The 72,089-nt window shown below is 35.6% G+C and overlaps 2 protein-coding genes across 4 annotated transcripts; both read left to right on the top strand.

Moving 5' to 3' along the window:
* The first annotated feature begins 26,665 nt into the window (after window positions 1-26,665).
* LOC132309004 (mitogen-activated protein kinase 20) lies at window positions 26,666-35,101 on the top strand. Of its 2 annotated transcripts, none has more exons than XM_059807350.1 (10): window positions 26,666-27,225; window positions 29,134-29,542; window positions 29,877-30,004; window positions 30,177-30,236; window positions 31,421-31,570; window positions 31,678-31,833; window positions 32,044-32,255; window positions 32,365-32,466; window positions 33,871-34,040; window positions 34,155-35,101. In XM_059807350.1, exons 1-10 carry the CDS (start codon window positions 27,202-27,204, stop codon window positions 34,601-34,603), a joined length of 1,860 nt encoding a protein of 619 aa, XP_059663333.1. In that variant the 5' UTR covers window positions 26,666-27,201; the 3' UTR covers window positions 34,604-35,101. The 2 variants fall into 2 exon arrangements, with proteins under 2 accessions (XP_059663333.1, XP_059663331.1); XM_059807348.1 differs by having other exon boundaries at window positions 26,668-27,225; window positions 34,146-35,101.
* An 11,103-nt stretch (window positions 35,102-46,204) lies between these two features.
* Window positions 46,205-50,990, top strand: LOC132309003 (phosphatidylglycerophosphate phosphatase 1, chloroplastic/mitochondrial). Of its 2 annotated transcripts, none has more exons than XM_059807347.1 (5): window positions 46,205-46,946; window positions 47,043-47,120; window positions 47,380-47,453; window positions 47,535-47,642; window positions 50,509-50,686. In XM_059807347.1, the coding sequence occupies exons 1-5, from the start codon at window positions 46,259-46,261 to the stop codon at window positions 50,578-50,580; spliced, it is 1,020 nt and encodes a 339-aa protein (XP_059663330.1). In that variant the 5' UTR covers window positions 46,205-46,258; the 3' UTR covers window positions 50,581-50,686. The 2 variants fall into 2 exon arrangements, with proteins under 2 accessions (XP_059663330.1, XP_059663329.1); XM_059807346.1 differs by lacking the exon at window positions 50,509-50,686 and adding an exon at window positions 50,693-50,990 and having other exon boundaries at window positions 46,207-46,946.
* The last annotated feature ends 21,099 nt before the right edge of the window (window positions 50,991-72,089 follow it).

Below are 72,089 nucleotides of genomic sequence, written 5' to 3'. Positions count from 1 at the left end.
TTCTGTGCACCTAGACAGTCTCTAGGAGATTAATTGGCCTTAAACTGAACCATGCATGTTTGATATATAATTTGCTTGATTGTTTTATCTGTGTAAAATTTATTTACAAAACAATTATAACACGTATGTTTTCTTGACTCTGTTTTGGCGTACCGTCTTACTGGTTTAATTTTTATTTGGAATCTTACGGAAATCAACCGAGGTCTGATTGGATACTAGATGTAATTTAAGACTTCAAATTTAAAATTTGAGGAAGAACAGAGGGGTTTGGAATAAGACTGATGTCGCAATTTAGTTTCAGTATTGTTCTTCAACTATGCTAGTTTAAATGGCTTGATTAAACTCTGTAATTGCTTCCAAAACTATGGGGAATGCTTCTAGACTAAATTACGAGTCCTAAGTTTGGTTTTAAAAACTAACAGAGGGTTAGGAATAAGCCGGAGAAGGAGCACAAGAGCTGAAACACGCACCGGGGACGAAGGCTCACACAGGAGGTGAGAGCCGGCTCCATGGAAGTGGGAGCCGGCTCCCACAACAAAGTGGAGCCGGCTCTAGGAAGTCCTAGAGCCGGCTCTAGGTTGGAAAAGAGCCTGCTCCAAATTTTGGAGCAGGCTCCCTTGTTATTTTTAATTTCTTTTACGATTTTTTTTTATTTTCTACATATTATGTTCACTGTTGGAGCATGGAGACTGTTTGAATGAATTTGGAACTTTACAGAGGGATCAAGGAATGAATTTTGAGTGTTATTAAGATCTTAAATTAAGTAAAGTTTAATTCTAAGTTGTCGGGACAAACAGTGTAAAAATTAAGGCACTTAACACATGGAAGTTGAATTAATTGTTGAATTAAAATTCAGCAATTTGATGGAACATAATGTGTTTATAAAAACTTGTTTTAGAATGCATTCAAGTGCATGATAAGGTCATCTAATTATTAATTTTGATCTATGCATACTTAGGAGGCTAGTTGCTGAATTATTAAATTGTTTACTGCAACTATATGGTTAATGCTTAGATTTAAACTGCTGAAATATTTAAACAATCTTCTAAATTGTTTTAGCAATTTATTGGTTGATAATAGGATTATTTAACCTATTCACATGCATGATGGAGTCCCTGACATATTAAATTTGGTCTATGCATGCTCTGGATGTTAGTTGTTGATTTGTTAAATCGTCTCCTGCAACTATATGGTTAAATGCTTGGATTTAAATTGCTGAAGCTTTAAATATTTTTCTGCAATTATTTGGATGGTAGTTTTTGGTCTGTAAATTATTGAACTGTTATATATGTTGTAATTTACATGGATATGGAGGATGGTATGTACTGGTATGGGACGGTGACATACTAGGGATGGTTTAGCTCAAAACGCATAAACCTAACCTAATGGATTAATGGAATGGATTGAAAGATATCGAATCCTAATTGTGACTAAGTCAGATCAGCTGTAAACAAGTTGGATGACTTCATGGATTAACGGATGGTAGTTAAGTCATATCAACTGAATAAGTTGAATGACTAACTAGTTGGTTTATTGTATGACAGTTTAATAAATAGTTGAACTGCATACCCTGGATTTGGACGGACTTTATATATATGTTTATGGTACCACGAGTTGAGCTTGAGTCTCAGACTCGTTGGTTAGGGTGCGTATATCCTAATTGTGACTAAGTCAGATCAGCTGTAAACAAGTTAGATGACTTCCTGGATTAACGGATGGTAGTTAAGTCATATCAACTGAATAAGTTGAATGACTAACTAGTTGGTTTATTGTATGACAGTTTAATAAATAGTTGAACTGCATACCCTGGATTTGGACGGACTTTATATATATGTTTATGGTACCACGAGTTGAGCTTGAGTCTCAGACTCGTTGGTTAGGGTGCGTATATGCAGTGGATGCGTAGCTGGTTATAATAGGTTGAGGTGTACCCTGTTAGGTCTAGGTACTCATGGCCACCTTTGGGTGCGTATTCGCATGTTGCCTTCTATTCAGGTTGAGACCCCTATTATAGACTAGTGAATGTCCCTTAGTGTGGATATATTTATATGTATGGACTAGATAGATATTGTGAGGTGTCTACGGTGTATCTGCGTATCGGGTCACTGTATGAATTGCAGTTAGATTAGAACTTGCTCGTGGGTCTGACCCACTCCTTTATTATTCTTTTCAGGTACAGGACGGTTCCAGCCTTAGAGCTTGATCGTGCTTGTCGAGGACAGTCTCACTTTCATCTGAATACGTAGGACTTCTCTCGATGTTTCTAGCATTATCTATTTTCAGTTTTCAATTTCAGTTGAACTTTTGGTTAGGGGTCCATCAGTGGATTCCCAAGTTGTAACCTTGAAGTTTTGGAGGATTGGATTTTTAATTTTCAGTTATACATGGAGGATTTTATAATTAATGTTACTTTCAGTTTTATTCCATCACTTTTGTTTCATTTTGTCATCTGTGTTCGCTTTAAAATACTTTAATTGTTTGATATTCCCTCGGGTTTGGGCCTGGGCCTGATCAACCCGTGTCTCGGATCCGAGGGGTATAATACATATTAAATTAGGATTGATAACACCAGTTTAATTATTAATAAATACTAACAATTAAACTAACCCTATATACAGATATACTCAAATATACATGTATATACTTCCATGGGTAATACTGTACCCATCCCCCTCTTATCCGAATAATCCATGAGACCCAAACGGTTGGTCCATCACTACTATCCAAACCCAACTTCCATTAATCAATAAAACTTAAATTTACAAATAATTCAATTAACATTAATCCAAATAAAAACATATATGAATACATATTCAATTTAAAACAATTTAAACATTAAACAAACAAAACACACATAACTACAATTAAATCAATTAACAAAGTAAAATAATTACACACTTAAATAACTAGTCACATAAAAAAAAATGTAATAAAAATAATTGAAATTCTAATTTTATCCAATTTTATCCTTTTTTTTTAAATTAGGGGTATTACATTCTTCCCCCCTAACAAACTAACATCCAGAGCCTGCATAGATCACATCTAACACATCAATGACCCTATAATATATTTAAAACCATTTTATAAATATATTAAATCCCACTGGAAATCCTAAAAATAAGCTTAAGTATTTAAAACTTCTTCTATCCACTAACCGTATACAATGTACATAAGTGTTATACAGTTTGATCTGTTAATTTAGAATTAACCTTAAATCAATTTAGGGTCTTAATAACACCCAAAAATTAACTATTTAATCCCTCCGTGAAGTCTCATTAAATTTCTAAAATTTAATCAAGCCATTTAGTTCCTTTCTCTGTTAGTAGCATACACCGTTGTATATTTTTACACTGCTTCATCCTTTGTCTTAGAGACTTAAACCATACAACAATAAGTTTAATAACACTTAGAATTAACTACTTAGATCCTCTGTTAAGTCCCTACAGTTCATTAGAATCACTCAGAAGCTCAAACAGTGCTCAAAACACCAAACAGAGCCCTAAAAAACACTTTCTGGACGTAAAACAAATTGGAGCCGGCTCTTGGAATGGAAGAGCCGGCTCTTCCCCTATTGGAGCCGGCTCCAATTCCCTAGGAGCCGGCTCTTGCTAAAGGGGAGCCGGCTCTTGACTTTCTAGAGCCGGCTCTCTCCCTCTTGAGAGCCTCCAGTTCATCTCTGCTCCGTTTTTACCTATCTGCTCGTTCTCTGGTCAGTCCTTACCCTTCTGTTTATTTCTTAAACTGATCTTAAGGGTTTATTATCCATCTATTAACATCTCCAAGGTTTGATTACAGTAATTTAAATCAATTACAAAGCTTAAGGTTGCTATTGAACTTACCAAGCTTTTAGTATCAAAACTGAAACTATATGCAGAAATAGAAACGGAACAGATTGCACACGTATTTAAAACAGAATAATAACATCCCTATGAGTTTTGTATAGCCCCAGTAGAGTTCCTATATTGTGTCTACAAGAGTTGCAATCAAATACAGAAACTAAGGCTACGATAGAAACCATATGCTTAAAGTACAGAAAACTGAAACAACACTTACATACACTGTAACAGATATTGATTTCAACACATACAGACCAACAATATAACACATAATAAACATATCAATTCCAGTTTCTGCTTGATTAAACCCTAGAGATTATCTAGGTGCACAGAACATAAGCCAAAGGGAAGGAGGAAGATAAGAACTTGCCTTTACAGTTTTGGATTCAAAATCATGTCGCCGTCTCCTAAGCTTTCCGACGATGTTCGAGTACTGTCAACTCCACCCTCTACTGCTCAGCCTTCCCTTCCCCTAAGTTCAAACCCTAAACCGCAACTGTAATACCCCTAATTTTCAAAAGGATAGTCTCGGTAATTTGTTTAATTGTTTTCTGTTCATTAATTGTTTTTGGTTCATTAATTGTTTTGAATTATGTTTTAATTGACTTTTTAATGATTTGATTTACTTGACTTATTTGTGTTATTTGAATTAATTAGTTAGTTTATTTGTTTTCTTTGGTTTAATTAATTATTTGAATTATTTACATTAATTGTGATAATTGTGATTATTTAAGTTAATTGTTTTAATTATTTATTTGGCTTTAATTCTCTGTAAATTGTATGTTATTTTCTGTTTTACGGTTAACTTGGAATTTTTATTGTTTTTTTAATTGAATTAGTAGTTAACTTGGATTTTTTTTATTGTTGAATTAGTAATTACATGTTTTAATTTGTGACTAGGTATAAAAGTGTGGTTAGGGTTTTAGTTCTGTTTAGGCTTAATTTAATGAGCCGACAGGGTTTATAAACTAGGTTGTGTTTATGGGCCGCGTTTCAGACTTTAGATATAATTGGACTTAGGGTTTTGGTTGCCTATAAATATATAAGATAAGTCTGCTTAGGGACAAAATAATACAACCAAAACACGTCTGTGGAATTGGAAACGAGGAACAAAGGAAGTTGCAGTGGGAATCGCCGGAGATTGTAGAATACAACGTAGAGATTTTAACAAAAATCTCAAAAGGCAAGTTTTAACCTTACTCTCTCCCTTATACTCGTGTTCTTTGCATACTTAATGGTTCCAGGATGAATTACATGTTTAAAAATAAAAATAAAAACGCTATCTATTTCATGTTCAGAGTCTCACTGAAACGGAATTTGTAAACTGTTTAAACTTTGAACTTTCTTGTTAATTCTTGGTTTAATCCATATTAGTAGCATAATAAAGACTGAATTAAGGGTTGGAATCTTCTAGGATTAAGTTAAACTCTCTGAAAACCTCTTCTGTGAAGTGTCGGAGGCGTAAACGGCGACCGGAGAGGAGAACACGAAGAAGAGGAGGGAGAGAGCCGGCTCCTATTGGATTGGAGCCGGCTCCCCTTGGACTGGAGGAGGCTCCAATGGTCTATGAGCCGGCTCCAGGGCCATTGGAGGCGGCTCCAATATTCTGGAGCCGGCTCCAGGTTGTTTATGCGTGAGTTTTTGATTCTGTGGGTTGTTTTTCCAATTTTTCAGTGATTAGGCTTCCTAGGGATTGTTTTAATATGTTTTAGTGGAGAATGAATACTGTAATGGATGGTTTAGGAGTGGTCTAGGGTAAACGTAAATATGCAAAGACCAGATTAACATAGAATTGGACACAAAGCATTAATCATTAGGATTACATGGAGTTAATTACGAATGTCTTGTAGACTGTGTGGATTTGGAGTTTCTAATTTCTTAATTATATTAGAAATTTTCTGTGAGAGCTTGTCCACTCGAATTATATGTTTATGGAAATAGAAATTATGCTAAGAATTTATATTTCACTGAAAATTAGTTGATGATTAAATTTAACGGTTAGTGCGGCAAGTTGTTGGACAGGAGACTATAAGTATAATAGATTACTTATATTTATTTTGCATGCTATAGATTGGAGTGGGAAAATATCTATTTAGGCTCTGTTAATTCTATGGAAACTGTATGATCAAATTATGGATTTTGGATTGGCTTACTTAAGCATGTTTGTTAATCTGTTCTAACATGTTTAGTTTGGAACTGTTGGTATTGACATTTATATGGTCATTATTTTGTCAACTGTGAATGTAAATAAGCAGGTTGATTATCTATGTCAATATGCATAGTAAGGAGTAGTTGACATTGATATTTATATTTTCAATGTGAATCAATTATTGGTATTTTTAAGAATGGTTGCTAATGCATTCTCTTATGTTTAGTATGGAATTGTTGATATTGCTGTTATAATTATCGATGCTTTATCAACTATTGGACGGATTGGATTGTATGTACCGGTATGGGACGGTGACATACTGGGTTTTGATTAGCTCAAATTGCTAAGTCCTACCTATTTTGGAGTAAGGGCACGGGTTATAAAATACAATCCTCCTTATATATATAAGTCGGTACGGTTGAATACGCCGAGTGACTTACTGGATTTCTTGTGGATGGATAGAAACGGAGTTTAGATATATTTTTATGTTACCGTGTCATGAGCTTGAGTCTCAGTGTCGACGGTTAGGGTGCGTATATGCAGTTGGATGTGTAGCTGATTGTGAAGGTTGAGGTATACCCTGTTTAGGTTTAGGTACTCATACCCACTCAGGTGCGTATTGTGTGATGCCTTCTGTCCAGGTTGAGACCCCCTTCATGGCCTAGCGAGAGTCCAGTAGTGTGGATATATTTATGTACGGATTATTAGTTATTGTTGAACTATTTAGTATGTACATGCGTATCGAGTCTCTGCTTGGATTGTAGTAGGTTAGAACTTGTTCGTGGGCCTGACCCACTCCTATTTTTCAGGTGTACGTCAGTTCCAGGCTTGAGCTTGTTCGTGCTGAGCAGAGACGATCTTCCATTCTACCGACGATGTAGGATTTCTTTCCAGATCTTGGATTTGGGTTTTATCTTTTATTTTACTTTCATTTAGTGTGAGACTTTTATCAGGGGTCCACTAGAGATGGATTCCCGAGTTGTTCAAATTATGGATATTTGGTTTATCAAATTTAAGTATTTTATTATTTAAGGATTATCTTTTAGTTTCTTTTCAGCATTAAACTTTCATTTCTTAATTCATTCTGTATTCTGTGTTCGTTATAAAATATTAATTGTTTGATACTCCCTCGGGTTTGGGCCTGGGCCTGATCAACCCGTGTCTCGGATCCGAGGGGTATCACAGTTGGTATCAGAGCACTCCAGGTTCAAGTGTCTCTAGGATGTTTTCATATTAAGTCTTCCGCATAGCGTTCTCTTGAATAGAGCTTAAGTTAGGATTCATTGTATTCCTTATGGTTCGTATAGAAATGGTACTGATGTCTGTCTTTTCGTGTTAACAGATGGTTAACGCTAGAAATGGACAGAACATGCAAGGAACTAGGAAGGAAAGGAGAGCGGCACGTAGGCAACAATATCTCCTACAGCGTCAGCAAATGGAAGAAGAGTAGCAAATGCCAAGGTTTCAGGAGGAGCAGGAGGAAGTTCAACAGACTCAGGGTCGGGACAGAGATCCAGAGATTCCTCCTCACCTCAATGACCTCGTTGCTCGGGCTATAGAGGCTGGGGTAACAGCTGCACTCCGGAACCAACCACAAGTTCAGCAGGCACCCGTACCAGCACCAGTGGTTCAGACGGATTCTTGGGGAAAGGCTAGGAGCGCTTTCACAAAGGGGAGTCCAACTGTGTTCTCAGGCTCAACCGATGCGAGAGCAGCTCACCAGTGGAAACAGGACATTGAGCGTCATCTTCGTTTGGTTCAGTGCACGAAGGTTCAGAAGCAGATGCTTGCTACTTTCAAGTTAGTTGGGGATGCACTACAGTGGTGGGAGTCAGTTACCACCTCAGAGGAGAGGATGACATTGTCTTATGCTGAGTTCAGTGCTCGCTTTGATGAGAAATATTTTCCCTATGCAGTCAGGGCAGCTATGAAGACCGAGTTTCTAAGTCTGCAGCAGGGAAACATGACAGTGGCGGAGTATGAGCAGCAGTTCACACGCTTGTCTCTCTTTGCACCGGAGGAGGTGGATACAGAGGAGAAGAAGCGCAACAGTTTTGTCAAGGGACTGATGTGGTCTATCAAGAGAGCTATTACAGGTAGTCCAGCCTATACTACCTATGCTCAGGTGGTAGACGCCGCTCTACAACAGTATCAGTTGACTGTGGACATCAGACAGGCTCGTGGTGAGAAGCGAGGAGATAAAGACTCTACTAATCAGTCAGCTGAAAAGGGGAATGGCAATGGTCACCAGCAGAATGACAAAGGCAAGTTCCAAGGGCAACAGCCTTGGAAGAAGCACAAGGGTGGTTCAGATGCTCATCGGAATGGGGCACCTATTCAGAGGCAACAGAATGGGGGACCACAGGCAGGACAGGGTCAGCCACAGGCTAACCGACAGAGGAGGCCATTTGGTACTTTCCAGGGTAGTTGTTACACTTGTGGAGAGTATGGTCATACCACTAGGCAGTGTTCTAAAGCAGGACAGGGACAGGGACAGGGACAGTATGTGCAGCAGGGACAGAGGGCGCCAGCGCCTCTACCAGCTCCACAGGTTCCACGGATTCAGGGACAGACACATCTGGCTTTACCGGCACCGCCGCAAACTCAGGGACAGGCGCCACAGCAGTTGCATTATGGCAGGGTGTATAACCCCAAGCCACAGGATGTTCAGGCACCTCAGACTATTGAGGGTAAGTTTCCTATTCATGGTTTACATGGACGTGTTTTATTTGATACGGGTGCTACACACTCATTTGTAGCTAGGACTTTTGTTGCTTTGTCTGGGATGAGGACGAGGGTATGCACTAGACCTCAGGGTATTTCTACACCATTGGGTGATACAGCTATTATACATGAGAGTGATGGGCCTGTAACACTAGATATTGGCAGACTCAGATTTCTAGCCAATCTATTGGTCCTGGACATGCACACTTATGACGTGATACTTGGGATGGATTGGTTGTCTCACTACCATGCCCAAGTTGATTGTTTTGATAGATCTATTATTTTTACCATACCTGGTCAGGATATGTACGTGGTAGCTATGCCACGTTCTAAAGGAGGCGGTAACACCTATTTGTTCCATGTGGAGGAGGAAAAGGATGAGGGGATTACTGTGTCATTGGATAACATACCAATTGTACAGGATTTCCCGGATGTATTTCAGGAGATTCCAGGTTTGTCACCTAGTCGTGAGATCAATTTTGTGATAGACTTAGCTCCAGGCACTGCACCTATTGCTAGGGCACCCTATAGGATGGCACCGGTGGAGATGAAAGAGCTGAGGGATCAGATTCAGCAGTTACTCAGCCAGGGTTTTATTCGTAGGAGTACATAACCTTGGGGAGCACCGGTTCTGTTTGTGAAGAAGAAGGATGGTTCGCTTCGTTTGTGTATAGATTACAGGGAGTTGAACAAGGTTACGATTCGTAACAAATATCCTTTGCCCAGGATTGATGACTTGTTTGATCAGTTAAGGGGAGCCACATACTTCTCCAAGATTGATCTGCGTTCTGGGTATCATCAGCTGAGGGTTAGGGAGCAGGATGTTCCTAAGACAGCGTTTCTCACGAGATATGGTTCTTATGAGTTTCGTGTTATGCCATTTGGGACGACTAATGCACCTGCAGTATTCATGGACTTAATGAATAGAGTCTTCCGGGCTTATTTGGATCAATTTGTTATTGTCTTTATTGATGACATCTTGATCTATTCTCGGTCGGAGGACGATCATGCTAGACATCTTCGCATAGTCTTGCAGACGCTTCGTGAACACCAGTTATATGCCAAGTTCGAGAAGTGTGAATTTTGGCAGCGGGAGTTGAAATTTCTGGGTCACGTGGTGTCAGAAAAGGGGATAGCAGTGGATCCGGCCAAGGTTTCGGCGGTGGTTGAGTGGGGACAGCCTACATTACCTACAGAGATTCGGAGTTTTCTCGGTCTGGCAGGATATTACAGGAGATTCATCCAGGGGTTCTCCAAGATAGCAGGACCACTCACTCATCTGACCAAGAAGGGTGTACAGTTCGTGTGGGATGAACACTGTCAGCGAGCTTTTGATGAGCTGAAAAGGAAGCTGACTTCTGCACCGGTTCTGGCTACTCCGCAGAGCGGGATAGAGTATCTTGTTTACACGGATGCATCGTTGCAGGGTCTTGGGTGTGTATTGATGCAGGAAGAGCGACCGATTTCTTATGGATCTCGGAAACTTAAGCCTCATGAGCTTAATTATCCGACACATGATTTGGAATTGGCAGCAGTGGTCTTTGCCTTGCGTATTTGGAGGCATTATCTGTTGGGTGAGTCTTTCAGATTATTCAGTGATCACAAGAGTCTGCAGTACTTGTTCACTCAGCGGGAGCTGAATATGAGACAGCGCAGATGGTTGGAGTTTGTAAAGGACTATCATTTTTCTATACAGTACCATCCAGGGAAAGCGAATGTGGTGGCGGATGCACTCAGTCGCCGACCTGTTGGTAGTCTTTCTGCTCTATTCACTACTGAGTGGAATGCTTTGAAGAATGTAGATGAGTTGTCAGATGCTTTTATAGCTTGCATGGTGGTTACACCTTCCATCATTCGCAAGGTTTTACAAGCACAACTCACTGATCAGCAATGTGTCGACAAGGTCACAGAGATAGCTTCCGGAGAGGTTCCATTCTACCATGTTGGGGCTGATGGAGGTTTAAGGTATAAGGGACGGCTAGTGGTACCTTCTGCTGATAATTTGAGGAAGGATGTGATGACTGAGACTCATCACTCTGAGTTCTCTGTTCATCCAGGAGGCGATAAGATGTATCAAGATATGAAGCGGCAATTTTGGTGGGCAGGTATGAAGAAGGACATTGCTCTTTTTGTTTCTCAGTGTAGTACTTGTCAGATGGTTAAGATTGATCATCAGAGGCCGCCAGGAGCTTTACAGTCACTACCAGTTCCGGAGTGGAAATGGGAGAGCATATCTATGGATTTTGTGGAAGGGTTGCCAAATTCTTTCAAGGAGCATAATTCCATATGGGTCATTGTGGATAGGTTGACCAAGTCAGCTCATTTCTTGCCTATTTGCACTGACTACACTTCGGAGCAGTTGGCGAGGCTTTACATTTCAGAGATTGTGAAGCTACATGGCATTCCATTGTCTATTATATCGGACAGCGATTCGAGCTTTGTATCTGGATTTTGGAAGAGTTTTCAGCAGGCTTTAGGTACGGAGTTACACCTTAGTACTGCTTATCATCCTCAGACTGACGGACAGACTGAGAGGGTGAATCAGATTATGGAAGATATGCTTCGGTCGTGTGTTCTGGATTTCAAGGGCCACTGGGAGGAATATTTGCCACTTGTGGAGTTTGCTTATAACAATGGTTTCCAGAAGACTATTGGGATGGCACCTTTTGAGGCGTTATACGGTCGACCGTGTCGATCACCTGTTTGTTGGATGGAGGTTGGAGAGAATCGATTCTTAGGTCCTGAGTTCATCAAGGATAGCTCTGAAAAGATTGCTCTTATTCGAGATCGCATGCGTACTGCCCAAAGTAGGCAGAAGAGCTATGCTGATCGTCGCACTCGTGCTTTGGAGTTTCAGGTTGGGGATCAGGTTCTTCTTAAAGTATCTCCTATGAAGGGTGTTATGCGTTTTGGGAAGAAAGGGAAGTTGTCTCCGCAGTTTGTCGGTCCATTCATGATTACGGATCGCGTTGGAGCTGTCGCTTATCAGTTGGCACTTCCGGATACTTTGGATCGCGTTCACAACGTGTTTCATGTTTCCATGTTGCGGAAATTTCTGCGAGATGAGGATCGATATCAGCATATCGATGTTGGGGAGATTGAGTTGCAACCGGATGCAACTTATTTAGAGCCACCGTGTCGTATTGTCGACCGCCGAGATCAGATTCTTCGTAATAAGGTTATTCCTTTGGTTCGTGTTCAGTGGAGTCATCACAATGAGGCTGAGTCTACTTGGGAACGGGAAGATGTCATTCGCTCGCAGTTTCCTGGAATTTTGGAAGAAGGTAAGAGCGAATTCCGAGGACGGAATTCCTTTTGTTAGGGGGGGAGAATGTAATACCCCTAATTTTCAAAAGGATAGTCTCGGTAATTTGTTTAATTGTTTTCTGTTCATTAATTGTTTTTGGTTCATTAATTGTTTTGAATTATGTTTTAATTGACTTTTTAATGATTTGATTTACTTGACTTATTTGTGTTATTTGAATTAATTAGTTAGTTTATTTGTTTTCTTTGGTTTAATTAATTATTTGAATTATTTACATTAATTGTGATAATTGTGATTATTTAAGTTAATTGTTTTAATTATTTATTTGGCTTTAATTCTCTGTAAATTGTATGTTATTTTCTGTTTTACGGTTAACTTGGAATTTTTATTGTTTCTTTAATTGAATTAGTAGTTAACTTGGATTTTTTTTATTGTTGAATTAGTAATTACATGTTTTAATTTGTGACTAGGTATAAAAGTGTGGTTAGGGTTTTAGTTCTGTTTAGGTTTAATTTAATGAGCCGACAGGGTTTATAAACTAGGTTGTGTTTATAGGCCGCGTTTCAGACTTTAGATATAATTGGACTTAGGGTTTTGGTTGCCTATAAATATATAAGATAAGTCTGCTTAGGGACAAAATAATACAACCAAAACACGTCTGTGGAATTAGAAACGAGGAACAGAGGAAGTTGCAGTGGGAATCGCCGGAGATTGTAGAATACAACGTAGAGATTTTAACAAAAATCTCAAAAGGCAAGTTTTAACCTTACTCTCTCCCTTATACTCGTGTTCTTTGCATACTTAATGGTTCCAGGATGAATTACATGTTTAAAAATAAAAATAAAAACGCTATCTATTTCATGTTCAGAGTCTCACTGAAACGGAATTTGTAAACTGTTTAAACTTTGAACTTTCTTGTTAATTCTTGGTTTAATCCATATTAGTAGCATAATAAAGACTGAATTAAGGGTTGGAATCTTCTAGGATTAAGTTAAACTCTCTGAAAACCTCTTCTGTGAAGTGTCGGAGGCGTAAACGGCGACCGGAGAGGAGAACACGAAGAAGAGGAGGGAGAGAGCCGGCTCCTATTGGATTGGAGCCGGCTCCCCTTGGACTGGAGGCGGCTCCAATGGTCTAGGAGCCGGCTCCAGGGCCATTGGAGGCGGCTCCAATATTCTGGAGCCGGCTCCAGGTTGTTTATGCGTGAGTTTTTGATTCTGTGGGTTGTTTTTCCAATTTTTCAGTGATTAGGCTTCCTAGGGATTGTTTTAATATGTTTTAGTGGAGAATGAATACTGTAATGGATGATTTAGGAGTGGTCTAGGGTAAACGTAAATATGCAAAGACCAGATTAACATAGAATTGGACACAAAGCATTAATCATTAGGATTACATGGAGTTAATTACGAATGTCTTGTAGACTGTGTGGATTTGGAGTTTCTAATTTCTTAATTATATTAGAAATTTTCTGTGAGAGCTTGTCCACTCGAATTATATGTTTATGGAAATAGAAATTATGCTAAGAATTTATATTTCACTGAAAATTAGTTGATGATTAAATTTAACGGTTAGTGCGGCAAGTTGTTGGACAGGAAACTATAAGTATAATAGATTACTTATATTTATTTTGCATGCTATAGATTGGAGTGGGAAAATATCTATTTAGGCTCTGTTAATTCTATAGAAACTGTATGATCAAATTATGGATTCTGGATTGGCTTACTTAAGCATGTTTGTTAATCTGTTCTAACATGTTTAGTTTGGAACTGTTGGTATTGACATTTATATGGTCATTATTTTGTCAACTGTGAATGTAAATAAGCAGGTTGATTATCTATGTCAATATGCATAGTAAGGAGTAGTTGACATTGATATTTATATTTTCAATGTGAATCAATTATTTGTATTTTTAAGAATGGTTGCTAATGCATTCTCTTATGTTTAGTATGGAATTGTTGATATTGCTGTTATAATTATCGATGCTTTATCAACTATTGGACGGATTGGATTGTATGTATCGGTATGGGACGGTGACATACTGGGTTTGGATTAGCTCAAATTGCTAAGTCCTACCTATTTTGGAGTAAGGGCACGGGTTATAAAATACAATCCTCCTTATATATATAAGTCGGTACGGTTGAATACGCCGAGTGACTTACTGGATTTCTTGTGGATGGATAGAAACGGAGTTTAGATATATTTTTATGTTACCGTGTCATGAGCTTGAGTCTCAGTGTCGACGGTTAGGGTGCGTATATGCAGTTGGATGTGTAGCTGACTATGAAGGTTGAGGTATACCCTGTTTAGGTTTAGGTACTCATACCCACTCAGGTGCGTATTGTGTGATGCCTTCTATCCAGGTTGAGACCCCCTTCATGGCCTAGCGAGAGTCCAGTAGTGTGGATATATTTATGTACGGATTATTAGTTATTGTTGAACTATTTAGTATGTACATGCGTATCGAGTCTCTGCTTGGATTGTAGTAGGTTAGAACTTGTTCGTGGGCCTGACCCACTCCTATTTTTCAGGTGTACGTCAGTTCCAGGCTTGAGCTTGTTCGTGCTGAGCAGAGACGATCTTCCATTCTACCGACGATGTAGGATTTTTTTCCAGATCTTGGATTTGGGTTTTATCTTTTATTTTACTTTCATTTAGTGTGAGACTTTTATTAGGGGTCCACTAGAGATGGATTCCCGAGTTGTTCAAATTATGGATATTTGGTTTATCAAATTTAAGTATTTAATTATTTAAGGATTATCTTTTAGTTTCTTTTCAGCATTAAACTTTCATTTCTTAATTCATTCTGTATTCTGTGTTCGTTATAAAATATTAATTGTTTGATACTCCCTCGGGTTTGGGCCTGGGCCTGATCAACCCGTGTCTCGGATCCGAGGGGTATCACAGCAACCAAAACCCTCACCTAGGTTACTCTGTTTTCCTCAAACCCTCTCTCTGTTTGCACTCTACAACTCTCTGTATTTTCACTGTACGTGAATAGGGTTTGAAAATAGGGTTTGTGTTTATTTTTCCAAAAACCCTAAGAAAATATAATGATGTATTTATAGAGGTTTAAGGAAAACCTAAATAGAATTCTGAAATTCTGAAAGGAGCCGGAAAAACTCGTGAGAATAAAACAAAACCCTAAAATTATAATACATATTAAATTAGGATTGATAACACCAGTTTAATTATTAATAAATACTAACAATTAAACTAACCCTATATACAGATATACTCAAATATACATGTATATACTTCCATGGGTAATACTGTACCCATCCCCCTCTTATCCGAATAATCCATGAGACCCAAACGGTTGGTCCATCACTACTATCCAAACCCAACTTCCATTAATCAATAAAACTTAAATTTACAAATAATTCAATTAACATTAATCCAAATAAAAACATATATGAATACATATTCAATTTAAAACAATTTAAACATTAAACAAACAAAACACACATAACTACAATTAAATCAATTAACAAAGTAAAACAATTACACACTTAAATAACTAGTCACATAAAAAAAAATGTAATAAAAATAATTGAAATTCTAATTTTATCCAATTTTATCCTTTTTTTTTAAACTAGGGGTATTACAGCATGCTCTGATGTTAGTTGTTGAATTATTAAATCGTTCCTGCAACTACACAGTTAAATACTTGGATTTAAATTGCTGAAATATTAAATACTTTTCTGCAATAATTTGGATTATGGTTTGGATTGTAAATTACTAGCTTATTATTTATGTGTTGTAATTTACAGGGATATGGAGGATTGTATGCACCGGTATGGGATGGTGACATACTAGGGACGGTTTAACTCAAAACGCCTAAACTTAACCTAACGGATTAAAGGAATGGATTTATAAATATTGAATCCTAATTATGTTTAAGTCAAATCAACTGCAACTAAGTTGAGTGGCTTCCTGAATTAATGGATGAGGGTTGAGTCATATCAACTGAATAAGTTGAGTGACTAACTAATTTGTTATTGTATTTCAGTTCGATAAATAATTGAACCACATACCCTGGTTTTGAATGGACTTTATATATATGTTTATGGTACCACGAGTTGAGCTTGAGTCTCAAACTCGTTGGTTAGGGTGCGTATATGCAGTGGATGCGTAGCTGGTTATAATAGGTTGAGGTGTACTCTGTTAGGTCTAGGTGCTCATGCCCACCTTTAGGTGCGTATTCGCATGTTGCTTTCTATTCAGGTTGAGACCCTTATTATAGACCAGTGAATATCCCTCAGTATGGATATATTTATATATATGGACTAGATAGATATTGTGAGGTGTCTACGGTGTATCTGCGTATCGGGTCACTGTATGGATTGCAGTTAGATTAGAACTTGCTCTGGGGCTTGACCCACTCCTTTATTATTCTTTTCAGGTATTGGACGGTTCCAGTCTCAAGCTTGATCGTGCTAAGTAGAGACTCTTATTCATTCCACCAACAACGTAGGATTTCACTTCACGCTTTAGTCTTGGATTATTTTTCTTTCAGTTATTCAGTTTCAGTTGAAGTTTTATTTCGGAGTCCACTAGTTGGATTCCTAAGTTGTAACCTTGGAGGTTTTGGAAGGATTGGATTATTAATATTTTCAGCTTGGAAGATTTTATATTTCTTTTGGTTCTTTATTTAAATTCTTAAATTTCTGTTCTGTGTTCACTTTAAAATACTTTAATTGTTTGATATCCCTCGGGTTTGGGCCTGGGCCTGATTAATCCGTGTCTCGGATCCGAGGGGTATCACAATATATGAATTGGTTTATGCGAATTATTATAAAAATCAAAACATTTTGATTTGTTACAGTTGTGTGTGTATGTGTGTGTGTGTGTGTGTGTGTGTGTGTGTGTGATATAAATTAGAGAAAGGAAGAAGAAAAGAGAGTGTGGGAAGGAGCTACAGTGGCAAATAGAAGGCACTAGAGAGAAGTAAAAGCTTGAAGAATATAAAAATGGTGGAATAAAGTGATGGTCCAGCAAAGTGAGGGAAGACTGGGTAGATGAGAGTAATTAATGAGGGCAGTTTTGCCCTTTTAAATTGTTGATCTTTTAAAATAAAATGTATTAAAAAATTAGAGTTTAAATGTCATTAACGAAAAAGTAAAATTGGACTTAAGTAATAGTAATTTTCGAAAGATATTTCAATATAATATTTGTCCAAACTTGTGAGTCAAAGTTGGGTTATAAAAATCACAGAAAACTGTAGTTTAGTGATATTTCCTTTATTTTAAATGTGAATGGCGAGGGTTCAAGTCTCCACAGAATTAGATTGGTGTGTGAATTTCTTGTTGTAATACTCCTATATTTTAAAGGCTTGTTTAATTTAATTCAATTGCATTATTTGTCTTGGTTACGTTATTTGATTTAAATCCCTATGATTTTTGTTCATTTGTTTGATTAGTTAGATTGTTTGTTAAATTTAAAGGATGTAATTGTTTGTGCAAGTGGGTTTTATTACTTAATTGTGTTTAGTTGTCTTATTTAATTAATTATTTTATTTTAATTAGTAAATGATTGGGCTTAGAGTTAGTAGAATCCACAGGTATGAGTTTGGGTTAATTAGACAAGGCTTAGGTCTATGATGAAGACTTTAGTCCCAAGTGGTGTGTTGTATATATACGTATATTATTATTATTAATTTTACTTATCAAATTAGGAGTAAAATATGTATTAATATATATATGTATGCAAAAGCTGTAGTTAGGGTTTTACGTGAAACCCATAGAGAGGCAAATAATTACTTGAGAGAGAGAGGGACAGCCATAAAGAGAGACCAAGGGAGAAGAATGTGATTGGAAACAAAAACGTAAGCAATATTTGTTGTCGGAGTTAAAAAAGAAGACCGGAGAGCTTATATAATTAATTTTTAATGCATTTAGTTAAATCGTATTTTAAGTCGGTTAACTAATCAAACACTAAAATGATATATTTAATTAGGGGTGTCAAATCGAGTCCCCAAATATGATTAAACTAAACCTAGTTATCTTGTAATTAGCTGTCTTTAAGCCAAACCGGGTCACTGCATCTTACCCAAAAGTCAAATTCGTTACTTTACCATAGATACTATGTCACGTTTGTTACGCCATGTCCGAGTCAGCTCCCACGACCTCAAATTATGAACTGCTATAGGACAACTAGCAAGACAAAACCGTTATATAAAATAAAAGGGTCAAGTGCAAAAAAAATTCCTGAATTATTGGCTTTTTGCAACTAACCCCCCTGAACTAAAGATTGCCCCCCTAAACTATTGATTTGTTGTAATTAAGGACAAACCCATCACAAAAGAGACTATTTAACCCTTTGTTATTAAATTTATCATTTCTTATTAAATTATTTTTATTACATTTTCTCTTATTTAAATATTAATTATACCATTTACCTTAATTTTATAATTAGTATCAATTGATTATAAAAATGAAAAATAAATAAATAAATTTGTAGCGATCATTTTCTAAAATGATTAACTTATTATAATAAAGCTTATTATACTTACTTTAAAAAAATTAATAAATTACGTAAATAAAAAAAATCTTTTTTTAATGCAATATATTCATGAAAATTAAGAAATTACTTAAATTGTTTCAAAATTGTATATTTAAGATTTTTATTTAAAAAATTAATTAAAAAAATTAAAGGCAAACTTACGCAAATTTAATGGAGAATATTTCATCAAATTAGTATGATTTTTTTTCATAATTTATTTTAGCAAGAAAAATATATCAAGTGTAATTCAATAAGAAGGGGTATTATGGTCATTTAAAGAAAATAGGTAAGACAATGGGGCATTTTGCTACTAAATGCGATAGTTTAGGGGATTTTATGTACAAAACATAGTTCAGGGGGTTATTTGCAAATTTAGACATAATTAAGTGGTGCGACCAAGCGTGTGCACAAAATAATGCACAACATTTTAGGTTTAGAAATAATGTCAAGTGGGCACCATATTTTAAAATTTATAAAACCACTAAATACTTATACTACGGAGTATGAAATGAGCAGGAATCGTCCCAAGAGATCTAAATAATTATAAATTTTCCAGAATTGAATTCAACTTTAGTGCTTATGGGATTGCTAAAAAGGTTTGGTTTTGTGATTAGACTAATTTTAAGCTAAATGATTGCAATAAAATAATGGAGTTTAAAAGATTGGAAAGAGACTTAGGGTGTAGGATTCACCACTAAGCACATTCTCTAACTCACTAACTTTCAACTAATTGGGGAAATAAAATGTATAATCTAAATGTGGCTAACAATTACAATGAAAAGTATGAAACATCAATTTAAAGCTTGATTCATTTACCTAATGACAACTAACTAAGTGTAAATTAATTCACCAATTTAAAGCATGGTCCATCAATTCAATTAACAATTTCAACTCATATTAATCTAGAGGATAATGTAAATTGTGGCAACAAGCATGGAAATCAAACACAAATATGGATTGTCTGCTTACCTAAGAACGAAAGTGCAATTAAACTAATTAAGCCTGAAATTAACTAAATTCAACAAGAACTTAACATAATTAAGCTAACTCTGTAGTGCAATCCATAGTAGAAACAAATTCCATCAAATTAAAACACAATTACATCAAATTAATACAATGCATAGTCATCACATGATTCAACTTACAAAGAAATCAAATGTAAAAATTAATTATCAATCAAAAACATATAAGACAATATGAAATTGATATAGACAATCAAATGAAAGAATTAATATATATCTCATGGCTATAACAAAAATTACATAAATTAATCCCCAAAAGTCAAGAGTTAAGAATTAGTTTACATGCTTAGGGTTTATCCAACCCTAAGTTGAAAAATCAGCCACTCATGGTTGATGGAGTTGAAGACAGAACAATCTCCATCCTTGGATTCATCATCTCTGAGCTTTTCTTCCTAACCCTAGCATGTTCTTCGTTTTTCTCTTTCGCGTTTTCTAGAGAGAATATAATAACACGATATAGAAAAAAAAAACTAATAATAAAAATATAATATTCTCCAAAACTAATGAAAAACTAACCCTAAAAATAGTGGGCTTGTTCTCTTAAATAATAAACTCTATTAAAACCCATAAGTTACAAAAAAATAAGCCCAAAAGATAAAATCTCAAAATGCTGCCAAGGGCTGGGGGATCGATCCCCCAGCCTTGGGGATCGATCCCCTAAGGGTATTTTTAGTTTTGTGAATAGTGGGGGATCAATCCCCCAGAGTTGGAATTTCTTTTTACACCTTATTTAGCTCCATTTTGGCTCCGGGATAATTGGTTTACTTCTTTCCCTTTGGGAACATCATCAAAAGCCCGAGAAAGGTAGAATTGACCGCCTTTTGAAGAATAAGCACACTATACGAGCAATGAGCTGCGATCTCTTTTCGCTATTTTCTAAATGTCTTTGCTTGACTCCAAAAAGGCTTTAGTGGATCAAAATTAGTCCGTTTGAACTTTATTGACCTGAAATTAACAAAAACATAAATTAGAACTAAAACATGAAAATAAGATATATGTAAGGACTAAAATACCCTAATTTAGGTGCTGAAATGTGCAACATTTAAGCACTTATCATTACGGGGGATTTTTTGCACTTTATCCTAAAAATAAATAAAACACTAATATATAGGGTAAAGTGCAAAAAACCCCCTGAACTTTCAGGCATTTGCACAAAACACCCCTAATTTAACAAATACGCCCCTGAACTATTAAAAAGTTGTAGTTGAGGACAACAGTGAAATTTTCGATACCGGAAAAAAAAGATTACTAAATTATCCTTTAGTGAAACTACGTAGTTTTGATACTTTATAAACTTGTGCTGTTGATGTGTAAAACAAAATTTCAATAACCAATAAGAATTTGACAACTCATCATTTTATCACAAGACAACACCCCACACTTTGCAAGGAACACCTGTTCTCCACCTCATTTTTAGTACTCCTTTCATTCTCATGGCCGCCACCAACCCTCTCCCACGAATTCTTCTTCCCCAATCACCTCCGCCGTTCACAACCCCCCAACCCCCTTCGACCCAACTCCCTCTCCATTTTCCTTCTTCTCACCCCGCTAACTTAAGAACCAAACCATGAGAGCCACAAAAATGGGTTTTGCTGTAACTTTTCTCTCTCTAACCTTAATCTCTCTCCTTGCTGTCACGGCGCCAACGATGGCTTAGGCTTCTGATTTTGCACTTCCAATCGCACCTTTAACAAATTGATTGACTACGTGTCTCACCGAACACCACCTCTTTCTCTGCTGTTAAAACCCTCTTCGGCGTCAAAAGACACCAAACCCTCCTCGATGCGAACAAACTCCCTCTCTCCACCTTACCCAATCAGTCCATTACAGCAAAGAAAACGATCAAATCCTCTACCTTGTCTTTACACCAACTGGTAGCTGATTTACATGGTGGTCGCTGACGACGGCCTGGACCACATCACGAGGGATGCATTCTCGGTGTTGCTGATGTATCAGTAGATCTAGAGCGGGAATGAGATTGCTGATCAGAACTTGATCGAAGTTAACAAAGAAATCTGGATTTCTGGATTTCTATGATGAAACGAGAAGGAGATGTAGGCAATTGTTCCAAACAAAGATGGCAATTTGGTAGGGATAGGATTTGAACTTTCGACGACTGATTTGGGGTTCAATTTGGGAAAAAAAAGTATTATCAATTTGGAAATTTTGTTTTATATTCTCCACATTCGCATTCAATTGTTCCAAGCAGAGATGGCGATTTGGTAGGGATAGGATTTCAACATTGGACGATTGATTGGGTTTAATTTGGTGATCTCTTCAATTTGTAAAAAAAGAAAGAAAAAGAAAGTATCATCGAATTCGGAAATTTTGTTTTATTTATACATCATATAACAATCCTGCTTTCCACAAACAAAAATGGAAAGGACTAGGGCGAGGACTCAAATCCAGACTCCATAAATTTGAATCTTGATAGATGATCTCACGCCAGTTCTTACATTCAGTTAGCTTAACTAAGTCAGTCCTGTAAGGCCGGCTATTTTTTTGACTTGGAATTAGGTAGCAAGGGTAGCTTCGTCATTTTAAAATTACAGCCTATGTATGTGATGATCATGCGCCTATTTAGCCGGAGGAACCAAACGGAACCTTGGCAGTGGGTAATTTTTGCAACAATTTTAATAGTTTAGGGGGTTAACTGTCAAAATAAAAGTTTAGGGGGGTTTTTAGGGAGAGAGAGTAAAGTTCAGGGGTTTTTTTTGCACTTTTCCCTAATATATACAAATTTACAAATGTATATATATATTTATATAGACATACATATAAAGGTAGAGGCTCACAAGAAACTGTGTTGAGCTACTACAGCATAACATGTGCTGCACATGCTAGGTTAATTAATTGTTGAAAGAGGGGTGACTTGGGTATAGTACTCACATGGAAGCTAACTCTTGAAATTGATTTAGTGTTTTTTTATTTATTTATTTAAATTAAAGAAATAAATTCATGGTTGGTTTTGTTGGATTTTAACTTGGGTCAAAACACAAAAAGTAGGTTAAAAAAACAATAGTAATAACTTGGGTAAAAACCTTAGGTTCTAAACTTTTTAACTACTATTTTTTTATTTTAATTGTTGATTTGAAAAAACTCAACTCACCAATGGAATCAAATAATTTATTTAATTCTTTAATCATTTTAAATAGGATAAATTATACTGACATTCTTTGAGGTTTGAACAAATTACATATCAATAGAATGTTTGACTTTTATTATTTTTATCTATTATAAAAGTATGAAATATCTTAACAGATCGTTGTATCGAGTAGTTGGATCATACTCTCTTACTATAAAAATGGCTGCATGCGCGCACCAACTATGAGAAATCCGCCAATCCACATGTGATGTGTGAACAATGACAGTTGTGTGCCATAGTCAGTAGCTAGATATGGATAAGAGGGCAGGGAATACATATGATGAGTTATAACAATGGTTAAAGAGCCTAACATAGTTAGGTTAAGAGATAATTGAGCATGCCATGACGTTGTTAGGATCTCATATAGGCCTTTATAGCCCTGGCCTGGTAGAAGGTGTCGTAGAGCGCATGCGTGAAATTTTATGGAAGTAAAAGTAATAAAGGCCAAATGCTCTGTCTTGTATAATTTATCAAAACATCAAGAAAAGTTAGTGTGATTTACGTTTTTAAATATTACTTTATAAAAGATTTTTCAATTAACATTTACAAGCAAAGATCATTATATTACAATATAAATTGGGAGTTCACACTCCACTTTTCTATGTTTGCACTCCACTTTTTTTTGTTTGATGTGAATGATAAAAAAATCCATATACTAATTAATGTATCATCCCTTATTTTATTATATCATAACACTATAAACTTTCGATAATTTAAAGTGACAATAAACCAATTGTCTTCCATCTTACCGGGCATATTTAACGCACCAACTAATTTTAGATAAAACTACCCCTTTCATAGTCATCTTCTTGACTCTTTTTCTTTATATACAAGTTATTCTTTTATAAAGTATCATTTTTGCAAAAAATTATTCTTTCAATAAAATGCTCTTTTTTTTTTAAAGAACTCTGTTGCAGTGAATGTTTTTTTTTTTTTTTTCTTTCTTTTTCAGTTGTCTTCAATTAATATTATATATTGTTAATCTTTCAAAAAAAAAAAAATTTATACCTTAATAAAAAAGGAGAAAATTTTTGGAATTTGAATTCTATGAATGTAGGTTTTGACAAAATACTTTTTTCTTTTTTTTTTCCATAAAATCTCTGTTATTGAAATTTTGTTGTCAAAAGCATTTTCTCATCAATAAGAAAAACTTAAAGATTTAAATACATTCCAAATTAATTCTTAAAAATCACATGAAGGAAAAAATTAAAATTAAACTCAAAACACACGATACGAAAAGAAAAATAAAAGAAAAAATTACCATCACCTGGCTCCAGGGGCATCTCATTATAATTTGGGGTGTTAGGTGAAAAATAAAAATTAATTTTTTCAATAGTATAAATAAAATTAGTTACAACTCAAAAACAAAATATACAAATATATATACACACAAATTTATAATAACAAAAGTTAATAAAATTAATTAAAAATAATTAAAGAAAAATAATCATTGAACTTGATTTAAAAAACCCAAATCCAATACTTTTACAATTTTTTTAATAGAATAAAAATGCTTGTAATGAGAGTGGGAGGAGAAGACTTGTTGAAAAGAAGAAGATAAAACATAAAAATAAAAATAAAAATAAAAATAAAAATAATATATATGGAAGGTTTTCACCATTTTCTCAAACAACAACGGGTAAATAGATATTTAATATTTTACTGTTGGTGTAACCTACGCAAAAATGTTTTTAGGGCTGATGTAGGAAATGTGAATGAGAGAGAAAGAAAGAGGGAAAAAAATATATTTAATGATACAAAATTTTGGGCTTAATATTAAATTTCTATATTGGTTAAGATTTTATTGTAAAACGTGAATGAGAGTAGAAAAAGTGAGGGGAAAAAAATCATTTAAGGATGTAAATCTTTGGATGCCAGTATTAAATTTACGTATCAATTATGCTACGTTTGGTGTGGAGGAATGGAATACCGTTTCCAACTATTCATTTGTTTGGTATACAACTTAAAATGGGAATGACCATTTCATTGGAATGAAAATCCATTCCACAACTAAACCTATGGAATGGTCATTCCATTCCCAAGTAATTTATTTTAAAAAATCGACTTCCCAAAACCCCCTTATATTCCAAGTCCAAAAATCACCATTATCTTCCACCACAATCATCTCCGCTTTTCACCACCACCCCACCTTTCACCATCGCCCACCATTTTCCACCACCACCACCGCTACCGCTACCGCCACCATTTGCCTCAACCACCACCGCCGTCTTTCACCACCGCTGCCTTTTACCACCGTTACCGCTACCACCTTCCACCACCACCATTGCCATTACCTTTCACCACCTTCCACCACTACCGCTGCCATTGCCTTTCACCACTACCACCATCTTCCACCACCACCACTGTTACCGCCTTTCACCACCACCGCCACCGCCACAGCCCACCACCACCACCGCTGCCTTCCACCACCGCTATAGCCACTTTTTACCACCATCGCCGCCGCCTTCTTCCATAACCACTAACAACGCCGCCATCGCCTTCCACCACTGCCATCGCCTTTTACCACCTTTCATCACCACCACCACCACCACCACCTTCCACCACCGCCACCGCCACCACCTTTCACCATCGCCACCGCCACTGCCACTATTACCACCACCGCCGCCGCCTTCCACCACCACCACCGCCACTTCCACTGCCTTCCCCCACCACCATAGTCACACCACTCTCTCCTTCCACCACAACCACCATACTACTGCCACCGCCTTCCACCAACACCACTGCCACCTTCCACCACCACTGCTGCCACCAATTTCCACCATTGCCACCACCACTGCTTTCCAACTCCACCACTTACACTACTACTGCTTTCCACCATCCACCACCACCACTGCCACCATTTATTTTTAAAAAATTATTAGAGAATATCATTTTGTTAATTTAATTTAATTTATTTGTTACTAAGAGGGATATTTTGGAAAATTCAATTAGAAATTTATTCCATTCTAAATTTTAAACTGGTCCAACCAAACACTATAATGGTTATTATCATTCAATTCCTACATATTTCATATTTACAACCAAACAATAGAATGAGATAGACCATTCCATTCCATTCCCACTTGCATTCCATTCCATTCTTGTATACCAAACGTAGCATTAGAGTTCAACGGAAGGAGGGAGGAGAGAGAGAAGAGAAAAAAAGAAGAAGTTATTTTAAAATATAAATATTTGAGGCCTAATATAAAATCGGAATGAATGAGGAGAGAGAGAAAATAGAAAAAAGAAGTTATTTTATGATATGAATATTTGATGCCTAATATAAAATCGAAATAAGTGGGGAGAAACAAAAGAAGAAGAAGAAGTTATTTTAGGATAGACCTAATATAAATTTTTATATTTATTAGAGTTTAACAATATTAGTAAATAATTATAACTTAATATAAGAAAATTTTTAAATTTTGAAATCTTTCTATTGGCTAGCGCTTTAGTCGATCGCCTAAGTCGGCCCAGACTTGAGTTGGCCCTGCCTGATTGATAAAGTTTTTATAATTCTTACATACTTCCTATGCTAATCTTCTATTGCCAATATTAAACTCTAACAAGAAACAATTGTGAGATTGTAAGTGACCTAAAACTTTAAATTTATAAAATAATAAATTTTTAATTAAAAAAGTAATTGTAATATTTTTTTAAAAATAATTAATTATTTATAAAATAAGAGATAAAAGTATCATTTTATTTAAAATGACACGCATTGCGGCCACCTATAAATTTATAATGATAAGTATCGGTAGGTAGTACGTTTTTATTAGCCTAATTTAATAATTATATTTAAATTCGACGAAAATAGCCACGTGGCATGATACGTGTAAAAAATTGTCGGTGATTCGTATAGTTGTACCTAAGTTAGGAAACAAGCAGGTAATTAATCAGTAAAGTGTCTCTAAAACACTCTCAAATCCCCTGATAATTACGATGCCCTGCCACTACCGTATGAAATTCAATTCCTCGGTACACTAATACGATCCGGATAAGAAAGACTAGTAAGTTATATACAGTAGTAAATAGTAATGCCCTAGATTCAAGCCATACACCTCTGATTTTCCCCATTATACCATTGTATATGCATATATCTCACTCTCTCTCCTGTCGGTGTTCAGATCTTCGGCTTCTACTGCCCTCTAATGCCAGTTAGGGTTTCTTCAGATCTATCCATGAAATTGTGAGTATTGTGGGTTTGAATTAGGGTTTTGGGCTTGGCATTTAGCAAGCAGCTATGCAAGAGCTTGGTGAATACGGAGTTTTGATCTATCCATGATTGTGGATGTGGATTTGGATTTGTACGCCGTCGTTTCCAAGTTCAGAGAGTGGTGTGTGGAGGAGTGCATGAGGGATCTTGGTAGGTTTCTATGCCTTGTGAAGAATTCAAAGAGATCAAGGTGGGATTGTGCGTTTGTGATCCGAAGTCGAGGACGGTGGGGCAAATGTGGCTAATACTCTCCTGAATTCACTCTCCTTTGATCACATCTGATATAGAATTAACAGAACGCACTTTTTGACTATTGTCTTCTGAATTTTTTGGATAAACAATAACAATGCAGCAAGATCACAGAAAGAAGGTCAGCTTTATTTTTCATCAACAACATTAACTGTGAACCTTTTAAACTCAAAAACATATACGGTTACATGTGTGGGAGAATTTTGAGACATTTTAAAGCTGATATATATGTATTTTATTAGCATGACAAGAATTGATCTTTGTGCATGTTGATGTTGAATAATTGTTTAATTGTTAATTGGAGACTTCTGTCTGGAATTTTTATTTGTCTTATGTTGATATGTAACGTATTCTAGGTGATGCTCTTGATATTATTTTTGAACTGTTTACTTAAATTTCTTTTCCGTTTCCATGTTATTGAATACCATTACAATTGGAATTCGGTTTCCAGTTGACGTGAGTTTATTTTCTTTTTCCCTTTTTTATTTTATTTTATTTTTGTTTTCTTTATTTTTTTTCCAAGTAGTTCATTCTTATTCTGGAATGATTATCCAAAAGAGAAATGCTTATGTTCCTTCTATTAAAGCATCTCTAGACTCTAATCCCATCTTTATAAATTATTTCAATCTCTCTTTCTACCAGAATCTGAGAATCTGATTCTGTTCTGTCAAGTGTTTATTCATCTCTCTTTCATTCATTGTAAATCCATATTTATTCATCTAATATCTTTTCCTTGCTTTTAAATAGGATTTTTGTATATTTCTTTTTCTATGTTTCTTTGTTTTCATATACTCTCCACTCTTAGAATTATTATTTATGGCTTGTTCGAAATGATTTGGTCCATATTCTTTCTTTCGGTAAGTGATTTGGTCCATATTCAAGTGTCTAAACTCTGGGTTCTAGGCTAACAAATTTGTTCTTAAACAAGGGGGTTTGACGTATATGATGCTATCTTAAGTAGTAGTGATCTTTTCTCTCAGTTCGTAACATGGTCATTTTCAATTGATTGTTGCATGGGAAGAAACACGTCTTAGACAAAGATCAAGTCTTAACTAAGCAAGGTTGTTTTTTGACCTGATAGGGAAAAAGGAGACAGGAAAAACATAATACAGCTCTATGCCTTGAACGTGACATTCTTTTATGTGCACTGAATTGATGCATGTGAAGTCATTTGAGATGAAGTAACCATGCGAATGTATTGACCTGCTAGGGAAAAGAAGGAAAAAGAGAGAAAAAAATCTCCAGCTCTATGCTATGAATGTGACATACCTTGATATAATTATAATCATATACCTGAACTGAATTTTCAAGGTGGAGAATGGAAAAGTACACTTGCAAACAATAGATACATTTTAGTTGTATAATTTTTATTTTTTTCCCTTAATGTAAATCTTTTTCACTTTGTTAGAAGTGGACCTGATCACATTCTTTGTTACAGTTATGATCATTGTGATTTGTATTTTACCGTAAAAGGTTTTCTTTTTTCTATTTTTATTTCTTATTTTGTTGTTATGCAATGATAAAAGCTCGTATTGGCAAGCATGAGGTTGGGTTTTTAAATTGTAGGGTTAATACTTTGTCAAATACCAAAATATTATTTAGTCTCCCACTACCACCACCTTGCATAGGCAGGATACAGTAGGTCAAACGAGTAAATTAATGTTAGGAATGACAACTAGTAACATGGATTAGGTTTAGTGGAATTTTTTGATTAACAATCTATACTATTGATCGTTTTTTGAAATATTATGTGTTTCTTACATAATGAAAGATTCTATAAGGAGAGGGAACTTGTGAAACGAACATGATTGAAATATATATATATATATATATATATTACAGGAAAGACAGCTTGAAAGTACGTAACAAGTAAAAGGATTTGTGTAATGGATGTGTTTGAACTTAACTGTCCATATATATTGTCTCTCTCTCTCTCTCTCTTCCCCCCTCTGGTATGTACCATGTCCAGTGGGTTGGTCATTTAAATTTGGTATCTTGTAATCTGATTCAACTTGATTTATTTGTACAGAATTCTGCAGAGATGGACTTCTTCTCTGAATACGGTGATGCCAATAGATACAAAATTCAGGAGGTTATTGGGAAAGGCAGCTATGGTGTTGTTTGCTCTGCCATCGACACCCATACTGGTGAAAAAGTGGCAATAAAGAAAATACATGATATTTTTGAACACATCTCAGACGCAGCTCGTATTCTTCGTGAGGTAAAGCTGCTCCGGCTTCTACGACATCCAGACATCGTTGAAATTAAACACATTATGCTACCACCTTCGAGAAGAGACTTTAAGGATATTTATGTTGTTTTTGAGCTCATGGAGTCAGATCTTCACCAAGTCATTAAAGCTAACGATGACTTGACGCGGGAACACTATCAGTTTTTCCTTTACCAGTTATTACGTGCTTTGAAGTATATTCACACCGGTAACTGTAACCTCCATTTGCTTTGCGACATTAAAACAATGCATAGTTGACTGATGCATACATTGTATTTGGCGTATTAGTTTATTGATGAAAAATTATAATGATAAATTCTTCTTTAACCATCTTTATGTGATAAATTTTTTTGATTGCTAACACATAATTTTACAGTTGAACTTAATAATTCTCCTCCCTGAACATATAAGTTTCTTTTTATATGTTTATATTTATTTATCATTTTAATGTTTTTGCATTTCTTTGTGTGCCCCAAAGGGGTAGTGAGTTGGGCTTCATTGTGGAATGTTAAGTTTATCTGATAATAGCTATTTGGCTGCAGCAAACGTCTATCATCGAGATTTAAAACCAAAGAATATACTTGCAAATGCTAACTGCAAACTCAAAATTTGCGATTTTGGGTTGGCAAGAGTTGCATTCAGTGATACACCTACGACAATAATTTGGACGGTATGCTGTTCAAATAATTTAGATGAGTGAATTTGCTACTTTCATTCTTTCAATAAAATCTATAAATTCTGTATTTTCTTGATAGGATAGGACTTTGATTTTTTATTTTCTTAATAGTATTGTATGCTTTTAGTTGGGAAGATTTTGTTGAGTTGCATTGAATTGTTTACAGGATTATGTTGCTACAAGGTGGTATAGAGCTCCAGAGCTTTGCGGGTCATTCTTCTCAAAGGTACCTCAGATATTTTGCATGTTTTGTCAATTCATAGACCTAAATATTTTGTGACCTTTAATTTTTTAAATTTTTGTGCGTTTTCATAGATCTTAGTTTTTCGTATTTAAAAGAGGGCAGAAGAGAGCACCAATCATCTCTTTCTCGTGATACGTGGTGCATCTTACTGTTCCTCTTCGGAGTTAACTGGGCTATGCCAGAGTTGGTAGTGGAGAGTTGTTTGTTTTTTGGCGTCAAAGTTGCTTTTATAAGAGAGTGTTGGGTGGAACCCATGTACTTCCTGTGCACATGGGTCCATCCCTTTTGGTTAATACGGTTTTGGGCTTTCTTACACACACACACACACACACATGCTTTTATAGACGTATTAATCAAATGAAAAAACAGAATCTAAAATACACACACACACACACACACACACACACACACATATACATATACATATATGATGATCCTATGTGTTGTGGTGCATGGAAAATTGTATTCTATCAAAAAAAATATTTATATGCATATATATACACACACATGATCAAAATTGAACGAGTGTACTATAATATATATATATATATATATATATTTATTTATTTATTATTAATGGTTCAATTCAGTCCTTTTGGATCCCAAACTTGAATAGAACAGTAATTAATGGTTCTTTAATTTTTGAAATTGGGAACGAACCATTCCATTGTATAAACAAACCAAACCGTACAGTTCAGTTCAGTCTTATCCGGTTTACCGGTTCTAATGTTTTTTTGTGCAGCCCTGGGGCTCCTTGATCACGTCTGTTTTCAAATTTTACGAAGTCCAGGTGATGAATTATACTCAGAATAAGAGGTTAGATAAAATGTGGTGTCTACAGGAGTGCAACATAAGAAAATAAAAGCATAAAATTGGAGGTCCATGATGCACTTGTGATGTTTGCAATTAATGTTGATGCCTCGTTAACTTCATATTAGTAGAGATTTTATTACACGGTTCAGGATAAGAGAATTGTTTTGCATATGTCACACAATATTTGATTTGCAAACTGTGTTTAGAGTATCTTGTTTTAAGATAAATATGGTAAGCGTATTAGTTCTTTGTTATTAAGATGAAGATGGCAAGCCTTGTAGTAGTCTATACTTTTGTGTAGGGTGATGTTCCACTAATGCTAGCTTATTTTCTTTTGTGATGGTATCATGCAGTATACCCCTGCGATCGATATATGGAGTATAGGCTGCATCTTCGCAGAGGTTCTAACAGGGAAGCCATTGTTTCCTGGAAAAAATGTAGTTCACCAGCTGGATTTGATGACTGATCTTCTTGGGACACCTTCAATGGATACCATTTCTCGGGTAGACAACTGTCTTCATTGCAACAGTATTGGATCATATTGCTCTACTTCAAAACCTTGCTCTGGAAACTTGATCTTAACATCAAGTTTCTTCTCTATTGAATTCAGGTTCGAAATGAAAAGGCTAGGAGATACCTAACTAGCATGAGGAAGAAGCAGCCTGTACCTTTTTCTCAGAAGTTTCCAAATGCAGATCCTTTAGCACTTCGATTGTTAGAAAGGCTTCTTGCTTTTGATCCGAAAGACCGGCCAACTGCTGAAGAGGTTTGTTAAGGCATAATAGATCCTTTACTTTGATCTTTACCATAGGCATGTGAACCTATAGACATGCTTGGCTGTTGCGTTTCTTCGATACTTTGCTGTAATTTCTTTTCTCCTTCAAGGATTGGAGCAATGTGAGGCTTTTATGATGTATTAACATTTTTGCTTTGTATGTGACAAAGTTGGAATTACTTTTGATTTTTGTTCTACCAGGCATTGGCCGATCCATACTTCAAGGGACTGGCCAAAGTCGAGAGGGAACCGTCTTGCCAGCCAATTACAAAAATGGAGTTTGAATTTGAGAGGCGAAGGGTAACAAAGGAGGACATACGGGAATTAATTTTCCGTGAGATACTAGAATACCATCCTCAGCTACTCAAAGATTACATGAATGGCGTGGAAAGGACCAATTTTCTCTATCCGAGGTTGTCTCTCTTTTTCTAGGTGCTTTTCATCTTTTTGAAATATCTTACTAGGTGTTGAATATATCTATACGCCTCGGTCCTAATATTTTTCCGCACCTGTCGTATGCAGTGCTGTTGATCAGTTCAGAAAGCAGTTTGCTCATCTTGAAGAAAATGGTGGTAAAAATGGGCCGGTTATTCCGCTTGAGAGAAAGCATGTGTCTCTCCCTCGGTAAGTTGACATCTCTTGCATTTTCCAGGTTTTTTTTTTTCTCGTTATACTCGTATCTTTACTTTTAAACATAAAATAAAAAGGTAAAAATAAATAAATATGAACAATTTAAATATGAGAGAAAGCATGTGTCTCTCCCTAGGTAAGTTGACATCTCTTGCATTTTCTTGTTTTTTCTTTTTTGTTGTACTCGTATCTTTACTTTAAACATAAAATAAAAAGATAAGAAGATAAGAATAAATAAATATGAACAATTTAACATGCCTTTATGTATGTGTGCATCAATAACCATGTATCAAGTTGACATTAAGAATTTGTCACATCAATGTGATTCTCCAAATTAACTTTTAATTTACATTTTATAATTAAAGGTAATGTTGATATGACATGATAACATCAATCAACATGATATTTGCAATGCATGGCATAGATAGAAGGAGCATGTAATCTAGTGGAATATATAGAAGGAGCATTTAATCTTATGGAATACTTTTTATCTTACATTATATAATTATGTTTAACTGACTAGAGTTGTTCTTATAAATTATCAACATAGATAGAAGGATATGTAATCTAGTGGAATATATAGAAGGAGCTTTTCATCTAATGGAATACCTTTTATCTTACAGTATATAATTATGGTCAACTAACTAGCGTTGTTCTTATAAATTATCAACCAATTTTGCGGCATTTAAATTTTTAACTTCATCCGATATCTCAACTAAATACAGTATTGCAACTGAAGTACAATTGTTTTGAAGTACTAGTTTATGAGTAGAATTTGATGTGTACGGTTTCTGAATCCAATGAGTCGTCTTATTAAAATTAATTTAGAGAGAGGATATTTATTTATTTATTTGATAACGAAATCCAAATGACGAAGAGAAATGTTGAAATTTCTGGTGCACCTAGAAGATGGAGAGAATGACAATGATTCTTCTTAGGTTTTGTGTTCCTAATGCCTTTTGGGAGCAACTACTGAAAGTCTGAAATAAGTGGCAATTTTGGATAAAGAAAAAGTGTGTGGGCCAGGACTTAAATATAGTTTGAGAAGGGAAATAAGGTACTGGACAATTTAACATATTGTCCATAAGAGGGAAATAATGTACTGGCCAATTTAACATATTGTCCGCAAGAGGGAAATAAGGTACTGGCCAATTTAACATATTGTCCATAATTTCACATCCAATCTTGGCCCAAAAATATGAGCTGGCAATCTGTGTGCATGTGTGGATAATTTTTTTTGGCTCCCTTGCATCAGGGGAACACAGTGATGGTGAAATATACATAATGAATATATTTTCAGAATCCCGTCTTCTTGTTCCGCACACTTCCATGCTCTTGTTTATCTTGGGTGCCTTCATAATGATGATGGCAAATTTTCCACTCCATTGATGTTTGCAGGTCTACCATTGTGCCGTCAAATACAGTTCCTCCTAAAGAGCCACCAAATGTTCCTACCTTTAAAGATCGGCAATGTGTAGTGGAGTCCTGCAGTCGGAACTCCAGAGATACAGATGGAATTCCTGGGAATCTATCAAGAACCTCGCTGGCACCACAAAGGATGCCACCAGGTACTCTACTGTTTTTTCTTCAGAAAATTGTTACTTTTACTGGTGTTATCTTTTTTTTCCCATTCAGGTTAAACTGTTTTTATTTATCTTGTTCTTGCTGCTCAGCAAAACCAGGTAAAGTTGTAGGGCCTGTTATACCAAATGAGAATGGGAATGTCATAAAAGAAACTTTTGATCCTAGAACAGTAGCCAGAAGCTCTGTCCTCCCTCCCCAGGCTATCCATGCTGTGTATTGTTACGGCAGGAGTGGCAAGGGAAAGCAGGAAAGATCTGCAACAGCGACGGAGAGGGACTTGGCTTTGCAAGCTAAACAAGTTCCTCGATGTGGGACGTCCACTATGTTAGCTTCAGATATAGCCATCAATATAGACACAAACCCATTCTATATGACGCGATCAGGAGCAACCAAGCTGGACCATGCTGATGAAAGAACTGCTATCGACATGAACTTGTTGCAGGCAAATGCTCATTATGGTGGGATTGGTGCCACTGCTGCCACGACATCTGCCGCTGCTCACAGGAAATTAGGGACCGTGCAATTTGGTTTGTCAAGACTGTATTAGATATTGAGGCGTAGGAATGGAGCAATTCATGTAGAGAGGAGGAAGGCTCTTTTGGGGGGGAGAAATGGGTGGGCTGTGTACAGAGTGAGAATTTGGATGCTTTCCTCATAGGAGCCAGCTTTCTCGGGTTGTTTAATGGACTGGTTAATGTTTGACCAGGAGAAACTACGTGTTAGTGAGGTACATCTTCAATTTCGTGAACTGTCTTGTGCCTTCCTCTTATTACCTGAACAAAGTCGGCATTCAATATTTGATTGTCCCAAATTAACACCTGAACAAAATTTGTACAGGCATTCGTGGGATAAATTTCTCTCTGAAAGTGATTTTCTTTTTTTTTTTCCCTTTATTATATAGTTGGTCCGTTACTTTTGTACAATACATATATATACACATATATATGTATAATATGTGTGTACGTACATTCAAAGGGGCATATCAAGTTGATGAATTTGCCAGGACGCAGTTGTTTTGGTGATTATATGACCGATATTTGACCAATCGTCCAAATGATAATGTGATGGATTTTGTATGTTACTTTCACTAATGGAAATTACTCTATAAATTATTGAAGTAGAAGACTGTGATGGAGTATTTGCTTTATTATTATTATTATTATTATTTTATCCCGCAAATAACTACATCTAATTTGTTCCAGCAAAAACTTGAACCCTCCTCAACCAGCTCTATAGCCCTTTGTGATGATTATTTGGTAGAAAAAAATTGCCTCTTACCTCCGCAAAATGGATGGAAGCATCAGCACATGTGCTTGAGCCAAAGTTGATAAATCATTTTAATTTAGAAAATCAGATTAAATCCAAACCAACCATTGTATTATTATCAGTTTGTACTGGGTGGTCCAAAGTAGATGAATCATCTTAAAGAAAGAAAGAAAGCTTTGCACACATGCCAGTATACCCACAACCAATAGAATGGTGGTATCCTAAGACAGACATGGCAACATTAATTTGTTCATTAAAGATGAATAACATTTTCTACAAAATAACTGGAAACATCATCCATCGTGTTTCTTCTAAACTACTCATACTCTCCTCTTCATGGAAGCTATAACAACACTACTGTACTAGTAGTAAATTTACTGTATATACAATGACGATGATTTAATTAAGTCTTTTTTTTTTTCTTTTTTTTTTTAAGAGCAAACTCAAGTAAATAGTTTTTGTATAGAAGGGAAGCCTTCGGCTTTAGAATCAAGTAGAGGAATGTAGGCAGTGGGTGAGAATGAAATGAATAAAGTATTATTAACCTCCAAGCTTGGTGAATTTTTGGGCTGACCCACCCAGCTAGTCTTAATTTTGGGCTCACCCACCCATTTGCAACCAATATTTTGTGGTTAAATACACTCTCCTTCTCTGAAGTTTGGCTTAATTACACTCTAAGTGAAACTTTTCAAAAATTGGCATTGACCTCCCTCTAATGATATGTGGTTAGATTTTGGAATGATTTTACCATTATACCCTCAAATAATTTGATAATAAACCATTAAAAAAAACCTAATTTGAACAAAGAAATAGGGTAAATTACACTCAGACCCCTTGAGGTTAGGTCATATTTCAGGTAGATGAAGATTTTGGTTTTAATTTTCACTTACATTGGAATTAGTGGTTTAGTATTTCACTTACACCCCAAATGTCAATTTTTGGTGGGGTCAGAGTACTTGTAGGTGTTAAATGACTATATTAGTCTTTGACCTTTTGTTGACTATTTTTAAGACTAGACTACCCTAACATACAAAATAATTTACACATAAGCCATCTTCTCTCTCCTCCAATCTCTCTGCACAGAGCCATCAAAAACGAACTACAAATACTACTTCCGTGTAGTCCTCGCAATGGACCTCAACTACAAGGATATGGTCACCGAGCTATCCACCGTCCCCATTGTTGGGATTTATATGCCCTGGCATAGCAAATTCCTGTTTAGATTAAAGTAACATATATTCCTGACGTTTCTGAAATATTTATGTTTTATACAATTGGTGAATTCAATGTATTATATTTCGATTCATTATAGAATTGATAGTGTCCATTTGATTACAAGAAATATTTATATATATGTATGTGATGGCAATCAATGCATGATATATAAATAGTAATCATAAATGGTTCATAGTCGGTAATTATGGATGGACTCATAATTAATTAAGATTTGAACTGGATCCGCGTTAGGTTGAGATATATTGCGAGAGCCGTCGTATGCAATTGCTCCCTATCACCGTCATGGCATTTGACTCTTAAGCATGAGAAAATTATAGACTCTTTTATTAATTAATAATTACTTTGATTTGTTCGGCGGATTTTTCGGGATCCTTAGACCGACACTTTGGGTAGTTATGTAATTAATAGTTAGAGGGTTATATTTTCAATATTTGCATCATTGTTACTTGTATTTATTTTGTATTGATTATGGTTGATCACAAAGTAAATTCGAAGGCCTTCGTGTGTTTTTAGACAAAATGATTTATTATATATTTATTTATTTAAATTATTATTTTTGTCAAACAAATGTTTTATTGTGATCGAGCCAGAAATAATCAAAGGTACCAAAATAAATATATTAATTAAGTAGTCGGATTGATGGCTTTATTTATCCGATAACTAATTATGCATAGAGGGGTCAAAGTGTAATATTGACTTAGAGGTTATTTATTATTTAATCGGAGTTCAATTAATTTCTTTTAGTGGAGTAGAAATTAATTTATGAATTAATTGAATTGGGTCCATGGACTGGGCCAATTATTAATTCATTGTAGCCAATAAAATAATAGGCCCAATGGATTCCCATTCATAGCCCAACTTGATATTGGAATCATATTAGATTTGAGACATGTGAATTAGAGATTGAGAATGATTTGTTGTTTCCTTTTCTTTATCTTTATGTTGCCTATAAATATACATGGTCTATGTATATTTTTAGGTGTGATTTTTAGAAGAAGGAAAAAGGAATTTATTTTCTCTCTCTAGAAAATTAGGGTTTATATTCTCATCTAATGGAGGCTCTTACAAGCCTAATTTTCCAAGGTTATTCATGGAGGCTTATGAGTGATTCCTAAAGACAAAACAATTACCAAGAAGATGGAGATCCAAGGAGAAGGCATCTTGCTAAGGGATCTACAATAAGTGAGAACATTCACTTTAGAGGAAAGATTTAAAGGTTTACTCAGACCTTTGATGTAAGTATTCAATCCATTAATTGAATGATATATCATATTTTTATTTTTGTATAAAACTTGTCTCTATGTGATGAATCAAGATCTATGAATCAAAATCCCTCGAAAAGTTTTTAAAACTTGCACGTTTCCCAACAGTGGTATCAAAGCATGGTTTGATTCATTACTAGAGATCATGTTTTTATCAAAATTCATCATTCATGGATCCAATTTTGATATGCATATATATTTATTTATTAATGTATGTTGATGTATGAATTAATATATTGATATATATTGATATATAATGATGTATGTATAATTGTGAATGAATGATGATGTATAGTTGGGCCATGGATGAAGCTTATAGGTTAAATAAATGTAATTTTATCTTTGGATGAATGTAATTAAGGCTTTGATTTAGCCGTTTGAAAGTTCAATGATGTAATTTAATTTTTCCCATTGTATTTCAAATTGTAAATTTATTTAAAGCCATGTAATATTCATCAAAGGGTGCTATGAACCTTCAAGAAGGTCCAAGAGGGTTAAATTAGGCTTCAGAAATTTTCTGGGATTTTTTAGAAATTTTTCTGGAATTTTTTAAAGCCTAATTTAATTTCTGGAATTTTTTTAATTAATTTTTGGAAATTTTTCAGCGATTTTACGGCGGCCGGAAAGTTGCCGGCGACGAGGGAAAATAATCCAGTGGAGCAGCGCCCATGGTACACTGAAGAAGATAACCAATTCACAAGCGCGTGAGGTATACGCGCCAAAGCTGATGGCAAAATTGGCATTCTGGCATGTGTAATTCACGCGCCAGAGAAGAACAAGCATTCCGGCGCGTGAGGAACACGCGCCGGACAAAGTCCACGGATCCAGGAGCGTGCAGGTGCGTGACACGCGCCTGCTTCCAACCACACGCGCAGCTCACTCCCACACGCGCGTGGGAGCGCGTGAAAGGCCCTACCACCTCCCTCCAGCGCGTGCATGCGCGTGGGGAAAGTTGTGAGCGCGTGGTAGGCGCGTGGGGGCTCATCCAGGGTGCGTTTGACTGTGTTATTGACTCCTGCAGGTGCGTAGGACATTACAGTGGACCTCCTGGCTTGTTTTAATACTTATTTAGTTTTTAATGTTAAAAGCTAAATCCATTGGCCATTTTATCTGCTTTATCATTTATTTATTTATTTATGTGATATATGTGATGCATGAAATAATTAATTGCTAATTATTATTGTTCATGCATTGGATCCATGATATTTAATTAAAATGACTTGATTTATATTAATTAAATTATGAAAATTAATTGGATTTGATTACTAATTAATTTGAGGGCACTTATAGGGAAAAAAAAAATTTATTTTTGTAAATTATTTTTAAAGTGTGCTTCAAATTAAATATTAGTGAATCGTTGAAAGTCCAAATATTTTCTAAATTTAATTGGATTAAAATCAAGACGTTTTGCATGCATTATATCATGTAAATGAATAAAATGAAAACTCTAATTATGAATGATTAAAAATTGAGTGGGAGCGGGGATTTTTATACATTACCCCATGGCCTTCGTTATTAAAACCATTGTAATTAGATCTTCAAAAATAAGGCCCCACGTATGATTTGAAGAGTCTTAATATTACAAGAATGGTTATCTCATGAAAATAATAATATTAAATGTTCATTGTAATTAGATCTTTAAAAATAAGGCCCTACGCATGATTTAAAGAGTCTAGATTATAATAACAAGATATTTAATGTTTTATTTTTCATTAGAGCATTAATAACGTTATACACTCAATCTAAAATCAATAGTGTTAGCTCCCCAACGGAGTGGTCTATACTAGGTGATTTGAGAAAGGCTAAACACAATCGGGAATCATTTCATATAGATAGACAATGCATTGTCTTAAGAGATATGGAAATGATGGGATTTGTCCGCCAATAGCAATAATGAACTTCGCCAACCGAATAAGTTATTGGCGTATTGGTTATTCGATTTTTCATGCAGTGGTTAAGGGACCCACATACTATTTTAATGGAAGTGCTCGCCTAATAGTAAATGAATCTCAACAATAGTAATAATGAACTCCTCCAACAGGATAAGTTATTGACATATTGATTGGTTGATTTATTATACTATAGAGTTGAGGGACCCGCATTAATTAAAAGGGATTGTTCACCAATAATGATAATGATCTCTTGTTCAATTAAGATTTATTGTATTATGTGGTTAAGAAGCTCATTTTAATTTTAAATATGCATGACAATATTAATAATTCACCTTGCATATTGTATGAATGCATTTATATTCAGATTAATTATGTCTAATCCAGTTTATCTGCTTGCTTACATATTCAATGTAACTGGACCTCATTAATATTGACTGGGAAAGGAACTTAGATATTTTATTCATAACGTAAGGGTACAAATGTATTTACTACTCCTAAACCTAATTCTTTTACTTTAAGATACCCAAGAGAACATTAATACTTTGAATAAGTGAAATAAGGCAAATGAGATGACTTGGTGCAATATTCTAGAGTTTACCTCGAATACGCTCCAAAGCTAACATTTACATTATTCTATTTTCTTCAAGCATCATGTTAAAATTCAATAAGATGTTTTGGTGAGATTAGATAGAGAGTATGCCAAAGTACTATGTCAGACTTGAATAGCATCAAGATATCCTAAGGAACTCCAGTATGAAATCGAATTTTGAAAAATGATTATTTATTATTTAAAAATTAGCTGGAGATCAATAGGGCTGACTTGGGTGGTAAGTTTCAAGTTGACATGATTATTACCTTGTTACCAAACTCATTCGACTATGTTAGAGTGAACTAAATAAGGAATCAGTTTGAGTTCACACTCGCTGATATTCTTATAGAATTGGTAACAGATGAAGGGATAATCAAGAGTATGGGCGTTCCGATCAATCTAACCTAGTCTATACCATCTTCTTCTAGGCCCAAGTGGACGGGCAAAGCAAAGAAGAAGGATGATAATAGGACTAGGCTAGCACAAAACATGTGTATTCAAAAAGGTTAAAGGGAATAAGGCAGTGTATGTTGAGGGCGAAGGAAATTGTTTCTTTTGCCGCTAACTATGACACTAAAGGACCAACTGTCTAAGTAATGACGTGGCATAGGAAAATATATATTTAATCATTGAGCCATGTTATGTGGTTGTATCTATTAATTCCTGATGAATAGATTCTGGAGCCACTAAACATGTTTGCAATTCGTTGCAAGGATTTCAGGAATCCAGAAGCCTCGATGATATGGAATATATTTGTACTTGACCGGATGACAAGGTTGTAGCTAAGTCAGTGGGAGTATTACATCTGAAATTAGAGAGTATAAGGATATTAGTATTAGAGAACTATCTTTATGCACAGAAGTTAGACGCTATCTAATTCTTGTTTCACTTGTGGTTTATAAAAACTGTGTTGTTATTTAGTAAAACTGGTTTTATAAAATTGAATAGATATGCGATTGCTTCTGGTGCATTGAAAGATGGTTAATATACTATAATCACAAACTCTTAAGATTTGCAGGATGTAGAAACTAATGTTGCATCTTCTAGATTGAATGTTAAGAGAAAAATTGTTATTCCTGACTCATTGTATTTTTAGCGTCTATTTTTGGGTTGTAATCAGTCAAAATGAGATTCAAAGATTGGTCAAAGAAGGTTAATTACCTAGTGAGGCAGAGGAGCCTAAACCAAACTTGTGAACCCTGTTTTGAAGGATAGATAACTCTTAGGGCTTAATCAGCCAGATGAAATAGACATAAAGGACAATTGGAGTCGGTACACACTGACACGTGTGGTCTTATGAACATCCAAGCAAGATTACTCACGTTTTGGATAAATTTACCTATTGCGACACAAGTCTTATACTTTTGGTATATTCCGAGAGGGTCAAGACTGATGTGGAGCACAGATTAGGTAAACTTATCAAGACACTTCGATCTGATCGAGGATATGAGTATTTCTTGGGATAGTGCAAAGACTATATGGTCAATAAGGGTATTGTGTACCAGTTTTCCGCAATTGACGCTAAATGCATTTAGGTGTCAAATAGGAATAACAGAATTCCACTTAACATGGTTAGATCTATGATCAGTTATGCCACATTATCTCTTTCATTTAAGAGTTTAGCGTTAATGACATCGATGCGCATTATGAACTGCATTCCATCTTACTCTGTCGCAAGGATACCGTTGAGCTGTGTTTTTGACTAAATCTTAGTTTGAATCACATGCACATATGGGGTAGTCTTGCACATGTGCGCTTGATATGGACAAGTAAGTTGGAAACAGATCATACGCATGATAGATTTGATAGCTACTCTAAAGGTCACTAGGACGGATTATTTTATGATCTCAATAATAAAAGTTGATTGTTTACACTCACTGTTTATCTATAGGAGAATCATATTATGAATCATATACCTAGTAGCATAGTGTTAGAGAATATGGAATGAGTACCAGATGTACCACATATGAACACACTTATTATAATAGAGATTGAGAATAATGAATGAATTCCCTATTGATGCGTCAGCATCATCTAGTACACAGATTCCTGCATCGGTACATTAATGTAGTGGGAGGATTATTATCCAATCCGACAGAATCATGTTTTTAGGTGAGACCATTATGGACATCCCTGTTAAACATGAGTTGGACCCAGTAAGCTACACGGAAGCGTGAACCGATATGGATACAGATCGTTTTGGCGAGTTACTATGAAATCAGAGTTGGAATCTATGTATTCTAATAAATTCTGGGATCTTGTAGAACTTTCTAGTAGGGTGATTCCTATGGAAGGCAAGTTAATCTACAAAAAGATACCAGAAGATTTTTTAGTGAATAAATCATGAGTGTACAAGGGAATGTCATTATTTTTCTGACTCTATATTTATATATGACATCCTACTCATTTAGAATGATGTGGAAGTTTTGTCATAGATAAAGAGGTAGTTGTTCAATTACTTTTAAATGAAGGATTTTTAAGATGTAAGCTATATTCCTAGGATCAAGTTTTTGCAAGATCAGGTTAAAAGGAAAATAGGCTTATCTTAAAAATCCTACATTGGAAAAGTTTTGACCAGGTTTGGTTTGTATAACTCAAAGAATGAGTTCTTGCTTTATTTATATGGATTGCTCTCTCTAGTAAGTAGTTTTCCAAGACTAGCAGAGGAGATTGAGCAAATGAGACTGGAACTATATGCTTTGGCATATGGGAGTCTCATATATGCCATGGTCTATACCAAACAGGACATCTGCTACATAGTAGGGATAGTCAATAGATATCAGTCCAATTCTGGACTTGATAGCTGGTCTGTTGTGAAAAATATTATTAAGTACCTAAGAAGAACCAATGATATCATACTCATTTATGGATGTGATGATATGGTCCTAGTCAGGTATGCTAATTCTGATTTTCAATCAGAAGTAGATACTATGAGGTTCATGACTTAGTGTATGTTCACTTAATGAAAGGGAAATCAGTTGGTAGATTGTTAAGCAGATTTCAATTGCTGACTCAAACCTGCAGGTGGAATATATTGCAGCCTTAAAGGCGGCAAAGGAAGCCTATTGGTTTGATCTCACTGATTTAGAGGTTGTGGAGTATACTAGCCTGCCTATTGAGCTATGTTGCGATAATAGTGCAGAAGTAGTCCAAACCAATGACCCAAGGTTCTATAGAGGAACAAGATACACTGAGAGGAAGAATCATGTTCTACATGATATTGTCCGGCAAGAAAATGTACTTGTAGCTAGAACATTGCATTGAAACACAACTTTGTTGATCCATTATCAAAGGTGTCATTGATCAATCATCATCTGGATAACATTGGAGTTAGGTGCAATTTGAATTGGCTATGAGGGCAAGTGGGAGTTGTTGGGATTTATATGCCCTGGTATAGCAAATTCCTGTTTAGATTAAAGTAACATATGTTCCTGACGTTTCTGAAATATTTATGTTTTATACAATTGGTGAATTCAATGTATTATATTTCGATTCATTATAGAATTAATAGTGTCCATTTGATTACAAGAAATATTTATATATATGTATGTGATGGCAATCAATGCATGATATATAAATAGTAATCATAAATGGTTCATAGTCGGTAATTATGGATGAACTCATAATTAATTAAGATTTGAACTGGATCCGCGTTAGGTTGAGATATATTGCGAGAGCCGTCGTATGCAATTGCTCCCTATCACCGTCATGGCATTTGACTCTTAAGCATGAGAAAATTATAGACTCTTTTATTAATTAATAATTACTTTGATTTGTTCGGCGGATTTTTCGGGATCCTTAGACCGATACTTTGGGTAGTTATGTAATTAATAGTTAGAGGGTTATATTTTCAATATTTGCATCATTGTTACTTGTATTTATTTTGTATTGATTATGGTTGATCACAAAGTAAATTCGAAGGCCTTCGTGTGTTTTTAGACAAAATGATTTATTATATATTTATTTATTTAAATTATTATTTTTGTCAAACAAATATTTTATTGTGATCGAGCCAGAAATAATCAAAGGTACCAAAATAAATATATTAATTAAGTAGTCGAATTGATGGCTTTATTTATCCGATAACTAATTTTGCATAGAGGGGTCAAAGTGTAATATTGACTTAGAGGTCATTTATTATTTAATTGGAGCTCAATTAATTTCTTTTAGTGGAGTAGAAATTAATTTATGAATTAATTGAATTGGGTCCATGGACCGGGCTAATTATTAATTCATTGTATCCAATAAAATAATAGGCCCAATGGATTCCCATTCATAGCCCAACTTGATATTGGAATCATATTAGATTTGAGACATGTGAATTAGAGATTGAGAAGGATTTGTTGTTTCCTTTTCTTTATCTTTATGTTGCCTATAAATATACATGGTCTATGTATATTTTTAGGTGTGATTTTTAGAAGAAGGAAAAAGGAATTTATTTTCTCTCTCTAGAAAATTAGGGTTTATATTCTCATCTAATGGAGGCTCCCACAAGCCTAGTTTTTCAAGGTCATTCATGGAGGCTTATGAGTGATTCCTAAAGGCAAAACAATTACCAAGAAGATGGAGATCCAAGGAGAAGGCATCTTGCTAAGGGATCTACAATAAGTGAGAACATTTACTTTAGAGGAAAGATTTAAAGGTTTACTCAGACTTTTGATGTAAGTATTCAATCAATTAATTGAATGATACATCATATTTTTATTTTTGTATAAAACTTGTCTCTATGTGATGAATCAAGATCTATGAATCAAAATCCCTTGAAAAGTTTTTAAAACTTGCACGTTTCCCAACACCCATTTCTCCACCATCCGAGCTCTCTGCCATCGATCCTTCTGAGCATCGCTGCGAGTTATTCACGGACACCTCCGGCGAGTTTGAACAGGCCAGAAAGGACTCAGACGGCACTGCGAAGATAGAAGAGGTGGTAGTGCACAGCGGCGATGGTGGATGCCGTTGGGAATTTGGGGCGTTGTACTTCGAATCGGCAAGTACACGGGACAGCGAGGCACAACATGGAGAGACGTCGGTGATGGCGGTTCGCAATCACGGTTCTGGCAGCGTTAAGGGACGGCGAGCAAAGTCCGATCCTCGGACCAGAGAGGATTCCGGCGAGTGAGTAAAAGGGGACTCGGCGTTGATGGATCTGGCCGGCGGTGGTGACAAGGTTGGTTCGCAGTGTGATGTCAACGATGGTTGGAGCTTGGAAGACTGTTACCTTGGTGGGATTGAAAGGTAGCGTTGCTTGGCAAAGAGGTGGAGGAACGGTGAGGGGCAGTGGGTCTAGACGACAGGGTGGGGTGGTGGTAGTGTTGAGAAATTGGGTTTGGGTTGGCAAAAAAACTTGATGGGTATTTTTAAAAAAAAAAAAAAAACTGGGGTTGGCTTTACGACGAGGATGACTAGATGAGTGGTGATTGTGGAAGTTTTGGGTGATTGATGGGTGGAGGAGCAGTGCCGGTTTGGTTGAAGGTGGTGGTTGTTATGGACTTAAATAGTGTATCTATATATATATATATATATATAGAGGAGAGAGAGAGAGAGAGATAGGGGGGTTTTTTGTCTTTTAAGATTATATATATTTTATATTAAAAATTTGAGGGTAAAATGGTCAATTAGCAGGTAAAAAGTAAATTAGGGTGTAAGTGAAATACTAAATCACTAATTCACATATAAGTGAAAATTAAAACCAAAATCTTCATCTACCTGGAATATGACCCAACCTCAGGAGGTCTTAGTGTAATTTACCCAAAGAAATATTGATGTCAAGGAAAAAGAGCATAAGATTTTTAAAAAGTTTCATTTGAGTGTAATTAGACCAAATTTTAGGAGAGATTAGTATTTTTATTTTATTTTATAAATAAGGTTTAAAACTCTTTCAAAAATAAAATAAAATAGTAGGGATTGGGTGGTGAGTAAGTAAAGTAGTACTAAATAGAAAAAGCAAATTGGAAAGAATGCTGCAGTCCAACTCGTGTTCTTCGTGGCACGTCGCCTGCTATCATTGTCCCATCTCTGCACAAATTCAAGTTCACTACCCCCACAAATTCAATAATCTTCTTCTTCCCCACAAGAGGACAATCAATGCCTCTTCTTCGCCTTCCAAGAGAATTCATACCCACTTCACCAGAAACAACAACTGTTTCCTAACCCTCACAGCAACAAACAGTTGCAGTAAAGACCAGAAGAAGAAGAAAGATTCACACCCACATCAAAATCATGCATTTTTAGAGCATTTGTACTCTTCCACTGATACCAACAAGCAAACCCAATTCATACGAAACCAAGAAGCTAAAGAAGAAACGTCCCAAGAGTTCCACAACAGGGAGGCCATTTCAACAAACATGTGGTGGGCAGACTTGAAAGCAGCCTTAGGCCAGAGAATTAACTTGGAGGGCATTGTCTCTTCGGTCGCTGTGGTGGCCAGGGACCGCCATTTGGCGCTTCCCCACATCTCTGTGCCCGATATTAGCTACATTGATTGGCCTGAATTGAAGGCAAAGGGTTTTCAAGGTGTCGTCTTTGACAAGGACAACACCATTACTGTTCCTTACTCCTTAACTTTGTGGCCTCCTCTTCGCTCTTCTCTCGAACGGTGTAAATCCGTGTTTGGTAATGAAATTGCCGTGTTTAGCAACTCTGCAGGTAATTCTGATCCCACTCTTTTATTTTAGTGTTGCTTTTGTTATCATTTGTGGTGGTGGTGGTGTTAATGTCATCTGTTCTTACCTTTTGTATTAGGGCTTAATGAATATGATCCTGATGGTTGGAAAGCGAGAGCTCTCGAGGGTGCAATTGGAATTCAAGTAATAAGGCATGGTGAGTCTTTATTTCTCAATTTGACCTTTTATTTTGCTTGTAAAATTGCATAGCCTGCAACTATTTTAGATATACTTTTATCTCCATCTCTCTCTCTACACATAGATATATATATGTAGATACTTGTGCTTAAATTGGATCTAATAGTTTACATTTTTGTCTCAAGTTCTTTGTTTAAATAACAGTATACTATTACTGTATGCCGACTATGGAAGTTTTAACCTAAACTGATTTTGTGAGTGTGTTTCTGAAATTTTAGGGGTGAAGAAGCCAGCTGGAACAGCTGAAGAAATTGAGAAGCACTTTGGTTTTGAATCCTCAAGACTTATCATGGTAGATAAGAAGAAAAGCTCATACAGTGTGTTTTGTTTATGATTTTCAATTAGGTGAAGAAATTGATTATGCTTGTGGCAGGTGGGTGATCGGCCCTTCACAGACATTGTTTATGGTAACCGAAATGGTTTTCTAACTGTTTTAACTGAGCCACTGAGTCTTGCTGAGGAGCCTTTCATCGTTAAGCAGGTTGGTCATCCTTAACTTTATTTTCCTTTTATGAAGCATAGATAACTTTATCCGGCTGATTTGGGATGTTGTAAGGGTAGATTGGCTTTTTACTTGACTTTGATTTTATTTGTAGAAAGTAGTTGCCTTCCACTCGAATCCTCATTCTCAATTTCCATTCATGATAAACTGAGCTTTTACTATTCTCAATTCCCACTCATGATAAATTGAGCTTTTACCATTCTCAATTCCCATGCATGATAAATTGAGCTTTTACCATTTATACTATGGAGTTGACTTTATGGATAATATCCTGATAATGTGTGTATATAATGTTTTCCAAAAGTTAGTTCTGTTCCAATAATCAAATTATCTAATTCATTTATTATCCTTCATAGTTTTCATCCATTGCTTGGTAAAGCAACTTGGTCTAAGAATTCTGTCACATGATTAAGAGGAATCGATAAAGTGCCGTCCTTGCATTAGTTCATTTGAACCATAAAAAAAGGGAAGGAACATTACAAAAAATAAGAAAAAAGGTAAGCACATTGAAGAACATTGAAAATGGATAGAAGGAATATTTGGAATGCCTGTACCACTGAATTAACATCCTGCACCATTTCTTGCCATAAATCCTTGTCAACTCCCAGCTGTAACAACAACGACACGCACGAAAAAAAAACCATTCCACCATTTTACATGAGTCAAGGTCCTAGTTGATGGAGAACAAGGCATGACTCATGAGCTAGAAGCATATATGACCCGCACTTATCATTGGAGAAGGGGAAAAGAAAGATAGAATTAGGAATTGTAGTAAATTAGTAGTTTTTATTTATGCTTATGGTTATTTTTAGAAATGCTTTAATTTTAGGGATATTTTAGTCTTTATTGTTTTAGGGTTTGTTTATGTTTTGCCTATATAGAGGCTACGATGTAAACAACCCAATCAGCTTTGGATTATTGAATAATATTATGAGTTTGAAGAACTCTCCTTCCGCGTCTTCTTCTCCCTCGGGTTCTTGCTTTTCTCAATTTCTCGGTCTTTCCAGCCTACCCCCTTCATTCTATCTTCTCATCCCCTTTGTCTAGTCTCATCTCATCTTCTCATTCTCATCCCCCTTCGTTCTTTCTGGTTCACATCTAAGCACTATTTGTCCTGTATTACTAGTATACCAAATAAATGATGATCCCTATTGAGCAACCTGACATGAAGGAAGGTAGAACCAGCTGCCCCATGAAATTTAACAGAAATTTCATATTCTATTTAATTTGAACTCCATATATAACCATGCACTGTAAAATGTCAATTTAGATGACCCAATACCTAATATTTAGTTCAGGACATTATTTCAGCATGGGACAAAATACTATGTGCTACTGCTGGAAGAGGAAAAGATGATACTTCTTGACACCTGCTAACCTGTCCAAAACTTAGATTTATCCATGTTATAAAATTTGGTCTCTACATTTGAACATGAATAATATATTTTGTGCAAATTGCTGGACATTTTGTGGCATGTCTTGGACACTGAAACGTGGCCTTTTTGTTATAGAATTTTAAAATATATATGTAGGAAAAATATAATAAAGATTTCAAATACTTGGACCAATTTTTAGGAAGTGATAGATAGCGACAGCAAATTATGTCAAATTTGGTTGCAAGTTTGTGCCAATGTAACATTGTGCTCATTTTTCTCTTGTGAGGCTGAATATTAAGAACTAGGAATTTGATGTTTGATGAATTCATAATACGGAGTAAATGATTGTTCATCATTCTATATATAGGATGCAGTTATCTCAGTTCCTTTTATCTAACCCCTCAATTATAAGAAAGGTTTCTTTTTGATGGTGCTGACCTTGAAACTTGATGGACGCCATCACTATTAAGCAACAAATGAATTTGCATTTGGTTACATCCAGATTCCTACAGCTTCTCTACACTCATAGCCCTCTCTCCGGAAGACTAACCTCTAGTTCTAGCACAAGATTTGCCTCCACCACTTTCCTCCACATGCTCTCTATGTCCACAATGTATCTCAAGACCACTCTACATAGGCTTTATTTTCTCCTCCCTATTTCGTTAGCACAGATACAAACTTGTCGGTGGAGAATTTTGTAGTAGTAGGAGGTTTTTCAATTTGAATAGCACAGATTCATGATTTTTTCCAAAAACTTTGGCAACATCTGTGAGATATTGTCGAAATTGTCCCATTATTGTAAATACCACTAGCATATTGATATATCAGTTTTTTTACTGTTAATGTAAATCATCTTTGACAAGCTCTGCTACCATTTGGTATACTGGCAAATTGACAATGTTGACATTAACTGATTTCGTTGTGTCAGACACATTGACGAAGTGTTAGGCAAGACTCCCAAAAATTACTGGATTACCATGTTGTTGTTGTCGTCATCATCATCCTTGCGTTAATCCCATATGAGTAGGGTCAGCCACATGAACTCTCTCTCTCCAAGCTTTTCTATTACATGCCAATTCACCTACTAGTCTTCCTCGTTTGATTGACACATTACCAAACGATCTAAGTTTACTCTCTCAAATTTTCTAATTGGATTGCCATGTGCATTTTGCATATTACAAGTTTGTGTGTTTCATGTTTTGTCGTCTCCTGGAATTGAATTTGGGAACCTGAAATGGATCCATCTTATTATCTACTAGACTACTTTTTGTTGCGAAAAAGTGGTTAAAGGGCTTCATGTAATGACAGCATTGAAGTCCTGTAAGTTATAATCTATTGGTGAAGAGTCCAATATTATGCAATATTTTCATTATTTACATATGGCATATATTCTATAATGAATGATGGTGCATTCAGAACCCGGATACTCTGTTGTACCTATTCCTTACTGTACTTTTTGGTCGGTTCAGATCAGAATGATGGTGCATTCAAAAGGCGTATTATTTGGTTTCTTGCAGTGCAAATGGGGTCGATTTATGTAAAACTCATGAACAACAAATAATAATACGGCTTTTGATTCCTGCTCTTAATGTATTGAAGGGTTTGTTTTCCCCCCCAAAATTGGACTTGTGTGATGAGAAAAAATGATTACAGGTGAGGAAACTGGAAGTTGCCCTTGTGAAAAGATGGTCTAGGAGAGGGTTGAAGCGAACCAGTCACAGGCTGCTGCCAAATGTCACGCAGTGTGTGAAAGATCCACCACATCTGTAAGAAATTAGTATCTTTGTAGCCCATCAACAGTCCTTTTTGTTATATCATAAACGTATTCATGAGCACTGCATGAAAATAAATTTGTTTGTTGATAGTGAATTTTGTTGACTTGATCAAAGCATAGTTGAATACTCAGATTGGTAAGAAACAGAATACAGAAGCAAAGAAATTTGTATGTAAACCATCATGCCACATATCAATCTGTAGTTTCCTCTCAGGGTACCTTGCTACATATTTCATGGTGCAGATTTGTAGTTGAGCTTCCAATTATAATGGTACTATAATCATTTAAATTTGTTCAAACTGCGGGAAAATAAAAATAATATAAAACCCTTCAACTATCTATCTGCATTCGCACTTATCAAAAAAAAAAAAATCTATCTGCATTTGCATGCAACCCTATGAACTTCAAAAATTTGCCCGGAATTATAAAATATTTGCAAATAACCCCTTCCCAACATTTAGCAGTTAGTGTAGTAATAAAATTGCATAACTGCCCATACAAAATAGGAATGAAAAAAAAAAATTAAAAAAAGTTAAAAATTGATTTTGAAATGAAAAAATTATTGAAAATTAAGCTAAAACTGAAGGATGCATTCGTACTAATTTGATCTATTTCGCCATGTTTGAGTCCCAAAAAATAAATCATTTAATATATTTTTGTCCGAAAGAAATTTAATTTACATAAAAGAACACAATTGTCACAAATGTATAATGATAATAGTGACTAGCGAGGTAGAATGGGATAGAAAATAAACTAACCTTAAAATGAATCTAATCTAGGTGCACTAGTTACAGAGATGCATAAATCAGTTTACTTGTCCGGATCTAGATATATATATATTTTTGATAAATGGATCTAGATATATTTTTCATCATCTTAAACAATTAAGCATTAAGTTGAGTAAGCTTCAGTCATAAATATGCTTGTTTATTTATGGCCACTTGAAGCTGGTAAATTAGAACTTGGAAAATTCTTTAGCTTTGGTTTCTACTTATCATATTAAACCTTTAGATATATAATGTTTACTTAAAATGCTAAATAGGTGGAGAGAGAAATCATTGCAATAAAATTTAATTAGTTACCACCATACAAATCTTAATGGATAGAACTCTTCTCATGTTGGAGCGAAATCATACCATTATAAGGCATGAATGAAACCAATGTTACTTAGCAATTACAGTTTTTATTTTTTATTTTTTTTATTTTTTTATTTTTTATTTTTTATTGCAATGAAGTCTAATGATTACTTGTTTCGTTTTGGTTTTTATTAATTAATATTATTATTATAGAGAAAATATTAATTACTTGATTCCAAGAGCCCACCAATTTTATATCATAGGGTAAAAGACTTAAACTGCATAGGTTTTGTGCACAATGTCCCCTTCCTTTTCAAACAAGAGCACTGTAAGTCCTTATTTTTAAAGAAAGGTGCATGTCAGTCCCTACTTTTCAAAAAAAGCACAAATAACTCTGTTGGACTACTTTTTGACAAAAAAATAAATATAAAAATTCAATTTTATCCCATTTTCTTCCCATTTTGCCCAATCCATTTTCCTCCTCCCAACCAACCACAAATAACTCCGTTGGACTACTTTTTGACAAAAAAAATAAATATAAAAATTCAATTTTATCCTTTTTTCTTCCCAGTTTGCCCAACCCATTTTCCTCCCCCCAACCAACTACTCAAAAAATAAATAAATAAAATTAGTAAACACCATATCCATGTACCAACATTGTGATTATTTAACTTTTTTTTTTTTTTTTTAATAAAGTTTATGCTAACTTTAGGATTTGTATGAACATAAAGTTTAATATATATATATATACTTGTAAAATTGGGCAAGATAAATATAAAATAAAATCTAATTTGAAATTAAAAATAAAATCTAATTTAAATTAACCGTTCAAAGCTAAACTGAACTAAAACTTCAAATAATAATAAAAATAATAAAATGGGATTAAAAAAAAAATACAATAAATATATAACTGAATCTATTTTAACAAATTTTATTAAAAATATTGATATTTAATCATTTATGCACTTTTAAAAAGTTACATTAATATTCTTTCTAATTTTTTTTTTTTTTAAAACAAAATTGTCTCCGACTACATATAAAAGAAATGATTAGAATAGAATAGAATATGTAAAATATAAAAATGTAAAATCAAAAAGAAAAAAATAGTGTCTCGGACTAAATATATATAAATATATATTTTTTACTATAATAGAATAGAAAAGGTGAAAAATAAAAAGGTAAATTTATATTAGAAAGGTAAATTACTAAACTGAGCAAAAAGAAAAAAAAAATTTAGTGTTGCAGACTACATATAAAAAAAGAAATTATTAGAACAGAATAGAAAAAGTAAATAAAAAATCAAAGATAAAATCAAAAAGAAAAAAACAAAGTGTCTCTGACTACATATAAAAAGAGAGAATATTTGAATAAAACGAAAAGGTAAATTTACATTAAAACATATAAATAAAAAATAATGTACTAAAACACAATTATGTACTAAAACTCTTTGTATTTTTAATAAAGGATAATTTCAAAAAACCTTCATTATTTTCAAATTTTGATCATAAACCTCCAACCTATTTCAAAAAACCCCTTACATTTTAAAAAGTGATCACATTGCTCCAATATTTATACATGAGCCGTTAACCGAACTGTGAAATGACAAATTTGATCTTACTATTTAATGTTAAATTTTAAACTGAAAATTATTTTTTATAAAATTACAAAAATATCCTTATCTTCTTCATCTCCCCTATCTGTGTTTCTAAAATTCTCACCCCTTTCTCTCTCTCTCTCTAAAACATACCCATCACCACACCAAGTGATGATTCTGTAACATCACAAATATCACGCTACACATCTACACATATATTTGTAAGATTATTTATTTAATTGTGGCCCACATGATTTGGACATGTAACATATTACTTAGTGGCTAAGTAAATAAATATCAATTAATTATTGTTTATTTTTGGTTAACTTATAATTACCTTTTTAGTAATTACTTATTGGAGAAGTATTTTCCTTTCTTATTTCTTACTTTGATGGAAAGTAGAATTATGTTACTAAAAGGAAAACTGGTCCTCTCTCTGCCTTTATAAAAGTGTATATACTCCATCAATTATGTACAATTAATGATACAACACGTAAAAGTTTTATGTGTGCAAAAGGCCAAAAGAGATAAACCAGTTTCCACCTTTGCCTGTTGATCAGAGTTGCACAGAGTTGCAGATTAATTCATGATTAAAGGATCTGGACGTTGAATTTAATCTCAACAAAGTTTGATATCATGAATCGAGGTATGTATATCTAACTATATTTATTTATGCATCATAAGGATGTGAAATTATTTGAAATTCTAAGATTTAGGAATCTATGATAATTTATAATTAATGTTTAACACAAATTAATTAGAGTTTACATGTGATATCAGAACCTGTAATTTTGAAACTCATTATTTTCCATTATCTTTGCATAAATTATCTTTGCATAAATAATAAGTGTAAGTTTAAATTAAAATTAAATAATTTTAATTTATTATATTGGGACACTGCTTTAATCAAGATCCGCTTGCTAGATCAATTTTTTTAATTGGTGTACCTGTTTGTGAATGAGTGTCTAGAATCTATAGAATGATCAATTTATTTGCCTTGATTTTCGAATTTCGAGATGAAAGTTGCATGCATATATACAGATCTATTTAATGTGATCAGTTTTGTCTCCTTATTGTTATATATATATATATATATTTAATGTGATTAGTTTTGTCTCTTTATTGTATTGTGATGACTATGATGAACTTTTTTTTTTCCGGACTTTGTTTAACTTAAAAAGTTAGAAAAACGAATCTTGGTGTTTGTTCGATTATATATATATATATATAACTTAAATATATATAAGCATAATGAGACAAAAAAAAAAAAAAAAAAAAGTCAAAAAGAGATTGGTTTTGCTATTAGGCTGTATTCCTATTTCGTGCACAATCGCTTTACAGAATGAAAATTTTGATTAATATTTCGCTGCGCAAATCGAGATTCTAAAAAAGGAATTGTGTCTTTTTTGTTTTGTACATCATTGAATATATGCTTATTAATATACATTAGGGTACATGTATCTATGAAATTTTAGACACCCACTAGCAGTTTAATTAATTGTCTTAGTAAATTATGTGTGCATAATGTGGTGGGTAATTTAATATTAAATTTATCACTAGGTAATTTAATATTCATATTATAGAAAAGTTGGGAGCTACCAAAGCGGCCTAACCATAAAGGTTAATGGATATTAATTTTAGTGGTAAACATAATTGCAATATTTCATGAATAATGATGCTTAATTTTTGTAATATTTATGAATATTGAGTTTATTCAATTATTAGAAATAATTTCTCAAAGGGAATTAATTTTCAAGTAATTAAATAAACATTAAGGGGTTGTATGTAATTTTTAATTGGGTAGATATAGGATTTCCAAAGGTAAGTTGTATATTTAATTAATTAGTGCATCACCAATGAAGCAATATATAAATAAATACATCTAAGCATCATTTTTTGTATTTTGTGGTTACTACCCAAAGGGTTACCATAGTTGTACGATGTATTTATTTATTTTTATATGTGTTGTTATCTCAAAGTATTAATGTTATGAGCATTTACCTTATTATGATTATTTTATTGCAGTATCTCTTCCTGTTTTAGTGAATTCACATGCTTCATCTGTTCCAATTCTCAATGGGAGTAACTTCTCAGAATAGAATGAGCAAGTTTAGTTCAACTTAGGTGTTCTAGATCTTGATTTAACATTTCAAATTGAGAAACCTACTGCTATTATTGGTGAAAGCAGTGAGGAAGAAAAGACTATCCGTAAAGTTTGGGAAAAATCGAATAGATTGAGTATTATGTTCGTGCGAATGACTATTGCAAACAATATCAAAACAACTCTTCCCTAAACTAATAGTGCTAAGGAATATTTGAAAAATATTGAAAAACGTTTCCGTACTGCAGATAAGTCTCTTGCAGGGAAATTAATGGCTGACCTCACTACTATGCGTTTTGATGGTACTCGTAGTATGCATGAACATGTTCTTGACATGACTAATTTTGTTGCGAAATTGAAAACTTTAGGGATAAATGTGGATGAGACTTTTCTCGTTCAATTTATTCTCAATTCTTTACCTACTCAGTATGGGCCATTTCAAATTCACTATAACACTATTAAGGACAAGTGGAATGTGAATGAATTGGCCAGTATGTTAGTTCAGGAGGAAGGAAGGCTTAAGCAACAAGATAATCATAATGTTCATCTCATGACTCAAGAAGTTAGAAAGAAATTTGGGAAAAGGCTTGGAAAAGGCATTAAGCGAGCAACACCCTAAATAAAGTATTTTGATTAAGCTACTCAAAAGAAGGAACGTAAGAATGATAAGTGTCATTTTTGTAACAAATCTGGACACTTTTAGAAAGATTGCATGAAACGTAAAGAATGGTTCGAAAAGAAGGGTAAGCCTTTGGCTTTTGTATGTTTTGAATCAAACGTAATTGAAGTTCCTTCTAATACTTGGTGGGTTGATTCGGGCTCTAATGTTCATATTTCCAATACGATGCAGGGATTCCTTTCAAGCCAAACCACAAATCCAAATGACGATTTTTTTGTTCACAGAGAATAGGGAGAAAATTTCAGTTGAAGCCATTTGGACATTTTATTTAGTTTTAGATAGTGGATTTCATTTAGATTTGTTTAAAACTCTTTATGTTCCTTCAATTTCCTGTAATTTGATTTCTATGTCAAAACTTGATATTGATGGTTTTTCATTTAAATTTGGTAATGGATGTTTCAGTTTGTTCAAAAAATCCCAATTTGTTGGTTCTGGTATTTTTGTTGATGGTTTATACAAGATAAAGCTTGATGATTTATTTTCTGAACACTTTTGACCTTGCATCATAATGTTGGAACTAAACGTAGCTGAATTAATAAAAATTCATCTTTCTTGTGGCATAAAAGATTGGGTCATATATCCAGTGAAAGGTTAAAAAGATTAGTAAAAGATGAAATTCTTTGGAATCTAGATTTTACTGATTTTATTGTGTGTGTGGATTGTATTAAAGGTAAATAAACTAAACACACAAAGAAAGGAGCCACAAGAAGTATAGCGCTTCTTGAAATTATTCATACAGACATTTGTGGACCTTTTGATGTTCCATCTTTTGGTGGAGAAAAATATTTTATCTCCTTTATAGGTGATTTTTCACATTATGGATATATCTATTTGTTACATGAAAAATCTCAAGCAGTGAATACTCTTGAAGTATACATAAATGAGGTTGAAAGGCAGCTAGGTAAAAAAGTGAAAATAGTAAGGTCAGATAGATGTGGTGAATATTATGGAAAGTATGATGAAACGGGTCAATGCCCTGGACCGTTTGCTAAATTCCTTGAAAAGCGTGGCATTTGTGTTCAATACACTATGCCAGGCACGCCACAGCAGAATGGTGTAGCTGAAAGGCGTAATCATACTCTTATAGAAATGGTTAGGAATATGTTAAGTAATTCCTCGTTACCCATATCATTGTGGATGTATACTCTTAGAACTAGTATGTATGTATTAAACATGGTTCCTAGTAAGGCAGTTTCAAAAACTCCATTTGAACTGTGGACAGGAAAGAAACCTAGTTTAAGGCACCTGCATGTTTGGGATTGCCCAGTGGAAGCTAGGATTTATAATCCACATGAAAAAAATTGGATTTTAGAATAGTTAGTGGGTACTTTATGGTTACCCGAAAAAATCCAAAAGGTATAGGTTTTACTGTCCTACACATAGTACAAGAATTGTTGAAACCGGTAATGCTAGATTCATTAAGGATGGTGAAATTAGTGGGAGTGATAGAAATGGGAATGTAATCATTCAAGAAGTTAGGGTACAAATTCCTTTACCCACAACTTCTAAAGAAATAATTGTTTCTCCAGTTGTTGAACTACATAACAACGAAGAATAATTAAATGATCAACAACTCCATAATGAAACTATCACCACTGAAGTTATAGAAGAACCACAAGGAATAACATTAAGACAGTCTCAAAGAGAAAAGAGACCTGTTATTCCGAATGATTATGTGGTATATTTACATGCATCTGATTTTGATATAGGGATATGTAAGGATCCGGTTACATATTCACAAGCCATTAATAGTAATAATTCTACTAATTGGATTAATGCCATGAATGAGGAGTTGAAGTCAATGGAACAAAATAAAGTTTGGGAACTCGTTGAATTGCCTGAAGGATTTAAACAAGTCGGGTGTAAATGGGTCTTTAAGACCAAACGCTACTCTAATGACAATATTGAACGATATAAAACCAGATTTGTAGCTAAGGGCTTCACTCAGATAGGAGGCATTGATTATAAAGAAACATTCTCTCCTGTATCTAAGAAGAATTCCTTTAGAATTATTATGACGTTTGTATCTCATTATGATTTAGAGTTGCATCAAATGGATGTGAAAACAGCTTTCCTAAATGGGAGTTTAGAAGAAGAAGTCTATATGGATCAACCTGAAGGCTTCAGATTAGAGGGTAAAGAACGCATGGTCTGTAAACTTAAGAAGTCAATATATAGACTTAAACAAGCTTCCCGACAATGGTATATTAAATTTAATGATACTATTACTTCTTTTGGTTTTAATGAAAATACTGTTGATCGGTGTATAGACCAGAAGGTTAGTGGGAGTAAGTTTATATTTCTGATTCTATATGTTGATGATATTTTGCTTGCTAGTAGTGATCTTGGTTTATTGCATGAAACTAAAAATTATCTCTCTAAGAATTTTGAGATGAAAGATATGGGTGAGGCATCCTACATGAAAGGAATAGAAATATTCCGTGACAGGTCACGTGGATTGTTAGGATTGTCTCAGAAAACATATATTGAGAGAATTCTAGAGAGATTTGGTATGGAACATTGTTCAGCTAGTATTGTTCCAATACAGAAAGGGGATAAATTTAGTTTGATGCAATGCCCAAAGAAAGAATTAGACCATAAAGAAATGCAAAATATTCCTTATGCATCTATTGTGGGAAGTTTGATATATGCACAGGTTTGCATTCGTCCAGATATTGATTTTGCAGTTGGAATGCTAGGCAGATACCAAAGCAATTCAGGAATGTATCACTGGAAAGCTGTAAAGAAAGTTATGAGATACTTACAAGGAACAGAGAATTATATGCTCACATTTAGAAGGATTGGGGATTTAGAGGTTATTGGTTACTCAGACTCAGATTTTGCTGGATGTGTGGACAGTAGAAGATCCACTTTTGGTTATTTGTTCCTTTTAGCTGGAGGGGCAATACCATGAAAAAGCATAAAACAGTCTATTATTGCTTAATCTACTATGGAGGCTGAGTTTGTAACATGCTTTGAGGCTACGAATCATGGTTTGTGGTTGCAGAACTTTATTTCGGGATTTGATGTTATGAATTCAATTTCCAGACCGTTGAAAATTTATTGTGATAATAGCGCAACTGTCTTCTTTACTAAAAACGATAAGTATTCCAATGGCGTTAAGCATATGGAGCTGAAATATCTTACCAATAAAATTTTAAAATAAATGTTTAAAATAAAAATGAACATTAAATTTGTTTATTTTATTTTAAAATAAACTTGTTTATTTTATCTTTAAAACTTAATTTTCATTTTTAAAACTTGTTTATTTTATTTTATTTTATTTTATTTTGTTGAAAATCTTGTTTATTTTAATTTTCAGTTATTTTGTTTATTTTAAAATTTTTTTTTTTTTTTTTTTTTTTTTTTTTTTTTTTTTTCTGATCGATCAAATTTCACAGATCTCATATACATACTTCATTCATCTTATCTTATGTTCATGCTACCTTATATATGCCCAATGCCTGTGATATTCCACATTGGATGCATTTCATATTCACATTGTTTAGCATGTTTCATATTCTGCCACTTGCATAGAATCATGCGATATTTTGTTTTGTCTATCTTATTTTACATACATGTTTCTATATTGTGCCTTATATTCTATATATGCTGGCACTAACTTTTGAATTTCTATTTGTATAGTATGGCTCGCGTCAAGACTGTAGCGCGTAGACACCATTACGGCACCAGACGCAGACTTGACGACGGGGCCGGTCCATCTTATGTCCGTGACCCTACTCCCGACCACACACAAAGGAGAGTCCGACAGCGGACTGGGGAGATTGCACAGCCCTTTCATCCAGAGGAGCCATTACACCCTACTCTACCCCAGTCGCCAGCTCATCGAGCATTCACTCCATCACCATCTCCGCCGCATAGAGGCGCTGAGCAGCCAGCTTAGTCGGCTCCACCTGTTCAACCAGCTCATCTACAGTGCGATAGGCTCGCGCCTACATATGCACACATGACTATCGAGCACGAATCAGCATTCGACACCGCATTCTTCTCCAGATCGGTGTTGACTCGATCTGCCTATCAGGACATCATTCAGCGGGGCCTTTCAGCTATTCTTGCCCCAGTCACAGAGCCGATCTACCCGCGACTGGTACTGTTGTTCTACCAGAACCTCCGACCGTCGCCGCGCATTACAGCCGAGCTCATCACCTCTATCGATGGCCATGAGATTACCATTACAGTGGATACTCTGGCCCGTTCGACTCGCTGTCCACATCGGTGCCCGCCAGAGCTTCAGGAGACCTATCCCAGGCTCCACAGGCCTTCTTACGCTGATATGGAGGTTTTTTTCACAGGTCACCATGCCGGTGGCGAGACCTTCGCCACCCGGACATTCTTGCCAGATGACCTGTGGTTTACAGATTCGGTGCTCTACCGAAACATATACATGGCAGGACACAAGATTCAGAGGTAGGGCGATTATCTAGCAGCCCTGTACGCCTTCTATACCGGCCACTGGGTGTCTATTCCTGCGCTTATCTGGAGCGTGATGAGGAAGCTCTACGATGAATACGTCAGCAAGGAGGCGCCCGGCCAAGTCTTTTCCATTCAGCCACCTCATCACTCAGATTCTCATCGACCAACGTTATCCCATCCACCCGCAGGAGGACCCCGAGAGAGGTTCCTGTCACTTCCTCAAGAAGGACTGGGACAAGAGCAACAAAGCTATTATCACTCGCCTGCAGATCCATGCCGTACTGGCGGTTGCAGAGTTGGAGTTAGAGGAGGAAGCGGCAGCACAGGCAGCCCCGGCACCAGCAGCAGCTCCCGCAGCGGACGATGCACCAGTTGATCCAGCTGCCGAGCATGATGACATTGATATAGACATTGACTTGGAGCACTCAACGGATGATGCAGCTCAACATTCTCCAGCCGGGTCACCTATCCACGAGCAGGAGCAGACCTAGGAGGACGCTGTTGTTGCCATCAGAGCTTACCTCACAGCCCACTGAGCGGAGTTCGCTACCTTCCGCACGGATGTCGCGACCATGTTCAGAGATCTATCCCGAGACATCCGCGGAGCAAGACTTGCCCGTCCTACCTCATCTTCCTGAGCTCCTAGTCTTTTCTATCTTATGACCCCTCTCTCCTTTTGATACTTTATTATTGTCACTGTATTATTTTTACAGCCGATCTGTCGGCTTTGATATTTTTGTTGTACCTGCACTTTCTCTATTTTATATATCTATTTTTTGCTATGGATGTCATATGATTGTATTCTCAAATCTGTATGTTTGACTCCATCAGGTGCGTCACAGTGACTTCAGTGAGAGAGTGCTACCCAATTTCTAGGACCACCCTTATACCTCTTTCATTTCGTTATTTGTTTATCCCATTTACACTTGCATGTTCACTGTGCACTGATTATCCTATTTTGTTATCTGATAAGTTTATCCAAGTGCCAATTTTCAGGACCACAGTTCATCCCAAGTTTGGGGGGGCCATGCCACCCACTTCGGATACTTCAATCCCGATCATTCTTGCTCAGTTGCACTAGTATACTCTTTCCTTTATTCTCTTTGCACATTGAGGACGTTGTGCAATTTAAGTTTGGAGGGAATGGTGCTCTATAGTGATAGTTTTAAATTCAAACTTTTAGCATGACTCGTGTATTTGAGGGATATTTCTATGATTAGTCCATACTTAGCTATGATTTTGATCTTTTGAGGACTATATTGCTTAAAATTTAAAAATTGCTTGACTTGAGAGTCCAATACTCCTTGTATGCCTTATGAATGCCATTTATGAGTAAGTTTTTCGAAAGATTGATATCTTGCTTGCGCTTGTGGTTCACATCATCCTGATTTTGTGACTGTTTTGAGATTCATTCTAGGATTCTACACTAGCACAGGCGCACACTAGCATTCATTTGTGGGGTACATGCTTTGTTGATTATTGAATTGGTTATATCCCAATTGGGCTAGTAATGCATTGAAAGCTTTCATTCTTGATAAAGGTGGATAATAACCCATTTTCACTAAGTAGCCGGGATTCTAGCCTCATCAAGCACTGAACTTCTCACGCCGAAAGGTGGAGGGCCCAAACTCTAGGTTAATAATTGTTTATTCAAAAAAAAAAAAAAAAAAGTGAGGACTTTTCTCAAAAATAGAGAAGTAGGAAATGATTAGATGGTTGTTGTCTTGATTTGTAGCCTAGTTGATTTGAGCTTGTAAGTCCGTAGGAGTGTTTGAACACCTAGTGCCCTAAAGCCGTCTGGTTTGGGAGTCATTGACCTAACGCTCGACCTCATGAATCGCTAGAAAGCTTAATAGATCAATACATTACACTATGCTTCCATATATATATGAGTGAAAAGAATAAGCGCACCTAGAACAATAAAGCTTTAATAAAAGGTCCACTTTTTGTCTTGATGATCGGTACTAGATTTGTGTGCTAGTTTGAGGGTAAGGATGTGATTAATTCTTTAGTTGGCTAAGATAGCAAGACATTGATGTCGGTCAACTCAAAAGAATTCTAGAGTTGTTTTGATTTGCATGATCATTTTCTTGAAGCGTGGAGGACCATACTTGCTTGCTTGATGTTGAGATTTTGGGAGATTGCTTGGAAATGGTTGAAAAATTGCATACTTGAGGTAGTTTTCTCCCAATGCTTGTTTGCAATATTGGTACCTTTTTTGAAAAAATGAGCTTAATGTTTGTGGGTACTGTAACACCCCCACATTTTCCGCGCATAAGTTGATCAGGCTTATACACGAAAAACGAGGGATATCAAAAACAATTGGCAATATATAAGCATGGAATACAAAATGATGATAATAAAAGAATTTAGACAGGAAAGGAACACTAAATAATACAACATCCATCCATCCTTTATTTAAATACAGTACTCCATTACAACTTGGAAATCCTATGTCAAGGATCCCTAAATATAAACCTGAGAGTTCAACGTCAAAAGTAAATAAAAACTGAAACTGAAGTAATACGTAAAACTTCTACCCTGAACTGGATCGTAAGAGTAGATGAGTTCGGATGGTGGTCCCACACTGCTAACCTCAACCTTGGAACGGGTACTGACCGTATCCTGAAATAACAACAATGGTGGGTCAACCCCACGAGCAAGTCCTCTCTACTATGACCCAAATCAGAGAATCAAATAAATTAATCATTATGAATCGGTTGAGTGCTATATCTGTATACATCCTAAGGGAACTATCCCATGTATAACATGACCTCAACCAGAATAGACGGTGATCACTTAGACTCACACTAGGTGGTTAAGTGTCGCCTTTCCCCACCCGGGAAATCAGCTATTATACATGGTGCACGGTACTGACAACACAGACTATAACGAACTACACAGTGATAACACCTCGCAAAGTACTGATTGAATATACTGAGCATATAAGTTAGGCAACACATGCCAGCAATATTAATAAATATACTGAGTATGTTAATTAGGCAACACATGCCAATAATATTAAACCACATACCCCGACAGCCACACATCTGTCTATCGCAACGAATGCATAAGGTATAAATGAGTCTAAACTTATTAGCCAGCTCACATGGTTCTATATGGCAACTCATCCATATAATATAAATGTGACATAATTAAACAGTCCATTTATTTCCTGAAATGCACACAGCATAATAATCATGGTTTGTATATCATTAACAACATAAATAATCCTGCAATGTATAACGGACAATTTATTTGAATTAAAATCATGTAATCATTTGATTTTAACATTAATGATTTAATACTGTTTAATAAAATAATAACACAATTAATGATTAATAATGTCATTAAATTAACTACATCCGTTTAATGGTGATTTGTATTGAAAACGATACAATTAATATTTAAAAATATTAATCGGACATAATAATAACTAACGGTTAATAAAATAATAATTTAATGTCCCGTTAAACCCGTAAGTACCAACCATAGGCCCAAAAGTGCAAGTTTAAGGTTCTGGAAATTACAAAACAGTCCCTAGGGGTATTCTGGACTTTTCCAGTAGCTGTAGGGGTCCCTCACGCGCCCCCACGCGCCTCCCAGAGCTTCCCACACGCGCCTCCACTATTCCCACACGCGCACGCGCTTACACGCGCCTTCACGCGCGTCTAGAACCTCCCACGCGCGCGCACGCGCTACCACGCGCGCACTAATGCATCCTGATGACGCGGCGTGTGCTGGTTGGTCGGTTGTACCGTTTCTATGTGGGCGCCCTACACTGGATTGATCCACCTACCTTCCCTCCATCCAACGCTCACGGATCCGGGTGTACCGCGGTAACATGGACCGCGATGCACCGGATCAATCAAACTCTACTAATGGCCAGGATGCACGCGCGCAATAACCTACCATGCGCCGCATCACACCGGATCACTCCGGTCACCTTCCTCACTGCCGGTGGCCGGAAAACTCCGGAGTCTCGCCGGAAATTACAGAAAATGCCCGGAAAATTCCTAAAAATTCTAAAAAAATCCCTAACACCTTAAGGAAATATTTTAGCTATTTTTAACTTCATAGGATAATAACTAATTATCTACCATCCTAAATAATTAAAAATTCATTAATTTAATAAACTAAAAAAAATCATTTATTAAAATCTAAGCATGCTCTCAATGCTCCATCATAATCTAAATAATTTAAACAATTAATTTATGGATTCAAAGGGGAAAAATAGATAATAACTTGCCTTATGGATTTAAAATAAATCCGCCGGTTGCGCGTAGTCGGGTAAATTCCCTACACCGGTCCAAGCTCCTTTTCTTTCTCTCTCTTCCTTTCCACACTCTTACAATGGCTCACTAGAATTTATAATTTGTGTTTAACTCCCTTTCCTTCCTTCTAAGGTAGGCTAGCTAATTTATATACCAATTATATAATATAAATATTACAAATATCTAATTTTTACATTTACTAACTACCTTCCCAACCATATAGCTTCAATTCCACCCATAAACATTGATGAAATCCTATCATAATCTCTAATTTCATCATGACATTGGTTTAATACTATTAGTATTATTATAACTATTATTATTATTAATAAACTTTTATAATTATAATTATTATATTATTATTATTATTATATACAAATTAAATACTTTAATTAAATAATAATAATTAATCTAAAACATAACCAATAAAAATTTCAAAACTAATCATTATACTATATAGAACATAAATCAATATTACATGCACAAATAAATAAAATTAATTAACCTAACACAAAATTAATTTAAATACACTCTTTAAAATTACGGGGTATTACAGGTACCATTTCTGGAAACCCTCACGAGACTTCACTCGTCCACTAGGGATAACCTAGGGGTTTAAAAGGCTTGTTGCATATGCTAAATGCAATCGTGCTCCCTACGAAAGTGGCGTTATCCATTTATTGTTTTCTAGTTTATAGTTGTATAGTTGTTCATTTCATTCCTTTACTTTCTAGTTCATTGCTAGGGACTAGCAATATTTAAGTTTGGGGGTGTGATGAGCACTGAAAAGTGCGTATTTAAACCCCTTAAGCTTAGGCATTCTAGTACCTTTATCTATCTTACTTTACCGTTTTAGATTAATTTTGTATTATTTCCATTTTCAGGCACTTATCCCGAAAGTAAGCTAACTCAGCCAAATAAGAGCTTAATTGAAACAATTCTGAGATTAAACAAAGAAAGGAGTAAAGTGGAGAAAGAAAGAAGCAAAACAGCAAGTTCGATCGATCCAAGTTCAAGGTTCGATCGATCGAACATTGATCGATCTCAGCACTTCAAGATAGAACCAAGCCTTGACCCAAAGCACTTAAGTCCAAAAGTTCGATCGATCCAACATCATTCTTCGATCGATCGAACACCTTTGTCCTTATCCAAATGATTGATCATATCCACAGCTGTACCACCCACTAACCACTTTTGTCCTTTTTCCCATAAATATCTCGGATTTGTCTTTTTCCAAAAAGCTCAGCCGGTGGATCGATCCAGCCTAAGTTCGATCGATCTCACTTACTTTCGATCGATCTCACTTCCTCCAGTGCGAAAAATTTAAAATTCCATCTCATTGAAAGTTCTCCTTTATCCAATCATTAGGGAATATTGTGTGCACGACCCCAACTCATTTTGGGTGTCATTTTGACCTACCTATATAAGGATAATGATTGTTTTTTCAAAGAGAGCCAACATTACTTTTCATATTATCTCTTGGAGAGGAAGTTTAGAGGAGGATGAGGCTAGAGACACCATTGGAGATCTTCATCAACAAGGAACAACCCTCTTCCATGGAGTTAGCCCTTGAGGGTTGGAGCATCATCACCATGAGTGGCTAGACATCCTCTTGAGGCTAGAGTTAGCCCCAAGCATGCTTTCTATATCTTAATCTTGTGTATTATTGAGTGATTAGTGTTGTAATTGATGTTTTGACACTTTGATATATATAGATCTTGTTTATTCAATGATTTATGTGGTTTAATACTTCCAATTGATCATTTCATTCTATTCATATGTCTATGTATGCTAGAATTGATGTTCATGTTCTTGTCTCTAGATTTTGTATTATTGATGCATTTCTATACGTATTGATGCCATAGATTTAGAGATTGTCAAAACATTGTGCTTAAAAGAATGCTTTTGAGATTCTCTTGATGGTTCATGCTTATCTCTTGATGGATTGTGCCTCTCCCCTAGTTTATTTTCATACTAGTAGTGTAGATGTAGTGTAGTTGTAGTGTAGTGTTAAATGAGAGGACAATCTATACTTGTTGTTTGATGATCCAAGCTTTTGAATGCAATTAGCATGTGTCTCTAATCTTGTGTTGTATTTGGATTGTGAGCCTAATGAAAGGATTAATGACTTGGTTTGATTTATTGTGCCTTTCATATGTTGTTTAGACAATATATGCTTCATTACTTAGATATATTGCGCCTTTTACATGATGTTTAGACAATACATGCTTAACTAGTCATCCTTACTTGTTGAATCAACCAAATACACACACACCAATATTGCAACACCCTAATTGCCCTCATTAATCACTTGTCAATAATATAGAAATGCATTGCTTGGTGGTGATCTCTAAACCCCAAGACTCTTCTCTCTCTTACTTACTCTTAATTACACTCTTTCGCTATTACTTAGTTTAATTTAGTTGCTCTTTAATCAACCAACCAACCAATTGTTTGATCACTCGACCTACTAGCCCTAATTGCGATTTCACAATCAACGCCGACATTGCTCAATCCCCATAATCCCTTGGGACGATCCCTACTCACCCTTACTACATTAGTAGTAGTGTTGGTAGTGGTTTTTATAAATTTAAACTTGACCTAAAAGGCTTTTCTTGAACAGCACATTCACTACATCAATTTTTTTGGGTGAAGTTTAAATTTATAAAAACCACTACCAACACTACTACTAACGTAGTAAGGGTGAGTAGGGATCGTCCCAAGGGATTATGGGGATTGAGCAATATCGGTGTTGATTGTGAAATCGCAATTAGGGCTAGTAGGTCGAGTGATCAAACAATTGGTTGGTTGGTTGATTAAAGAGCAACTAAATTAAACTAAGTAATAGCAAAATAGTGTAATTAAGAGTAAGTAAGAGAGAGAAGAGTCTTGGGGTTTAGAGATCACCACCAAGCAATGCATTTCTATATTATTGACAAGTGATTAATGAGGGCAATTAGGGTGTTGCAATATTGGTGTGTGTGTATTTGGTTGATTCAACAAGCAATGATGACTAGTTAAGCATGTATTGTCTAAACATCATGTGAAAGACAAAATATATCGAAGTAATGAAGCATATATTGTCTAAACAACATGTGAAAGGCACAATAAATCAAACCAAGTCATTAATCCTTTCATTATGCTCACAATCCAAATACAACACAAGATTAGAGACATATGCTAATTGCATTCAAAAGCTTGGATCATCAAACAATAAGTATAGATTGTCCTTCCATTTAACATTACATTACAACTACACTACTAGCATGAAAATAAACTAGGGGAGAGGCACAATCCATCAAGGGATAAGCATGAACCATCAAGAGAATCACAAAAGCATTCTTTTAAGCACAATGTTTTGACAATCTCTAAATCTATGGCATCAATACACATAGACATGCATCAATAACACAAAATTTAGAGACAAGAACATGAACATCAATTATAGCATACATAGACATATGAATAGTATGAAATGATCAATTGGAAGCATTAAACCACATAAATCATTGAATAAACAAGATATATATATATATCAAAGTGTCAAAACATCAATTACAACACTAATCACTCAATAATACACAAGATTAAGATATAGAAAGCATGCTTGGGGCTAACTCTAGACTCAAGAGGATGTCTAGCCACTCATGGTGATGATGTTCCAACCCTCAAGGGCTAACTCCATGGAAGAGGTTTGCTCCTTGTTGATGAAGATCTCCAATGGTGTCTCTAGCCTCCCCATCCTCTAAACTTCCTCTCCAAGAGATGATATGAAAAGTAATGTTGGCTTTTTTTGAAAAAGCAATCCTTATCCTTATATAGGTAGGTCAAAATGACACCCAAAATGAGTTGGGGTCGTGCACATAATATTCCCTAATGATTGGATGAAGGACAACTTTCAATGAGATGGAATTTTAACTTTTTCGCACTAGAGGAAGTTCGATCGATCGAACTTAGGCTGGATCGATCCACCGGCTGAGTTTTTTGGAAAAAGACAAATCCGAGATATTTATGGAAAAAAGGACAAAAGTGGTTAGTGGGTGGTACAGCTGTGGATATGATCAATCATTTGGATAAGGACAAAGGTGTTCGATCGATTGAAGAATGATGTTGGATCGATTGAACTTTTGGACTTAAGTGCTTTGAGTCAAGGCTTGGATCTATCTTGAAGTGCTGAGATCGATCGAACCTTGAACTTGGATCGATCGAACTTGCTGCTTTGCTTCATTTTGCTTCTTTCTTTCTCCACTTTGCTCATTTCTTTGTTTAATCTCAGAATTGCTTCAATTAAGCTCTTATTTGGCTGAGTTAGCTTATTTTCGGGATAAGTGCCTGAAAATGGAAATAATACAAAATTAATCTAAAACGGTAAAGTAAGATAGATAAAGGTACTAGAATGCCTAAGCTTAAGGGGTTTAAATACGCACTTTTCAGTGCTCATCACACCCCCAAACTTAAATATTGCTAGTCCCTAGCAATGAACTAGAAAGTAAAGGAATGAAATGAACAACTATACAACTATAAACTAGAAAACAATAAATGAATAACGCCACTTTCGTAAGGAGCACGATTGTATTTAGCATATGTAACAAGCCTTTTAAACCCCTGGGTTACCTCTAGTGGACGAGTGAAGTCTCGTGAGGGTTTTCAGAAATGGTACCCACAAACATTAAGCTCATTTTTTCAAAAGAGGTACCAATATTGCAAACAAGCATTGGGAGAAAACTACCTCAAGTATGCAATTTTTCAACCCTTTCCAAGCAATCTCCTAAAATCTTAACATCAAGTAAGCAAGTATGGTTCTCCACACATCAAGAAAATGATCATGCAAATCAAAACAATTCTAGAATTCTTTTGAGTGGACCGGCATCAATGTCTTGCTATCTTAGCCAACTAAAGAATTAATCACATCCTTACCCTCAAACTAGTACACAAATCTAGTACCGATCATCAAGACAAAAAGTGGACCTTTTATTAAAACTTTATTGTTCTAGGTGCGCTTATTCTTTTCACTCATATATATATATATATTTTAGAGGATCAAAGATGGAAGCATTGTGCAATGTATTGATCTATTAAGCTTTCTAGCGATTCATGAGGTCGAGCATTAGGTCAATGACTCCAAAACCAGACGGCTTTAGGGCACTAGGTGTTCAAACACCCCTACAGACTTACAAGCTCAAATCAACTTTACAAATTAAGACAACAACCATCTAATCATTTCCTGCTTCTCAATTTTTGAGAGAAGTCCTCACTTTTTTTTTTTTTTTTTTTTGAATAAATAATTATTAACCTAGAGTTTGGGCCCTCCACCTTTCGGCGCGAGAAGTTCAGTGCTTGATGAGAAGTTCCGTATACTTAGTGAAAAGGGGTTATTATCCACCTTTATCAAGAATGAAAGTTTTCAATGCACTACTAGCCCAATTGGGAGATAACCAATTCAATAATCAACAAAGCATGTACCCCACAAATAAATGCTAGTGTGCGCCTGTGCTAGTGTAGAATTCTAGAATGAATCTCAAAACAGTCACAAAATCAGGATGATGTGGACCACAAACGCAAACAAGATATCAATCTTTCGAAAAACTTACTCCTAAATGGCATTCATAAGGCATACAAGGAATATTGGACTCTCAAGTCAAGCAATTTTTAAATTTTAAGCAATATAGTCCTCAAAAGATCAAAATCATTGCTAGGTGGACCAATCATAGAAATATCCCTCAAATACACGAGTCATGCTAAAAGTTTGAATTTAAAACTATCACTGTAGAGCACCATCCCCTCTAAACTTAAATTGCACAATGTCCTCAATGTGCAAAGAGAACAAAGGAAAGAGTATACCAGTGCAACTGAGCAAGAATGATCGGGACTGAAGTATCCGAAGTGGGTGGCATGGCCCCCCCAAACTTGGGATGAACTGTGGTCCTGAAAATTGGCACTTGGATAAACTTATCAGATAACAAAATGGGATAATCAGTGCACAGTGAACATGCAAGTGTAAATGGGATAAACAGATAACGAAATGAGAGAGGTATAAGGGTGGTCCTGGAATTTGGGTAGCACTCTCTCACTGAAGTCACTGTGACGCACCTGATGGAGTCAAACATACATATATGAGAATACAATCATATGACATCCATAGCAAAAAATAGATATATAAAATAGAGAAAGTGCATGTACAACAAAAATATCAAAGCCGACAGATCGGTTGTAAAAATAATACAGCGACAATAACAAAGTATCAAAAGGAGAGAGGGATCATAAGATAGAAAAGACTAGGAGCTCAGGAAGATGAGGTAGGACGGACAGGTCTGGCTCCGCGAATGTCTCGGGATAAATCTCTGAACATGGTCGCGACATCTGTGTGGAAGGTAGCGAACTCCGCTCTGTGGGCCGTGAGGTCAGCTCTGATGGCAACAACAGCGTCCTCGAGCGTCTGCAGACGCACTCCGAAGCCGGGGGTCAAGTCTAGTATGGATGAGTCAGAAGACAGCTTCTGGGTCTGCTCCTGCTCGTGGATAGGTGACCTGGCTGGAGAATGCTGAGCTGCGTCATCCGCTAAGTGTTCCAAGTCAATGTCTATATCAATGTCATCATGCTCGGCAGCTGGATCAACTGGTGCATCGTCCGCTGCGGGAGCTACTGCTACTGGCTCTGCTGGTACCGGGGCTGCCTGTGCTGCCGCCTCCTCCTCTAACTCAAGATCTGCAGCCGCCAGTACGACATGGATCTGCAGGCGAGTGATAATAGCTCTGTAGCTCTTGTCCCAGTCCTTCTTGAGGAAGTGACAGGAACCTCTCTTGGGGTCCTCCTGCGGGTGGATGGGATAACGCTGGTCGATGAGAATCTGGGTGATGAGGTGGCTGAATGGGAGAGACTTGGCCCTTCCGGGCGCCTCCTTGCTGACGTACTCATCGTAGAGCTTCCTCATCACGCTCCAGATAAGCACAGGAATAGACACCCTGTGGTTGGTATAGAAGGCATACAGGGTTGCTAGATAGTCGCCCCACCTCTGAATCTTGTGTCCTGCCATGTATATGTTTAGATAGAGCACCGAATCTGTAAGCCACAGGTCATCCGGCAAGAATGTCCGGGTGGCGAAGGTCTTGCCACCAGCA

This window comes from Cornus florida, unplaced genomic scaffold (assembly GCF_030987335.1).
Source record: "Cornus florida cultivar Cherokee Brave unplaced genomic scaffold, ASM3098733v1 CherokeeBrave_3.0.0_Hap2_Chr05, whole genome shotgun sequence".
NCBI lineage: Eukaryota > Viridiplantae > Streptophyta > Magnoliopsida > Cornales > Cornaceae > Cornus > Cornus florida.
This window is presented reverse-complemented; position numbering and strand designations above follow the sequence as displayed.

Coding starts and splice junctions, on each gene's coding strand:
- LOC132309003 (XM_059807346.1), top strand. CDS start 46,259: ATGCTGCAGTCCAACTCGTGTTCTTCGTGGCACGTCGCCTGCTATCAT. Junction 46,947..47,042: donor CGTGTTTAGCAACTCTGCAG/GTAATTCTGATC, acceptor CTTTTGTATTAG/GGCTTAATGAATATGATCCT. Junction 47,454..47,534: donor AATCCTCAAGACTTATCATG/GTAGATAAGAAG, acceptor TGCTTGTGGCAG/GTGGGTGATCGGCCCTTCAC.
- LOC132309004 (XM_059807348.1), top strand. CDS start 27,202: ATGCAGCAAGATCACAGAAAGAAG. Junction 30,005..30,176: donor CTACGACAATAATTTGGACG/GTATGCTGTTCA, acceptor AATTGTTTACAG/GATTATGTTGCTACAAGGTG. Junction 34,041..34,145: donor ACCACAAAGGATGCCACCAG/GTACTCTACTGT, acceptor CTTGCTGCTCAG/CAAAACCAGGTAAAGTTGTA.